General features: G+C 28.2%; 3 protein-coding genes across 5 annotated transcripts; 2 read left to right on the forward strand and 1 right to left on the reverse strand.

Annotated features, from left to right (window-relative positions):
• Nucleotides 1-3,515: 3,515 nt before the first annotated feature.
• On the forward strand, nucleotides 3,516-29,210 carry Nle (notchless protein homolog 1). 3 transcript variants are annotated; one of them, XM_087151701.1, is made up of 13 exons: nucleotides 3,516-3,658; nucleotides 3,890-4,034; nucleotides 5,708-5,925; nucleotides 6,561-6,640; nucleotides 7,840-7,916; nucleotides 8,405-8,502; nucleotides 10,352-10,544; nucleotides 20,996-21,131; nucleotides 21,222-21,268; nucleotides 23,305-23,504; nucleotides 24,175-24,334; nucleotides 27,310-27,380; nucleotides 29,132-29,210. In XM_087151701.1, exons 2-13 carry the CDS (start codon nucleotides 3,891-3,893, stop codon nucleotides 29,142-29,144), a joined length of 1,437 nt encoding a protein of 478 aa, XP_087007827.1. In that variant the 5' UTR covers nucleotides 3,516-3,658; nucleotide 3,890; the 3' UTR covers nucleotides 29,145-29,210. The 3 variants fall into 3 exon arrangements, with proteins under 3 accessions (XP_087007827.1, XP_087007828.1, XP_087007829.1); XM_087151702.1 differs by having other exon boundaries at nucleotides 3,600-3,662; XM_087151703.1 differs by having other exon boundaries at nucleotides 3,652-3,728.
• Nucleotides 29,211-30,816: 1,606 nt separating this feature from the next.
• Nucleotides 30,817-49,863, reverse strand: LOC147804022 (mitochondrial import inner membrane translocase subunit Tim8 A-like). The gene is made up of 3 exons (XM_087151704.1): nucleotides 49,542-49,863; nucleotides 34,874-34,958; nucleotides 30,817-31,041 (listed from the first exon to the last, which is right to left on the reverse strand). The coding sequence occupies exons 2-3, from the start codon at nucleotides 34,955-34,957 to the stop codon at nucleotides 30,874-30,876; spliced, it is 252 nt and encodes an 83-aa protein (XP_087007830.1). The 5' UTR covers nucleotide 34,958; nucleotides 49,542-49,863; the 3' UTR covers nucleotides 30,817-30,873.
• Nucleotides 49,864-49,992: 129 nt separating this feature from the next.
• On the forward strand, nucleotides 49,993-58,218 carry O-fut1 (O-fucosyltransferase 1). The gene is made up of 7 exons (XM_043039274.3): nucleotides 49,993-50,203; nucleotides 51,817-51,932; nucleotides 53,557-53,680; nucleotides 54,523-54,691; nucleotides 55,466-55,661; nucleotides 56,453-56,677; nucleotides 57,519-58,218. Exons 1-7 carry the CDS (start codon nucleotides 50,095-50,097, stop codon nucleotides 57,732-57,734), a joined length of 1,155 nt encoding a protein of 384 aa, XP_042895208.2. The 5' UTR covers nucleotides 49,993-50,094; the 3' UTR covers nucleotides 57,735-58,218.
• The last annotated feature ends 3,318 nt before the right edge of the window (nucleotides 58,219-61,536 follow it).

The raw sequence follows: 61,536 nt of genomic DNA on the forward strand, positions 1-61,536 counted from the left end.
CACACACTTCAACATATCCAAAAAAAAAAAAAAAAATTATTGCCAAATTTGCATTAATGCAAAATTTTTGCCAAATAAATAATTAATTTACAATATACCAAAAATAAGTAAATAAATAATAAAAAAGTTTAATAAAATTAAATTTATTACAAGACTTCAGATGTTTACGTTATTTTACTACTGTTATTTTACTTCTGTTATTTTATTACGTTATTTTACTTTACGTTATTCATACAGATGATTTGTTGCTTTAAATAATAACACTCGTAGTTTTGCAATTTTGATCAGAACTTAGAGTACAGGATAACTATTTCGTAAAACTTAAGGACTAATTCGTTTTCATGAAGGACATCAGAATTCGAACTAGATCACATTTGCTTTACATTAGTAGGGGGAAAAAAACGAAAACATTTCACGGTTAGCCTGACATCAAGATTACTCTCACCAATGACAGGATCCCTCTACCACTGGTGGTAATGTATGTCGGAATCGTTGTCAGTGCAAACCGAGATAGCAAAAGCGGTTTTTATAAAAATACAAAAAAACAAACAGATAAATAAATAAAATTCTGTGTAATAGAATAAAATCGTATTTTGCAAGTTTTTTTAAAATCATTTTATCGACGAGAATATGAACTTTTCCGACGAGACCAGAGATTACAATCGCAATTTGTATGTCCATTTTTTTAATCAAGATTTTTTTGATCATTATTTTAAAAAAAATGACCTGTTTTCCCGATAAGTAGGAAAACGATTTTTGATGGTGTAGAGCACATGCGTTTTTAACTAAGAAATAATTGAGCAACTCCTTATTATAGCCTCCTGTATAATGGATCAAGTTATTAGTTATCTATATCTCATTCATATAAAAGCTATGGTGTATGTCTGATGAACGTCTTTTAAACGTCTACTGAATCTTCCTCTGGTGACCATACGAACCCTCGTGGATGTTTGCGATGACGTTTATGGACATCCACTGGATTATTTTGTGCTGTATGGGAAGTATTCGCGATCGCAACGAACTATAGGGGGCGTTGTTGTATGAGACGCTTACCTGCGATTTCCATATGAACCGTCATTCAGTTACTCTGGAGACGTCGTTAATGTAGCGTGCAGCATTGCAACGTTCCTTCTTTAATGTGGCTTATTAAATTTAAAAAAGAAAAATGCTTGATCTTCTTTCTTGTACAACCGAAAACAAAATGGTATCTCTTTTTATTAGAGAAGGAATATCCAAAACACATCAGAAAAATATTTGTACATTAACAGAAAAAAATATGTATATTCTTATAAGAGTTAAAACCTAATACCCGAGAAATAGTATTACTAAATGTAATGATATAACATGAAAGGCCCATTTAAACTTTACATTCTATAGTTTTAAGAATCATATTAGTTCAAAAATTAAAATGAACAAAAAGTATACATAAGCCTCATAATTTTATGAAATTTAATTTTGTAAACAACGTTTTTTGACAACAATTTTTATCAAAAAATTTCAAGTTTCAATAAAAATCATTATTTAGAAACTAAGAAACGTAAAATAAAGAATACTGACGAAACAAAAACAAAACAATTCTTTTTTGTCGCCATTTTTAGTGCTACGAATATTCGTCTTTGGGATTTGCCAAAAACGAAACAAGATGCAATTTTATTTTTTCAGGAAGGAAATATTTTACCGAAAAAACGAAAATGTACCAATTCCCACAACATAAAACTTTATCTTGGCAAACGTACGTTTTGGAAATGTTATTTCATTTGGAATCTTATTCATCAGAGTTCATATGGCGATATGATTGTTTTGAATCTATGCTAAACTCTATATCGGCTCATTTTCCACCGAAATCCGATTAACTATTTTGATTTTAAATAAAGTGTTTTATTTTATGAACTGTCGCAAAAATTTTAAGTGTAGATTGGCGGCACTTAAAAACCGCCAAATCTGTAGCGGCTGTGGCGTTAATACGTCGTAAGTACCGAATTTTTATTCCATACTTTTCTGAATCATATTATTTCAAACATTGGAATATACAAGAAGTATACATAAACACATAATGTTATACCATTTAATTTTTCAAAAGTATTTTGAGAACAATTTTTATCAAAAATTTATAAACTAAAAAACGGAAAATAAAGAATTCTTAAGATAAAAATAAACGATTTTAAAAATTATTAACATTGAAATAAAAACTTTCATATTGTTTCTTTTTTTATTATTCTTATAGTTCTTAATCAGACGTAAAAAACCATTCTGTAGAGAACCATCATCAAATGAAAAAAAAATATTTACAAGCAAATTTTTTATTGTAAAAATCATTGCACTTACCTGATTTATGATTCCCGGAGAATTCCAAAATGATAAGTTCCTTGTTTGAAAACTTTATTCTCAAATAATAGATACATAGTTTATACCTTCATTACTTTTAGATAACATACTACACAGCAAAATTTTATAATTGATATGAATTTGAATATGTAGCTAAAAACAGAATAGCTGAATTCTAGTTGAACTTATTCTTTCAAAATTAAAAAAAACTTACCAAGAAAACGATTTAAATTAATTAAGAATCAGCACAAATGGCACTATTTCAAGTAACTTGGATAATTTTTTATTGTTGTTTTCCGAATTATATAGATACAGAAATATATACTATTCTATAACGAAGAAGAATATGCTATAACTATTACAATTCTGTATGTTCTGAATTCATATTTATTCACTGGAATGACGAAAGCAATGTTGACTTCACTTTAATTCGTAATGAATTGAAGACAGAAGAAATGCATTTTACCTTAATACACACATCTGTAACAGTATCCGAAATCGGAAGTCATCAGTTGCAAGTTTGTTGATAATAGAAATTAAAAATTATTGAGGAATTTTTCTTCAAATGTCTGGCGTGTTCTGTTCCTGAAAGATTTACTAATATTCTGGAGATTTTTTTCAAGTTCTTCGGCCTTTTCCTTAGGGAAATTTTGTTTCTTATTTGCTGCTAAAAAATGGCGTCTGATTCAGTCAATGACTTTGATGGAACTAAATGAAAACGTGATAAATTAATATCCGATATTTACAGGCTCCCGCTAGACGGCGTACTCGAGCGTTGCGATCGCGAATGGTTTGCATTACTTAGCTTTAGATAAATATATATGTTAGCTAAATAAATAATAAATTAATTGGTACTAATGAAATTTTTATATTATCTAAATTAATTAAAATAAGGTCAATAAAATTTTTGCAGCATTAAATCGATTAGAATTTACAAAAACTTCAAAAAGCTTATCACTAGTTTTTTTTTTTTTAAATTGGTTTAAAAATGAAATAAAAATTGGTTTAATAATTTACATCCTGACATTTCAGTGTTTTCGGTGAGCTTTTGTAGTCCTTATTTAGTGAGAATGGCCCTTAAATTCGGAGATGTGTGACTGGTGAAACATATTTCCCGCGAAACATTCACCAATCAGACTCTCTTTTGCATATCGGAATCCTCAGCAAGAACAGCACTTTAAATAAATGTTACTTCTTTGAATATCTTTGAGCAGCAAGCATGTTTGAAAGTTGTCAAAAAGCTTGCTGCCTCTTTTCTTCATATCAATTAATCAATCTACAAATCAAAACAAAACATTCCTCGTGTGCTCGTGCTTTAAAAAATTTGTCTAAGGTAGGTAAATTTGCAATCTTTTCTTAAATATATGTGTTTGTAACTATTAGAAATAATGAAAAAATGAAAAGTTTTTTATTCTTTTTTATCTAGTACTCATTTTTTAAAACATTTATTGAAAGTTTTTGTTGGGTATTATTTTTTTAATATTTTATTACCTCTTAAGATTAATTAAAGTATATAAAAATCATTGATCATGTTATTCTCTATTTACATGTAATTAAATTTTAGGATGACAGAAATGGACGTTGATGACCGTTACATTTTGGTTCAGTTTAAAAATGAAGCCGGTGAAATTACTGGTACACCACTTGATCTTCCACTTAGTACCGATGTCAAGAAACTCTCTTTAATCTGTAATTCTCTCCTTCAGAAGGTATGTGGCATAATTTGTATATTATCGGTGTAGGTATATTTATTTCTTTATAGTTTTATATTGAATTGTGAAAAGTTCTTCAAAGACGTCAATGTCTTTGAAAATTTTTTGACACATTTGTATTCTAACTTCAGTATTTATTATTTCATTATTATAGTATCTATTGATATCAGTTTTTTTCATTATTAAGGCTGAGTTTGGGGATATTTCCATATCGTGATCTGTCTCACCAACTACAATCGCCAAGATGCCGAACAGATTTTAAACCTGCAAATTTAAAAAAAAAAATATGTAGATGTTTGCCCAGTCATGGCTACGAGTTATACCTTTTGAGTTGATCCTTTCTGTGAAGTTTTTTTAGGCCACTGCCCGGAAGTTTACAAGACTTGACGATTATTCTGACACATATCATGTTACCAAAACCTCCCCATCAACTTAAAGGGTATAACTCATGGCCACATCAAGCGAACCTCTTTGTGTTTAAAATTAGTTTTCTACATGTTTGAAATTAATCTACAGGTTTAAAATTGATTTGTCGATTGTAGTTGGCATGACAGATCACAATACGGTAATATTTCTATTTTTTAGATCCCATATTCTACTTGAGCCAAGTAGTATTTATAATGTTTTGAAATATAATAAAAAATTTTCTACTTTTTAATAAACAAAGTGTGAAGATTATACTGCAGGAACGAGAATAAGGCTAACACAACGAGAAATGGGGTGTTTAAATAATGACATATATAGACACTTGATTATTGTGGTTAATGAAGCAGTAAGGAAGAGGAAAACAGTGATTGTTTGTGTAGGGATGAAAGAGAGCTACACAAATAAAGACATAATACACAAGCTCTATACGATTTAATTACCCCATTAAAATTGCACATATTAAAATTACGCTAATTTAATGACCAGATTCATGAGTTCAGGTTAAATATTAATCAATGTTCACTTAAAAGTAATTTGATATTTTTTCAAAAATTTAATTAATATACAATAGTTAATTTTTTACTGAAATTATATAGAGTCATTAATTTTCTGCTAAAACAAAAATTAGAGCATTTTATATTTTTGAACTATTTAGTTCCAAAAATTTTACTTATCATATGCAGATAATAAGTAAAATGTATACTTACTTTCCCAACAAGTGAATTTTTAGCTATATTGAAATGAAATAATAAATTAATTTTGTTAATTTTGCCTTATTAAATTCATGTTTGATGGAAATTGTAATGTTGAAATAAAGGTATTATAATAGATATAAAAGATAAAAATGATAAAATTTGACATGTTGTTTTCTATGAATTTCAAAATATTAATGTATTTTTAAAAATGTATGTTTGTGTTCAAATTAAATTATGTTATAATTTCAGTGTTAGGAACTCAATTCAAGTTAATTGTTTTATTTATATAGTTTTTAAAGCAAACTTCACCACTTTATGTTTTAGTTTTGTAATGAAAGCTTTTTTCATTTTTCCCTGCTTTCTTTCATTATATGTTTTAATTCCTACTGAAGATGCAAAATGTTGATGTATATGCTTTAAACTGATTTCTGCTCTTATGTTATTTTAGCTTCTTAATGATACTACTTTTTGAAGAATAAAAATTGTAATTAGTTTTTAAATACAATCAACATTTTTTAAAATCATTAATAATCTACTTTTAACTTTTAGGAAGAGTCTTCTCCATTTTTGTTTTTTATAAATGATGTCCAAATTAAAGATTCCCTGCAAAGTTGTCATGATAACAAAGTATTTGAAACTGAGAAAACTTTAGAAATTACTTATGCTGAACAGTCTGTGTTTAAAGTTCGTCCGGTGACACGCTGTACTAGTTCAATACCAGGGCATGCTGAAGCTGTTATCTCTGCATCATTTAGTCCTGATGGCAGGTAGAATGCATCATAAACTTATGAATATATTATCACTTCAAATTTTTAAGTTGTTATAACATTTATAAACTGACATTTATTACAGTGAAAAACTCATATTTAAGTAATGGCTCCTGAAACTGCTTTTCTTATTAAATCTTCTAATCATAAAATTAAAAAAAAAAAATATTTATGATATATGATTTGTTTTGAATCTAATTTTCAACAGCCGAAAATCTTTTTTTTTCATTATATTTAGTTTTTGTTAAAATAACTTTCTCTAAATTTTTGCTAGTTGATGAGATTTTAGCGAGTTGATATATAATTGTTATTAAAGCAGTTAAAAGTTCATTGTATTTAAAATCACTGACCTAATTAAAATAAAAATAAATAAGTTGGACTTTATTAGTTTTGTTTCCTTATCCTCTATAACCTCAAGATTAACTTGTAATATTAAAACTGAATGGCAGTGCTATTGCAAAACTTCATAATAAAACTCAGTGATGATTTCTCAGCATTTTTAATGGTGTTTTTTACTATGTATCCACCTTTTATTATGTTTGTTAATTTTTTTAAAAACTCAGTTGGTTGTTTTTTACGAAATAATTTATTTTCTTTCTTAATATTTGAATGCTCATAATATTTGTTTATTTTAGATATTTAGCTAGTGGATCGGGAGATACAACAGTTAGACTATGGGATGTGAATACAGAAACTCCACAATACACTTGTAAAGGTGAATAAAGTTTTTAGTTATGTATACTTTCAAATGACGGGAAAAAATATATATACATCAACTAGCATTCTAAAATATATTATTACTTCTAAGCGTATATGCATAATATTCACATGGGGTTCGTAAAAAGCTTGAAATTATCATGGAGAATTTTATAATATTACTCATATATTTAAAAAAAAAAGGAATCAAAGTTGTATCCTCAAAAATGTAATGGACAACAAGAAATTTTATAAAAATATTTATTAAAATACTTCCGAGTTACTTATTTTAATTACATGAAAAGAAAACCGAGTATAAAGTCAATAATTAGTTTTATATTGTTGAAAAACTTCTAAATTTTAAGAAATAAGTGCTGCAATGTGTAATAATCAATGCTGAGTTTTAAAAGAATTAGTCATTTTTGAGCAAATTTTGTTAAGTTGATAATGATAGATGAAGTTAATTTCAATATTCATTAAATTTCTTACAGAAAGTTTTGAAAGTGAGAATTTGTTTTAATGATTTTTGAGAAAATTTTTTCAAAATTGCTTGATGATAGAGTTGAAATTATTTTCAATAGTCATTAAATTTCTTTCAGAAATTTTGATATTGAGAATTCGTGTTTGCGGAAAATTTTTCATTTTATCGAAATCTGCTTTCGCATGTTTTTTACTTTGATTTTATTGCTCATCAAGCGTAGAGCTTAAGAAAATTTAGCCCCTGATCCACAGATTTGTAACTATACCTTGTTTTGATATGATTAATTATGAAAATATGATTAATACTGTAAATGAAAAATTACAATACAAAGAAAGTGTTATGTTTGAAAGTGTAATTTGATGATATATGCTATATTTTGACAATAAAATTGATGAAAACAGAACTGAAAATCAGAAAACCAAAATAACATACCATTCTTTTACATCAATTGCTGGTTCAGGTGGCTCCTGATAGTTATTTTATGGTAGTCTGAGTCAAATTTTAGTGATCTCGAACCAACACATTACTGTTGATTTTGAGTTTTGTTCATTTTTATTAAATCCAGTACCGTCACTTTAAATACTAATCTTTAGAGCGTTTTTAAGAAAACAAAATATTAAAATAACTAAAGTGAGTTAAAGATTAAGCCTGTTGTCGGAAAGTAATGAAATATTCCCATTCTAATGTATTTACAATCATTGCACTTATTACAATCAAGTGTTGCAATTTATTTACAGCTCACAAGCATTGGGTTTTGTGTATAGCTTGGTCACCCGATGGCATGAAATTGGCTTCTGGATGTAAAAATTGCCAGGTAAGTAAAATAGTATTTTTTAAAAGGGAAATTCGCTTGTTTAAGGTATTTCATTATAAACTTTTGAGATAAATAAATTTATTTATTATTTTCTGCAACAAAATTTATTTATTAGTATTTAGAGAGTTTTCCTATTTTCAATTAAGCACTTCTATCACTAGTGAGAATACTATCTGTATATTAATGTTTCATATTTATTGGAACTCATATTATATAGATATTCTAATTAAATTTGTATGCTTTTAGATGTCCAATATTACTAAAAAATATCAATATCATTATTCAGAAATAAGATAATCATTGCCATTTCTTTCATTATCAATTCCTTTTTGATTATTTTCACACAATAAATGATTGTTAATTTAAGATGATTAATATTTTAAGCAATTTTGTTACCAAGTTACCAACTTTTATCTAATTTTTTTAAAAAAAATAACATGACATTAATTTAATTTCCATACCTCAGAATTCATAAATCTTATTTTCAGGTCTGTATTTGGGATCCTAAAACTGGTAAACAAATGGGCAGAACATTAATGGGACATAAAGGCTGGATATCTCATATTTCTTGGGAACCTCTTCATAGGCAAGACAATTTTCTTTACTCTCTGTAATGTAATTTTAATTACATGTAATTAGATTGCTTTATTTAAATTATTAATTAAATAATTCTATATTGAAATAGTTCAGAGAACTATTAAATAGTGAAATAGTTCTATTTTATGCTTAGCAGTACAATTTGTGAGTATTTGTAATCTTTTTGTTATTTACAATTGATTCAATCAATGAATTTAAGCCATTGGTGGACCCCCAAAACTCTGATTTGTAAACATGTTAGCTAATTTCTAATTTTTGTCATTCACATTACCTAGGTATTGAAAATTCAATAATATTATCAATATTATATGTACAAATAAAGTAAAAGACTTGAAACTCATTGATGTATACTGTCTTGTTATTCAAAATTGTATTTTAAATGTTCAATTTATGCACCGTGTTGTAGTAAGACCTGATTCTTACTTGATTTATTCCTATTATATCAAAATATTTTAATTCAAGTTTTTATTTTTAATTAAAAGAAATATATATATATTGTATTGAGGGAAAAATAATATTTTTAATGACTCTAGTTTTAAATTATGAGCAATAATCTTCATATTTGCTTATAACTATGTGAATTTTTTATAATTAACTTTTGTTTAAGACCAAGCTAAAGATTATCCTGTTTACATGTATATTTTGTAATACATGTGTTTTTGGATGCGAGTATATCCTTAAAATTGTTATAGTTTCTTTATTTACTTTGTGGAAAGCAGAACATCAAAACATAGTTTTTTTTTTAATGTTTTGAAATCAATTTTCAGTGTGGGCCTCTTTTCTCTGGAAATCTGGGAAAACTACAATGTGAAAATTCTTGGAGTATTATCCATATAATGATGACACGCCACTTTAACATGCATTCCAATAATTTACTAGGCATTAAAATTCAATGAATCATCCCAAAAATAAAATGAAGAGTTTTTCTGTGTGTGCATCTCTCTATAACGCCAGAACTGTTTGCACTAGCTAGCGACCTGAAATTTGGACAGTAGTGAAAGGGCAGGGTGCGTAGCATTTTTAAAAAGTGCTTATGTTCGATTTTCGTTTTTTAAAAGCCCTTAAAGGTGCTTTTTTCATTGCATGTTTTTAAAAAGTGCTTAATTTCCTTTTTTTCAAAATAAGATTTTTTCTTTACTGTGTTGATTTTCGCTTCGAATTATGCAAAAAGAAGCAGTTCGCATTGTTCTATTCAACGTTTTCATAATTAATTCAGCCCTAATCTATTTCGGCTTATTGTCACTCCGTAGCGTATGAAAACGCTATTCGTTTTACGTGATTCAAAATTTCATGGTTTTTGACAATTGTCAAAAATGCCAATTTTATCAAAAACAATTATTTTTGACATGACAGTTAAAACAAGATAAAACCGTCAATTGTCAAAAACTTTTCAACCTTGCCTAATTATGATATATTTTAAATATTTTTTGAGTGCTTGAAAAGGGCTTAAAAGGTGCTTATTTTTTGTTGAATAATTTGGCTATGCACCCTGAAGGGGCAATTCATGAGAGATGTGAAGAAAAATGAGTTTTTCATTTGTTTTAAACTAGCCATTGGTAAAAGATTAAACTGCTGACAATTTTTTCCCCTTTGTATATTGTAAAGATTGCAAACTCTTCATGAAATCAAAAAAATTTAGTAAATAAGGACTTTTGTTTTTTATAGTCCACATTTAGGTGAAATAAGAATAACAATTTTAATTATACTAAGAATTTCAATAGCTATGTTCAAAGTAACTAACTTGAATGTTTAATTTTTATATGATATTAATTTTAAATTATTAGGTTAGGAATGATTGTGAAGATAAAATTTTCTGTTTTTAAATTTTCTGTTTTTAGAAATGCAGCATGTCGACGTCTAGCAAGTGCTTCTAAGGATTGTACTGTAAGAATATGGGACATAATCACGGGTCAAACGTTACACACACTGTGCTCACATACAGCTCAAGTAACATGTGTGATATGGGGAGGATCTGGATTAATTTATACTTCTTCTCAAGATCGTTCTATAAAAGTTTTTAGGGCTGATGATGTAAGAATATTCATTATATTATGTACAGTTGTGTGTCTTAAAATTATTGTGCCTCCTTAGAGTTAATATTTAGATTAATTACTTACATTTAGTCTTTAATTTAACAGTCTAATTTTAGTCAAGTTTATATAGATATTATCAGATCCATAATATGGTTGATAAAAAATTTTATTATTATGAAATTGTTTCTTTATTTTACTGGACAAAAATCTTTTCTCATGAAAAATTTCTTTTTATACTTTAACTATAACTCCTTACCTCTATAATTCATTATGATACTGATTTTCTTGAAATATATTGTAACTGTAATGAAATTTTGAAAAAAAGCATATCTGAAATTTTTTGTGTGTGATGCACTGAATTTTCAATTAACATATAATTTTTCAGAATCTTTATTAGGCCTAAGAAAAAGTTACATTTTATTCAATATTTACTTCCTCCCTGATTTTAAAAGGTTTATTTAAATAAATATATTTTCTAAAAGTATTTTAAGTCAGTTTTTGCTAAAAATATGCACAGGATGCAACGGGGAAGCTGCAAAAAGTTACATTTTCAAATTGTTCTAGGGAGTACTTTTGGTGAACAACATCAGAATTTCCTTGTTGACAGTGAAATGTTATTGTATATTGTATTTTTATCTAGTGGAAATTCAACAAATATATCTGGAAAATGGTAAGGAACAGTTAGGTGTAAAAAATGTTGGGAAAAGTGAGGCTTTAGAATCTGCATATTGCTATATGGTCTGAGCACTTCAACTACATTAAGGTTGTTATGCCTCTGGAAATTGAAAATATATCACAAAAGAATTGAATATATGTTGCATACGCCATGCAGCGCCACCTGTAGTTGAGCAGACTCCCTCTACATTCACTCACTGAACGGCTACGGGGAACGACCTCATTAAGATGTTCCAGCTCTAATTATTTTCTATTGTCATTTAAGTGTTTTTTGTCATAATAAAAGCTTTAAAACGCAACCCTTGACTGCTTTGAAGCTTCATCGGCACTCCCCGTCCGTAACATGGGGGCTCGGCCAAACCTGCTCAATTAAGCTAAAGTCAACAGCAGCATAAAAAGAAACAAGAATCCTCCTACAGCTACACCGGCAAAACGAAACTGCCGCCATTGATCATCAACAGCAAAAAACCGCCGTTCCTGCAAATCAACACTGTTGAAAAAATATTTGGAATCATCACGCAAAGGATAAAATTAACGGATTTAGTTTCAATTTCAAGAAATGCAGGTAGGAGCAACTTTATTATTAAACATGTATAAAAATACGAGAAAAGAAGATCTACTACAGATCGCATTTGAATTAGGAATAACTGTACCGGAAAACGCTACGTTAATTACTCTAAAACGCTTAATTGAATCAAGTGATGTATTCAAAGAGAACGTAGATTTCGTTAAAAATCTAGTTGCATCAACCGTCGAAGAACGAAAAGCCCGCGAAGATAACGAAAGTGCTAAGATAGAATTAGAAAAAATTCAACTCGCACAGCTAGAACGCCAAATCGAATTAACAAACCTTCGAAACACTCTTAGTGCCAACCTGAACTCATCTAGAAATTCAGACGTAAGTGAAGATGGTCCCGATATCGAAAGTATTATTAGAAGCGTCCGAACACTTAGCATGCCTGTGTCGACAAGACCAGAGAACTACAGTTTATTTTTTCAATCTCTTGAACGTTCGTTTACCACAAAAAGAGTACAGGATGAAATAAAATCTGAAATATTGATAAATATTTTAGGCGAAAAGGCAAATCACGTTTTATTACACATTTCAGAAAATGATCTCCGAGATTATGAAAAAGTCAAAAATGCCGTTTTGAAACAATTTCAGCCAACACCACACGAATGTTTAATGAATTTTCGAAAATCTCAACGCCTGCCTGATGAATCGCACACACAGTTTGCTTCACGATTAACAACATCCTTCGAGTATTATTGCGAAATACGCAAAGCAACTGACTTTAAAACATTATCCCAGTTAATTATCGCCGATAAACTCTATTCAATATTAGATTATGAAACTCAATCGCATATTGCCATAATTCAAGGTGAAGAATGGTTAAAACCTCCAGAACTTGCTCAAAAATGTGATATTTTCTTTACGGCAAAACGAAAGTCGCTAAGTGAAACAAAAAATAAAGAACAATACTTTAACCACGGACAAAATTTCAGAAGAAATCAGCAGAGTCCAAAACACTACCGTCAACAACCGTTCGACAACAAGCAAAAAAATAACTCATTTCAAAGCTTTAATCGTAATTCATATGAGAGAAATTCTACAGAATACCAATCACGAAATAATCCGCGCGAAAACTTTCCCAGAAACGAAACTAATTCAAATCGTAGATTTAACTCAAATCGAGACCATAGAGTTGATCGAGACCCTGTTTGCAAAGTCGAAGCTAAAATATTTAATGAATCTAAGCATGAATTACAATATGAAAAAATTTTCGTTAATGATAAACTAGTCATTCAATCGTTAGTTGATTCGGGAGCCAATATTATTTGCGTACGAGAACACTTAATTCCCCCCAAAACAAAAAGTGTCGGAACTGTTCAATTAACTTGTGCTTTCGGAAATGAAGTACAAGCTGAACTTTCAAAAGTAAAATTATCGCTTCCAAGTTTTCGTGAAAATCCTATAACAGTAACGGCAGCCGTTTGTAAAAATCTTTATTGTGATTTAATAATTCCCCCAAATATTTTGGATGATTTAAATGAAGCAAAAAAAGAATATGTTCGAATTTCAAAAGAAAATATGATTTCTCCTTATTCTAAAACTAAATTCCCTTTGCATAAAAACGAACAACAAAATACTTCTAAATTAAGCTCTATGTCTAAAAAAGAAAATCAAATTACTTCTTTCATTTCAGAAAACGATAATTTTTCTCCCCCACTTTCTAAAAATAGATCTGACAAGGGTGTAATACAGTCGCGTAAGTTAGACGAAGGTCAGTCATTCTTTGAGATTGAGAACAATAATGAACCAATCCCTTTTCAAACTGAAACCGAAAATTTGTTATGCGAATGCAAAAGTACTTCTACTCAAAATTTATTTGAAAAACAAATAAATGAGTTTGATTCAATGACGTCTGCGCGTAATAGGAAAGCGGAAACTGCCAAATCACGTGATCAGAGTGCTTGTTCCGATGTAAATAAACAAACCGAAACCGATATATTTTCGTCAGCCGAAACAGAAACAAACTATTTTAATTCTTCAAATCCGGAAAATAAAGAGATTAAAAATGCGTTTATTGAAAATACGGATTCTTGTTTATCTAATATAAATATAGTTAACACCGATGTTGATTTATCTCATTTAAAATCCGATACGCGTGCCGAAATTGAACAACTTATTAAATCTTATAGACCAAATAAAATTAGGAACACAAATTATGAAATGCAAATTTTTCTTCAAGATGAAATGCCAGTTCATCAACGTCTGCGCCGCCTATCTATTTTCGAGAAATTAGAAGTTAATAAGCAAATTAAAGAAATGTTAAACAAAGGTATAATTAGAGAAAGCACTTCAGATTATTCTGCTCCAATCATAGAGTTGAAATACTGGGTAGAGAGAGTAGAATAACCCCCGACCCGTGGACAAGATAAAGTCACGTGACTGTAGCCCAAACTTGCCGTTCACTGAGACCGCTTCGATTCCCGTCCATTCGTTTAGCATTGCGATCGTCTGATGCAATTAACTGTCTGTCTTTTTAATTCAGAAATAAGAATGGTACAAAAGTCCTGAGCATTTTGCTGCACGGAGAAGTTTTCTAGGGACTGTCCGATAACTTTTTACAAGAAAGGGCGACATTTTTTTTCACTTTTTCTATTTTAAAATTGATTTTAAAATTTTTCCGATACTCAGTCATGCTCTGATAATCATATTTTATTTGCTTTAATAATCAATTACGCTCGTTTTTGCTCACTTTTTTTGCATTTAACATAAGTTTTTATTGTTTCTTAAACTTTAAACTTATAATGTTTCAGTATATTTCAATATATATTCTATTTTTAGCTGAAATAGCTGCAAAGCTTTGTTAGCTTCCTTGGCGAGATACTTTAGCGCCAAGGAACAGTTGAGTAAACTTTCGGTTTTGTTTTAGTTCTCTTTAAATGTCGATATCATTTCTGTATATTCTGAAGATTTTGTATATCTTTACCTCTTGATTACTAAAACCCAATATTTATCTTGTTCTAAAATGTTTCCTTTAAATATATATATTTAAATAAAAAATATGGTACATAAGAAGTTGTGTTTTTTGAATTACATAGGAATGCTTAAAAACCAAATTATTTGTATATTCTTATATGTTTGATGAATAATTAAATTCTATGAAATATTTTTAGTATTTAAATATAAAATAGTGTATAGTAGTTTTAGTGTTAATTTTTAATAAAATTATATAATTCTGTTACTATACATAAAATGAATACAAATTATGTACTATTTAGAAAATAAATTCAGGTATATTTAATACAATCATTAAGTACTTGTTTATCTTCTTTTTATTTAAAAATAGTTGCTTTATTGGAAATACTTTATTTTACTAGTATATTAAAGCGTAGAATTAGTTTGATTTAGTGCAACAAATTTAGAAAACATAACATAGAAGTGGATAAGTTGTATAGGAGTAAATTAGTGCAGTAAATTAGCGCATGTTATGCATTGGTATGGAATAAACTGCTCAGACGGCCAAGGCTAACAGCTGGCTGTGGTGCAAAGATTTAGAATCGTGAACCTTTCTTGTAAAATTTCAACTGTTTTTACCTTTATCTAGATTGTATATATTTAATTTGCAGCTGGCTAAAAGATATAGTTTTAAATGCACTTACTATTTTTAAGAAAATTACATTTTTTATGGATGGGCATTGTAATTTTCTTAATGTCCATAAAATGATTATGGTTCTTTTATTTGTAAAGTAAAATATTTTTAACTGCTACTTTTTAAGATACTGGTTTTCTGCATAAAAATTATTAAATATACATTGACCTATAATAGTTGCATAAATTTACCTCATAAAAAGTTGCATAAATTGCAATTTCTATCACAAATAAAAGTAAGATATTTTAATAAGTTCGTCATTAGTTTCAATCTACATTTAGTACAAAGTAAAAATTCTAATTGCTTTCTCTTTTATTTAAGTATTTTTTGTTATAATTTCGAAAGCTTTTCTACTAGTCTCTTTGTGTGTACAATTTAAACTTCCTAGTAATTTATGGAATTAGATTGTACATGAAATACAAAGTAAAATTTCTAATTAAACTCTTTTATTATTTTCTTTGATTAGTTTAATGCTTTTAATCTTATATTTTTCTCTATTCGGAGCTGAAAACTTTTATATTAGAATAAATATTTTATTTCATATTTAGACAAATTGTTGAGTATTAAGTTAAAATGCAACAGCAGTTTATTTTTGAAAATATCTATTTTAAGTGTCAGGAAAAAAAGAAGTCAAAATTCTAAATTAATAATGTAAATAATCTTTATTGTATAAATAATTTAATGTATTCAATATATAAATAAAATTCTAAACGTAATTAAATTTAATCAAAAATATGTTTTCTAACTAATCTGTTCTACTAAAAACGGGTTTTATTTTCCCCGAAGCTATTTTTCCCGAAATTTGATATTACCTCTCGAGCAGTCTCTTGGTGAGCATAAATAAAAATGATAAAAGTGTTGCAACATTAACGTTATTTCTAAGCATCGAACTTTTTTCAGACAATCTGTTTAATTTTACAATTTGTTTTATCTAACAGTGATAAAACTTTTAAAACGTAAAGATTAAATTAATTTTTTAAACGAACTTGTGTTTCATTAAAAAAGAAGGGCAACATTTTCAAATTCACATTTTAAGCCCTGGTAGATTTAAAAAAAATCCTGATTTTTGTATCGAAGTTATTATTTTTTTAAAAAAAAAATAACAATAGTTATTACAATGTATATCAGTAATTTTTTTTTTTTAAAAATAGGTCTTTGCAATAAAAACATTTAAAAAAAAAAATTTCTGAATATAGTAATAAATATAAGTGATGCAGAATATCGTTTTTTATTTTTATATAATGAATAAATTTTAAGGAATAGTGTTAAGGGTACAGACGAGAACTACTGAATTTTTTTAAATAAAGGCAGTACTTTAATTAAAAATTATTTGTTAAGAGAAAAAAAACTCCTCATGTTTTAAAAACCCATTTAATAATATTAAAGAAATATGATTAACGAAAATATTTTTTTTCTCTCTTTCAAATGCTCCGATTATTTGCGCATCGGTAATATCGAAATAAAGCTGTTTAAAAACTTGTCTTTCAAATGCTCCGATTATTTGCGCATCGGTAATATCGAAATTAAGCTGTTTAAAAACTTAGTGCGCCAACATTTGTGATACTGCGCCAAGTATTGCACTCTTTCCATCACGTGATTGTAACTCTTTGCTTGCTATCTGTGGCGTGTCTTTTCGGAAGGAATAAAGCGGACTTGGTTCCTCTACCTACTATATCAACTCTATGGCTCCAATAGTCTTATGTAAAAAACAAGATGGCTCAACTCGCATTGCGATTGATTATCGATGTAAAACATGTTAAGAAGTTAATTAAAGAAAGATTTCCACTCCCAATTATGGATGACATTTTCGATAGACTACAAGGTGCTTCAGTCTTTACAAATCTGGACTTACGAAATGCGTTTCACCACGTAGACATTCATCCTCAAAGCCGCAAATACACTTCGTTTGTGACACCAGATGGACAATTTGAATTCAACAAAGTTCCTTTCGGCCTTTCCAATTCACCAGCAGTATTTCAACGATTTATACAGATTGTTTTTCGAGAACTCTTAGAAGACGGGACATTGATCTTATATTTGGACGATGTGATTGTTCCATCAGATGATGAGTCCGAAGGTCTTCAAAAACTCCAGAAAGTTTTCAAAGTAGCTTCCGACTAGCTATACTTGAATTTAATTTCAAAAAATGCAATTTCCTGCAAAGAAAAATTACCTTTCTTGGACATATTTTAGAAAATGGTACGATTAGTCCCTCAGCAGAAAAGACAAAAGCTGTTTTAAATTTTCCAAAGCTCCAAACTGCTAAAGATGTTCAATCATTCCTAGGCCTAACAGGATATTTTAGAAAATTTATTAAAGATTATGCAATTATTGCACGACCACTAAGTGATCTTCTTAGAGACAAAGTTCCATTTCATTTTGGCCCAGAACAGCAACAAGCTTTCCAAACGCTGAAACAAGCCTTATCAACTGAACCTGTGCTACACCTTTTCAAGCAGGGCTCACCTTTACAGCTTCATTGCGATGCATCGTCAAAAGGAGTTGGCGAAATTTTGTTCATGCAATCTGATTTAGATGACAGCCTACATCCCATTCATTATATGAGCCACAAGACATCCCCACGAGAAGAAAAATATTCATCATACGAATTAGAAGTTTTAGCTATAGTGCAAGCACTTAAAAAATTTCGTCATTACCTCGTAGGCACCAAGTTCAAAATTTTCACAGATTGCCAAGCTTTCCAAAAGACTATGTCAAAAAAAGAACTGCCACCTAAAATTGCTAGATGGGCAATGTTACTAGAAGATTTCGACTATGAAATAATACACAGACCTGGAAAACAGATGAAGCATGTCGACGCTCTTAGCCGATATCCTGTCATGACAATCCAAGTTGACGAAACAACCCAGAAAATCTGCCATGCCCAAGCCAAAGATGAATACACACAAGGCATAAGACAACTAATCGAACACTCTCCAACTACAGACTACAAGTACAAAAACAACATCCTATACAGAGTAGTAAACAATCAAGAACTCTTAGTCATACCTCAAGATATGCAAAAACAAATAGTTCAACTACAACACAACAAAGGCCATTTTGGTATCAACAAGACAGAAGACATGGTTAAACAACAATTTTGGTTCCCAAATATAAGAAAGACTGTTGAAAACGTAATTTCCAATTGCATTCCATGTATACTTTCATCACGTAAAGTAGGAAAACAAGAAGGTTTCTTGCATCCCATTCCAAAAGGAGACATTCCTCTAGATACATACCACATAAACTTTCTTGGTCCTTTACCCAGTACAAAAAAGAATTACAAATACATTTACACCGTCTTAGATGCTTTCACCAAATTCTTAAGGATTTATCCAGTCAAGTCAACATCAGCTAAAGATGCCTTGGATAAACTACAATTGCAACAAATTACTTTTGGAAATCCAAGAAGAATCATCTCAGATAAAGGATCCGCATTCACCTCAATAGAATTCAAGAAGTACTGTGAAGACGAACAAATTGATCATGTCACAATCACCACAGGTCAGCCACGTGGGAATGGACAGGAGGAAAAATTTCATGCTACGATAATCTCAGTCATCACCAAGTTATCCCTTGACAACCCCAGCAAATGGTTCAAGCATGTACCAGCAGTCCAACGTGTAATCAACAGCACTGTTTCTTCAACAACAAAGTTTACACCCTTCGAGCTCTTAACAGGAGTTAAGATGAGAAATAAAGAAGACCTGCACATCAAGAAAATCCTCGAGGAAGAACACATGCATATTTTACTTGAAAATCAACAACAAATGCGAAAAGAAGCAAAATACTTGAAATGCAAGAAAAAACCAAGCACAATTATAATACTAGACGAAAGACAGCAACGAAGTATAAGCTCCACGACAGAGTTGCCATCAAACGAACCCAATTTGGGACAGGTTTGAAACTTCGACCAAAATTTTTCGGTCCATACACAGTAACAAAAATTAGACCCAACGATAGATATGATGTTCACAAGATCGGTATAGGAGAAGGACCAACTGTCACATCCACATCAGCAGACTTAATGAAACTGTGGGAAGATCCATAAACTTTTTCCTTTTTTTTTCATATGAACTATGAACTTTTCAATTGTGCAAGAACTCTTACACTGACTTTCGATTTTTTTAAAAATTTTTAGTGCAAGAACTTTTACACAGACTCTCAAATTTTTTTAAAAAATTTATTATTTTCATTTTGAATTTTATTACATAAATCAAATATTAATTGAACATATTTAACTGAATATTAATAACAAATTTCTATTTTAATCATCGAAATATTCATATTGATCATATTTTTCAGAAGTGAGATAAAAAAATTTTGTAGATTTATATATTTGAAAATATCTTTTTATTACTTATTTTCTGCTAGTTTTATAGGTTAAAGAGAAATTCATTTGCTTAATAATTTTGAAAAGTGCATTTTTACTTTATCAATTATATATTATATTAAAATTGAATATATAAAATTGAATAATTAGTTTAGATTTAAATTTTCATTAATTTACTGTTTTATATTTCAATTCAATTGTCAAAATATTTCTGTCGTCAATATTTTCTTTTTATTGTGATGTTTAATATTAACCTTTAAAGCAATTAATCGGAGACCGACTAAGTCAGGATGACAGAGTGTTGCATACGCCATGCAGCGCCACCTGTAGTTGAGCAGACTCCCTCTACATTCACTCACTGAACGGCTACGGGGAGCGACCTCATTAAGATGTTCCAGCTCTAATTATTTTCTATTGTCATTTAAGTGTTTTTTGTCATAATAAAAGCTTTAAAACGCAACCCTTGACTGCTTTGAAGCTTCATCGACACTCCCCGTCCGTAACATATATTATCTGCAAAACCAGGAAAAAATATTAAGAATTATAAAAGCAAAAATGTATTACAATTTTTTTCTTTCTTTAAAAAAAATGAACCCATTGTAATAAAAAATTCTCCATTGAAATGTTTATTTTTTATAATTTTTTTACTTGAATAAAAAATTCGAATAAGCATTACAGCTAAATTAATTTTTGTAACCAGTTTTAAGCTTTTTTTTTCTTTCCATTTTCTCAATTTTATCTATTCAGAGTATTTTTTTTTTTTTTAATTTAAAGAGTATATAAAAGCTATTTAAAATGAAATAAATATTTATATAAATGTTTATTCAAAATTATGATTTAAGAATATAACAAACAAATTAATAACATTTTTCCATCTAATGGCAATCATAAGCGGAAAAGATTGCGGTCAATTTAAATTAATAGCTATTAGTACTATGAAGTTTTTAATTTTATTTTATTGTTATTTAAAATCCCTTGAATACCCTGTGTCTTAAATATTTTAAGGTTATTTGAAGTAGCATGAAATTAATATTATTTTGTAAAATTTTCAGGGCTCTTTTCATTTTTATGTTGGTAGCTGTATAAGCATGTTCTCTCTGTACTATAATTTTCTTGCATCACTAATTGATTCAAAGCGGACTTGATTGTTTTCACCCGTTAAAATCATTTGGTGTAGGAGCTCAAAGAATGTTATGTTTAATATGGTGCTATATAAATAAAGGTTCTATATTTCTCTAGTTGGTTATTACATATAAATAATTGCGTCTGTTTATATTTTAGGGTGTTTTGTGCCGTACCCTTGAAGGCCATGGCCATTGGGTTAACATAATAGCTTTAAACACTGACTATGTTATGAGAACTGGACCTTATGATCCAAGTAAAGCAGATATTGTTTATAGAGAAATTACTGAAACATGTAAGTTTATCATTTTTATAAAAATATCTTTTAATTTTATTGCAATATTAAATTTTTATACCCTATTTTTTTATTCCTTTCTTTTTATAGCAGAAACTTTATCAAAGCTTGCTAATGAGAGGTACAAGAATGTTACTGTAAGTATTTATTTAACAGTCTCTCAATTTTCATACGAATTATTACTTAGATGTGTTTTTTAGGATTTTCCCTTTGTATCATTATGCAACTTTTTAAATTTAACTATTTTCTTTTAAATTCATAATTGTAAAGTTTTAAGAATGTTTTTTCTTCTTTTTTTTAAAACAAACAAAAATATTTAGTGTTATTTTAACTTTTATCTATTATTAAGGTGTAGAGCAATGGGGCCATCTATGAAAAGTTAGGTAATTCAATCATCAGTTGGGGGAAATTATAAAAGCACTCCCCCAGTTCTTCTATTACAGCACAAAAGTGGAAAAAAAATCCTGAAGCTCATTATCTTCGTCAAGTTTTCCCTGTCTGGTATCTCAATTTCACTACATTAACAGTAATGTGCACAGACTTCGGGTTAACAGTACTCCTTGCATGCCCCTTAAGAGGGCAGGTCAAAGTTAAGCTCAGCTTTTCACAAGATTGAAAAGATTGGTTGATGTTCATGAGATTTAAAATTACACTTCACCACTTGATTAAAGAACCAAAAGTGATTCAAATGTATTTAAGAATCAGAGTTCAGAGATCGTGATTTAACAAAATCCAATATTTTTATTGTTATCCTTGCTATTTTAAAAGTAAACATCACGATTAGTATTTCTGCAATTTATAAGTGAAAAAAAATTCATTGTGATTTACGTTATTTAAAAATTACATATCACAATTTGTATTTATGTTATTTAAAAACAAAACTAAACGTTTCACATTCACATAATTTAAAATTGCACATCTCGTTTCATATTTATGCAACTTAAAATGCACACATTTCGATTTATAATCATGCTCTTTATAAATTACACATTATAATTAGCTTTAATGCGATTTTAAAAAATCGCACTTGGCTATTCAGATTATTTTGATTTGAAAATTATTCATTGTGATTTGTATTCATGCAATTGCACATCATTTAATTTAAAGACTAAACGTCATGATGCAAATTATTGATTCAAAAATCACTCATCGCGATGTGATTAAAATCTAATATCTCGATTCTCATTCTTGCTATTTTGAAATTGGACATCATGTTATGTATTTCGGTGAATTAAAAATTACATATCATGATTAGTATTCATTCGATTTTAAAGCCAAACATCGCAATTCACTTGATTTATTTCAAAGAGTTGGTAATAATTTTTTCTATAAATAAAAACCTAATAAGAGTTTTGTAACTGTCTGTATCTAAAAGGAATGTATTAATTTCATTTCATTAATGAGCATTTTAATTGCAATTTTCTAAACTCAGAAACTGACTACATTCACAGAATATGTAAGACTTTTGATGCCTACATAGACTTTTTTTTCCTACTAAAATTTCAGATGTGCTTTCAAAAAGCCACAATTACTTCTAAAATAAATGGATTGTTCATAGTTTTTTAATAAAATATCTTCACCTTCTTAAGATTTCTCTTTCTAGTTTTTTATACTGCTTGTAAAAGCAATTTTTACATCATGTGTATATTCATATATTGTGCAGGTTTAGTCAGGAAAAGATAGTCCACTGGCCAGGAATTTTGAGATAAAGAATCACTAGGCACCCTTGTTATTCTTTTTATAGAGACATGAGAAATGACTTATGAAATTGATTTTTTTTTTTCAGTTATAATTTTTAAAAATATTCTAACTGCTTCTATATTTAATCTATTTCCAAAGCTCAACTTTCAAACACACTTTGAAATAAAATATATTTAAAGTAATATGTTCAAAGAATTTGAATGAAGCATAAAATATGTAATGAATATGAATCTACATCTTTAATACAAAGTTTCTTTTTAATTTTTTAAAGGTTGGGAAAGAGAAAAAGAAAACGTTTTTCTTTATTTAAAATTAAAATATATTTAGTTTGTAAAAATATTCACCATTTTTTTAATCTGTTCTAAAATGATAACAGTCGAAAGATTGATCTTTGATATTTTCTTGAAAATCTTTTGTCATATTCTGTTCTATATTTTCTTTAATTACATGTGCTTTTTATTTATTATTTTAGAAAGACCAACCAGAACTTTTAGTTTCTGGTTCAGATGACTTTACGTTATATTTATGGAAGCCTGAAACAGACAAGAAACCTCTTGCGAGAATGACAGGGCATAAAAACTTAATAAATGATGTCAAATTTTCTCCAGATATGAGGTTGATAGCAAGTGCCTCATTTGACAAATCTATCAAAATATGGAATAAAACAGGAAAGTAAGATTTTCATATGTTTAATTTATTATTTTTTTTTTTGTTATGGCTTCAGTGGTTTCATTTATGAACCGTAACATGTCAATGCCGAAAATTATAGAGGAGTTTCGAAGGTAAGTCTGCAGCATGGGGTGCGAGTAGCGAAATAATGGACCATGATATTTATGGAGGTAAAATTATAATCAAAGTTTGGATATACTTAAAAACATTTTTATTTCCTCTTTTATTTAAATTTAAAGGAGAAAATTACAATGTTGCTTTTCCTTGATCCAGATGTTTTTTCAGTCCAAATTAAAATCCTTATTGATTGCTCAAGTATAATTCTTTGTTTTGTCTATAAATAAATAGAATAATTATGAATGTGAATATTTATAATTATTATTTTCAGAAGAGGAGAATTCATATTTTAAATAGGGACCCGCTTTTTATTAAAAAGGTGCCCGGAAATATGAAAAGGTGCCTGAAATATCCTTGGTTGTCAGTTCACTGCCTTAACTACTGCTTAGCGGAATCATTGCTCTTGATTTCAAATGTCTATCTAAGCTGTAAAAGATTTTTCAATTTACTCCCATTTTTTTTAAAAATTTCTATTTTTTAAGGTAACCATACATGTAATACTGATACAATCATCACATTTTTGACGAATTTGTAATTTTATTTTCTACCTTTTCAGGTTCCTTGCTACTCTGCATGGTCATGTTCAATATGTATATCAAATTGCTTGGTCTGCAGACAGTAGACTGCTTGTAAGTTCTAGTGCTGATTCTACTTTGAAATTGTGGGATATGAAGACGTACAAAATTATGATTGATTTACCTGGGCATGCTGATGAGGTGAGTAGTTAAAGAATATATGTTTGGAAACCATTATATTTATTTAATCATAAAGAAAAAGTAATTATTTTCTAAATGTGGAGAAAACTTTATATAATTACTTTATATACTCATAGATGTACTTGATTTATTTGGTAGTATACTAATTTATATAGTGTTTAAACATTTTAAACAAGATGCATTGCAGTGAGAAAAATAATGATTTTTACCATTTAATATGATAACAGGGGGCGTGGCGTTTTTAAAAAGTGCTTAGTTTCAATTTTCGTTTTTTAAAAGCCCTTGTAGGTGCTTCTTTCATTGGGTGTTTTTAAAAAGTGCTTAATTTTTCCTTTTTTAAAATAAGATATTTCCTTTGCCATGTTGATTTCCACTATGAATTATGCAGAAAGACACTGTTCACATTGTTAAATTAACCATTTTCATACTTAATTCAACCCCAATCTATTTCGACGCATCGTCAGTCCGTAGTGTATGAAAATGCCATTTGATTTACATGATTCGGAAGTTTTGACATGACGGTTAAAACCAGATAAAGTCTTTTTTTTAATAATTTAGCTATGCACTCTGGATAAAGTTAATTAATACATAATAACTTCGCAGAAATTTCAACGACTCTAAAACCTGAAGCTGTCAAAAAATTAAATTTTTGAAGAAAAAAAAACCTATCACATTTTAAACTGGGAAATACTGCTAACTACACAAATAAATAACTTTTCATCTTGTAACTTACTGTAACAATAAGTAAGCAGCGAGATTCAAGGTAAATAAATCTCATAGTTTTGCAATTATATTTCTTGTAAAAATTCTACCTCAACATAGTTGAATTTTCCTAGATTTATTCAAATCAGATTATATATTTGTTCAAAATACTTTTGAATGTAACCATATATGCAGTTCAACAATATAATTTAATAAGATGGTAATACAATACAGAGCCTTTATCAGGAATCCAGAAAAAAATTGGCTCGCATTTTTGAACTAGAACAATTATGGAAATTTCAGTTATATATGAAGTTAAGTAGAGGGAAAGGTATGGGGCTTTGATTTCCGAGGGGGAAATGCATTACATATGCTAAAAAAATACATGGCTATGTTTTAATATTTAAACTAAACTAAACTCAGTGGCGCGACAGCCCATAGAGGGCCAAGGCCTACTGTGCCCATCTCAGTTTTCTTGGGCTCTGGGGTGCAGGAGCAGACGTTCCAGGTAGGTGGTCAGCCAAACGCGGAACCCCTAGTGTTTAGCTCCCAAGCATGCTTGGTACTCATTTATCGACCCACTGAAGGGATGAAAGGCTGTTAATATTTAAACACAAAGTAAAAAAAGTGAAGTGGAAATACAATTTTTTAATTGAAATATGAGAACAGCTAAAATATGGCAATTTTTAATCAATAATTAAGTAGAAATATACTTAATTTTGCAGTACATAAATTTTTATCTGGTTCCTAGAAAATCGAGTAAAACTTTGCTCACTTCTCCCGCCATTTTGGACTAGAACGTCTGAGTCATCATTGAAGCTTAGTAGGTGGAAAGATGGGGGGATTCTTTTTCTTCCCCTTAAATCAAATGTGAAGGAGCCACAGATTTAGATAAAATGAAATAACTCAAAATCTCGATTGAAAAACTTTTAGTTTTAACTCTTTCAACGCTATCTAATTTTGACAAAATTTGTCCAAAAATCACCAAATATATTAGTTTTATTTTATAAAATATTTTAGGTAATTTTTTTTTATTTTTAAAGTAGAACTTTAGTTCTTTGTTTCCATAGCTTCTCGATAGTCTAACTGATCCATACTGATTTCCAGTTCTAACTAAACCACAATTTAACAAGACACGCTGAAGACTTCTGCTTAAAATCCCGTTATGCCACCTATAATTGCTATTATACGTAGCGACGAGTTAGCAGATTAAATGCTAAGAAACAAAGCTTTCTGCCCGATAGAAAAATCAATCGCTGTCAGTCCTAATCTCGATGTCTGAAAGTGAAATGCAATCAATACTAAGATCGCATGGAAATATTTACTTCTCCTGAAATCAGTCTCTGTCAGATTGATTGCAAGGTAGAATCGAGAAATTATTTTTATTTTTTGTTATGTATTTTTTTATTTTACTTTCGAAAATGAAATCAGTATCTTGTAAGCAAAATCAAATGAAACGAATCATTTAATTCTTTGCCTTGATTTACGAAGGGGAAATATAAGCAAACAAAAGGTGGTTGGGAAATTATAAGAAAAATACATTGGTATACTGTGTAAATATAATAAAGTTAAAATATAAATTTTTAAATAGAATACTAAAACAGCTTAAATATGGCTATATTTTAAGCCAATATTAAAGTAGGTATATAGTTAAGCTGCATTGAATCATTTCTTAGTGATCCTAAAAACTGTGAAGTTCTGACATCCTGTATAGTGATGGTCCCAAGCATTTACAATATTTGGTTCTCAACTGTAATTTGTTTTAAAAACTAAGTTTTTTTATGTAAGTTAGTTTATGTTCTTGATCACTAGTAAGATCATGGCTGCATGACTGATTCTGTTAATAATTTATATTATATATTGTGTTTTCAAACATTTTATAGTTCTTATGCAAAATGTTCTGTTCTTAAATTTTATGCATATGTTTTATAAAACATGTTTGTTAAACCTTGGACTAGTAAAATTCTGCTTCTTACAAAATGTATTATCCAGTTTTATTTTTTTGTGTCTCAAAATTTCATGGATTACTGAACAATAAAGGCTATATTTATCATAGCAGAAGTGCAGTTTGGAATTTCAGGGAAATTACTTCTGAAATTGAGTACTCAATTTCAATATAAAAATGTCATTAAAAAATCTATAAGTCACTAGCTTTCTAAAAAATGAACAATAATTTATTTATTAATGAGCGTCTGGCCTTTTTCTATCTAAGAATTAAATGTTTGTTAAGACACATGTCTTGTAATTTATAATATGTAATGTATTTTATTTAGATCTATGCAGTTGATTGGAGCCCTGATGGTCAGAGGGTTGTTAGTGGAGGAAAAGACAAAGTAATAAAAATGTAAGCAACTACAACTTTATATTTTAAAATATTTGGAATTTTTCCCAATTGATATGAGTTAAATAATAGCCACTAAAATATTTTCTCAAAATTTTGTGAAAAGTCACTATTTTTTTCTCTTGTTTACAAGGAATTGTTAGTGTTATTTATTGGATGTATCAGAGAGTAATATAATAATAATATTATATAGTAATATAACATACAACCTAGTGCATTGGAATTTGTTTAAAAATATACATATGTATATACTTTAGATCTATTTTAAAACACTGAATTTTTTTTGCTAAAAAAAAAGATTTCTTTGAAAGAAAATGTGTTAGGTATATTAGCTTATGCACACGATATATATACAGTGAAACCAGATAAGAACACCTATATGTAGTGACCTCTTCTATTAACAACCAATTTTGGGAGACACAGAATTTTTTCTGTAGACTTTGTGTTCAAGAAAGCCTTTAAGAGAGACCATCAAAACCTCTCCCAGCGACTGGGTAAAGATCTGTACCAAATGCGGAACTGGTCTAATAAGGAATTCACGAAAAAATATTAAAAAAGCAAACAAGTAGGTTAAAATGTATTAAAAATATTTGTGTGAGGTTTTTATCTAGTCTCTTTTTGACAAACCCTGTAAGAGATCCACAACCTCATGTTGCAGTAAGAGTGAATTAAAGTCAGTGCCATTAATGATTTATTTTTAGAGTTGAAAGTTAAATAAGAAAAAAAGTTATTTTATAAAAAACTAAGCTAACCTTTTCTCATTTTAGCATCGAACAATTAAACAAACCTCTTCTCATTTTTTAAAGATAACTAATTTTCACGATTAAAGATTGAATGCATTAAGAAACATTATTGTTCATTTATTTCAAATAGTTCTATCATTCATAATTGATAAATTTGTTTTTACTTTTTATTATATCAGAAGGGATAATTTTTATTGAAGCTAAATTTTATCTGCCAATCTGGTTTTTACGACGCCAACAAAAGTGGAATTTCTGAACCAAAGAAATAACAATGACTAAAATTAAAATAGTTTGCGAAGAATCAGGATTACCACAGGCGACTAAAATGCAACTATTTTTGCCTGAAAAAGCAACTATTTTCAGAGAAAGGAGACTATTGGGAGACTTTTCTGTACTCCTAGCAATGTTTTTTTTTTTAAAGCATAAATTGGGTGGAAAATCTGCATCCCCAAGATAGTTTCTGGACATACTGAACTTTTTTTTTCTTAAAAAATAAAAAAATGGTAAAAATTTTGAATTGCAAATATGAGTCTTCACTTTTTAACTTGTTCAATCTGCACAGATTCTAATGTAAGTCTATTTCATTTCTCGACCGCCTTTTCAAAAGCAACTAATTTGTTCATTTTTTTCTGTGGGGCAACCCTGCAGGATAGACTTTTGAAGTCAATGAAGGTAACCCCTAAGAATGACCAACCTCCATTAATGACCATTATACTGTGGAACAGAGCTCCACCTTTTTAATTTTTTGCAACCTTATAGTATGTATAATATGTTTTGAAATGCAAATTATGTAAGTAGTTTGAAGATTCACATGTGTTGTGTATTACACAATTCTAATTCAAAAAATTCTATTAACTTGCAATATTTTTGTTTTAATTATATTGATTTATTTTTCATTTTCTAAAATTTTTCTCTTTAAATTGGTCTCAAAAATCAGAAATAAAATGTAGCCTTTTATTAGGAAATTGCATCTAATTTTAAAAATAAATTAAATAATTTCTTTCTTTTTAGATGGAGAAAATGATAGGTGTCACAGAAATGTAGCAAGCAATGTATTGTTTTGTAAATAAATTATTTTTTGCATTTTAAATTAAATTTGTATCTCTGTATTTAAAGTATATGACTTGACTCTGAACACTATCAATAAACCATTTAACTAATTTATAGAAACACATATACATAGATTAATCAATTATTTTAATCCTTTCATGTTATCTAACTCGAAAAATAGTAATAGAAAGGTTTTTTTAATAGGAGCTTTTATTTTTTGCCTAGTGAAATAAATATTGTGGAAAAATTCACCAAAACTCTTATCTGAACTGTTAATGGTTGTCTATCGCTGCTAAATTAAAGAATTTATCTTTAATTTGAGCAACTCATTAACCCCAAAAATACTAGAATAGATATAATTACATTACAAAACATTTTAACTCTTATTATTTTTAATGTCGAGAATATAATTTTTTAGAATAAGAAAGTAGTTTCTAATAATATGAGGCAGACCTTGTGTAATATTTGTAAATATAAATTATAATTATTTCTCTGCTTTGATGTAAAGTAATTACTATATTAATTTCCGTTATTTGCCCAATTTTTATTTGTTTTTTTTCTAAGAAAAATGTAAAATTAACCTAGTTAACTGTATGCTTCATTCAATATGACTAACACTTGTATGAGTTGCAATTTCAACATCATTTTTCACCCATTTCCTACATTTTGATTTTAAAAAATATATTTCTAATGAATTATGCAAAGTACCATGAAATATAAAAATGTAGATGTTTAAATATAATTTGTGAGTCAAGAAATTTATTACAGAAGAAAATAGTAATCTGGGATTTGGGGAACACTTATAAGAAAAAGTTATTTTTGTAAAAATAAAATAATAACCTTGTGAGTAAAAGAAACAAATTAATATTTTTTAAAATTATACTATTTTCATTAATAAGTGAGCATTGGATATTAAAACCTGTGATGTCCAAAAAAAAAAAAGACTAAACAGAAAAATATGGTCTAAGAAACCTCTTTTGCTGATTTTGAACATTTTAATTATAATTAGAACCAGGATGTTCTTAAAAAAGGCCCTTAAAAATGAAAAAAAAAAAAGCTTTGTAAAATGTTTTTATAGTCTTATAAAACTTGTTATATATCAACTTAACTTTTTTTTAGCATAACTTTTTTTTTAAAAAAAAAAAAGAATTGTTTTTTTTAAATTGTAACTTGTGTATAAATATGCAATTTGAGAATACATTAAAATATCAATAAATACCTGATAAAATTAAATAAGAATTTATTATTGCATTGTATTTGAAATTTTTAAAATTGAAAGAATACCATAGTCCAAAAACGAAAATCCTTTAATCTCGAAAAACTTAATTCTACATCTTGTTATAGTAGGACACTTAACATAACAAAGTTAAATGCAAAATTTACACTAATTTATATATATAAAAAATATTCACTGGCAAAACGCTTTTAAAATGAAAAATGTTTTTTACAATTTTAATTATCGTTCTCATTTAAAACAACCTTAACTTTTTGATCTCTTGGTTAAAGTAAAAGGAACTGCATCTTAACTCTTCGTTATAGATTTATACAACTCTGAATACCCAATGTATCAAGTAACAATTAGTTTAGACTTATAAAAAATTAATATACTAACTTCATCACCTAAATTAATGGATTGAATTCACACATAACTTTCATAACATGTTTAATAACTAGAAACTTATATAAAAAATTAAATGAGAAAATTAAGTCCGTGCATTTTGTAGCAAGTGAGCAAAACGATTAGTAAGCATTAAAGAGGCATCTAAGAACCGTTCAACACAATTTACTAGACATGCCTGTGACCGACTATCTAACTTGGAACTTGGCTTGTCAATGCATTTATCCCAGCATATGTCTGTAATGTGATGTACCTAGAATCAATAAAAGTTGTTGTTAGTTAATATAAAAAGTTACAAGGTAGAATTTAATTTAAAAATAGTCAAAGAAATAAATTTATTTGTGATGAAGTGCTTAATAACTGAACGATTGTTTAAAAGTAGTAAAAAACTTAATGAAAATTTTATCCTGAGTTTAAGTTTGAAACCTCCTTTTGGTATGTAAGTTTGGTTGGGTCAGGATTGAATCTGTCTTATCTTTATCTAAAATCACATTCTAGAATATTGGTTGGACAATAGGCAAATTAAATTCAATTCTAATTTATGGTTGGAATATATATTCTTACATGGTATACAGTCAAACCCCGTTAACGCGAAATCGCTTATCACGAAATTTCGCTTAACGCGAAATAATTGTTAGGTCCCGTCGATCGAGTCTGAAGAATAGTGTTAATTAATTCTTTTAACGCGAAACCCAAATCGCAAAATACCGCTTAAGACGAAAAGAATTTTTTTCACTCCAAGTCAAAATTTCTTCTTTTACAAGAGTTTGGAATTAGTGTTTTGAAATTTCTACTCCTACCCTCGAATCGAGGTCCCATCCTTCCATAATTATCTCTTTTGATTGGTTGCTGCTATTCTGTTTCGGAATGTTCTTTGCACGTGCGTGGAAGGGGGTGGAAAGTAGTGCATAAGCACACATGATCGTGGTAGAGTCCGACTGTCAGTTGCCCTTGAAATTTCGTAAAAATGAGTCGAAAACAGCAATCCTTGTCCTTAGAGACTAAACAAAAAATTTTGAATGAAGTTTGTGATGGAATATTAAAGAAAACAGAGATCGCGACGAAATATGGAATTCCCAACAGCACGCTATCTACGATTATAAAAAATCGCGAAAAAATTGAAGTCGCATATGCTATCAATCAATTTGAGCCAGCTAGAAAGCGAATGATAACAGGGGGAAATGAGGAGATCGAAGTAGCGCTTTTGCGATGGGTGCGTGAAGCAAGGAGTCAGAATCTGCCTTTAACGGGTCATGTATTGCAAGAAAAAGCAAAAGTTTTTGCGGATGCTCTCGGCGTGACAAATTTCGCATCTTCAAACGGTTGGTTAACACGATTCAAAAAGCGTCATGGAATTGTGTGTCATAAAATCTGTGGCGAAGAAGCAACTGTAGATAAGGAGACTGTGGAATCATTTTTGTCTGAAAAGTGGCCTGCTCTTAGGAAAAATTACGCGCCACGTGACATTTTCAATGCTGATGAAACGGGACTCTTTTTCAAAGCATTGCCCTCCCGTACATTGAGCATTAAAGGAGAAAAATGCTCCGGCGGAAAATGCTCTAAAGAGAGAATTACTGTTTTGGTCGCTTGTAATATGGATGGGACCGAAAAATTGCCCTTGTTTGTCGTAGGTAAATCAGCGAACCCACGTTGTTTTAAGAACTTAAAAACTTTACCCGTTGTATATGCTTCAAATAAGAAAGCCTGGATGAATAAAATGCTTTTTAAGAAATGGTTAACAGACTTGGACAGGAAACTATTTCGGGAAAAAAGAAATATTTGTTTGATGCTTGACAATTGTAGTGCTCATAATGATATTCACGGACTAAAAGCGATAAATGTGTTTTTTTACCTCCTAACACCACAGCAGAACTTCAGCCGTGCGATCAAGGTATCATTCATAGCTTGAAGGTGCAATACAGAAAAGAAATGGTACGCAAGATGATCCATTGCTTTGATAATAAAATTACATTTTCTGTAAATCTATTAGACGCAATGAGATACTTAAAATGTGCTTGGAACAATGTTTCTTCTGAAACAATTATAAACAGTTTCAAGTGCGGTGGGTTCACAGATGGAAAAGAAATGAATCTTCAAGAAATAAGTGAAGCAGAACCAGAAACGTTGACTAATTTGATCGAAGAAGCGGAAAAACGCGGGATTCTATCAACCCCTTTGTTCAAAGACTACACCACTATAGACGAAGATTTGCTAACATCGGATATAACCACCGATCAAGACATAATCGCTGAACTATCGGCGAAAAATGATGATGTCGACATGGATACAACTGATGAAGAGTCCGATATTGAACAAGAAAATCCAGTTACTTTAAATGAGGCGACATGTGCAATGAAAGTAATTAATCGTTTCCTCATGCAACAAGAAAATGCTATGGATGCATTAGATAACTTAGAGCATATAAATGACTTTATTAATAAGTGTTATCTTAAGAAATTAAAACAGAAGTCAATAACTGACTTTTTTCAACCTTGATTCCGTAACGGATAAATAAATTCGTAATTTGGCGTTCAATTCACTTCATTATTTCTTCTCCAAATTTCAAGTTATTTTTAAATGTTCATTGTTTTTAGTATTTTTAATTTTATGTTAAATTCACTTAAATTTGCAATATGTCTTCATTAGTAACTTTTAAGAACTGTAATATATAAGTAATTGTTTAGTAGTTCAATAATTGTTGACTAGATGCCGCCACTACCTAAACGGTTAACACGAAATTCGGTTAACACGAAAAATTTCGGTGGTCCCGACGATTTCGTGTTAACGGGGTTTGACTGTATAATTGAAAATCAAAATATATTACTATGATAATTTAAAACTAAAAAGAGGGATAGTAAAAATTTTAAATTTTGAAGACCAGCAGTTCCCAAATCATGGGCCTCAGCCTACAAGTAGTGTCAAAAAAGAAAACTTTATTCTTTTTCTACTTCAATAGAACAGATATCAATAAAAGGTTTCTTACCTGGTTTTTCTACCCGGGTCGGTGCGTACCTAAATAAATCTTAAAAGAAATGACCACATACTCAAGAAAAAATACTCTTTCCAATTAGTTAACAGGTGTATATTAACGAAACAACACTACAATAAACAACACGATCTCTCGTTCGCCAGTAACACCAAAGCTCTCAAAAAATTGTTGTTCTGAGAGAGAGTTCTATATCCAGTGGCGCCATCTAGTATGTCATCTGGCAAGGAAAATGGTATTCTGTTTTTAACAAGTGGGCTATGGAGGTTGGTCGAGAGTCTCTAAGTCAAAACGAATCTTTGAGCTAATATAAATTTTTCGGAACATTCCTAGTACTTAGTCCTAATGAGTTGTGCATTACTTAATATTTTAAAATTAAATCTGCTTGTGGACATATGTACAGTACACTATATAATTTGTCATACCTTATAAGGTATGACAATTTCTGTTGTTAAAAAGTTTAGTTATCTGATTTAGACCTTCAAACTAGATAAAATACATTTTTTGGTTTGGTACAGTTTCAAATAGTTTGGTATAGTCCATTAGGTAAATATTTATCAAGAGAGTTAATTTAGCAAAAAGAATGAAACAAAATACAATTTATTATAATAAATTATTACTTTTAAAGAGTTATTTTTGCCTCTTTTAGTATTAGTCATCTTTCAGTAGGCTCAGTAAACAAAAAACATATACATCTGACAATGTAGTAAATCAATACAATCAATAGAACTTAAAGTGTTAATAAATATGATCATTAGTTTAATAAAAACAAACAAACAAGAATTGTGAAGCATCTAATAGCAAAAAATAATTGTATCTCTAAAACTTTCATATTCAATTAAATTTCGAAATCAAACTGCAATAAATGAAAATAAGGATTTAATAAATTTAAAAAAAATTAATTTAGTATGACTGTAATAAAAAATTGGACATTACATTAGTAATCTTTTTCAACATATTTAACATTTTAGGACTACCTAAATCTTATCTATTCCATGACAGATACTTTAAACTGACTTTCTTATAACAGAGTTGCATGCAGAGTTTACAGTGAATAATTTCAAAATTGAAAAAAGTAACACATAACAAATGAACCTACTTGTTCATGGAATTGGGTTTTCACTTTTTCAACAGTTAAGAACTTCTCTAAGTCTGCATCAACGTTGTTAGCATCAAGAGACATCCTAAATTTTAAAATTAATTTAATGATTATATGCAACAAATAATGATTCAAACTAAATTATAAAATATTACTATCAGGAGAACTATTCTAGACAAAATGTCTGCAGCTATGGAAATCCAAACACAGTTTGAAAGGAGGATGGGCTAAGATGAAATGATATACATACACTCTAGAGCATATTTAAATAATGGTAAATATAAAAATAAATTTTGAGTCTTAAGCCCTGCGGCAAATTTTTTTAGAGCTATCTGCGACAAATCTCCCTAGCACAAATATCTTTCTGCAAGAGACTTTTAATAATAAAAAAAATTTGCGTAAATAAGTGTTTACAAAAAACAACTATATATTTTTATTCAACTGAACACGTAATAATTTTTGATACTTATATTATAGGTGATATTCTCGCATTTTTTTGGGGGGAGGCAACGCATAATTTATCTCCTTCAAATTTTGTAAATATTCATAATAAAAAAAAAAAAACAATTTAACTTCATGAAATTCGCAGCTGCATTTGCCAAAAAAAAAAAAAAAGATTGATGACAAAATTGCCCGAATCGGATATCTCAAATGCGTGTTTCGTTTCGAGATTAGGTTGTTGTAATAAATAATATCGTATAGAAAATGTCGGATTAAAAGTCTATGGAGAAATCAATAACAATAACTGCCAAAAATTCAATATAATTATTGCCTTAAAAAGTAAATAAACAAATGCATGTTTCGAATTTTTCTATTGTTTGAAATATATCGGGATATTTGAAATCCACGTGAAAATTAATATCAATAACTGTCGAAAATACAATAGAAACATTACATAGATTTACGATACTATCAGCATAAATTGGAAAAGTCAAAAAGTGATTATCTAAATGCGTGATTCAAATACAGAGATGCCAACTGCTCCTGACACGCCATGATAATTAAAAAAAAAAAAAAAAAAACGGTAAATATCTACAGACTAAATTTTGCAAACATTTGACATGGTTGCTTTAAAAAAGATATAGCATGCCATGACTACTATAAAGTGGTGAATTATATAAATAAGCCTTTAAATTATTTAGAAATAGTGGTGGATAAAAATCTACTAAACCAAGAATCAAAATTGATAAACTACCACTTTAAGATATTTATTTGTAGTCCGAAGCAAGTTGGCATCTCTGCAAATATTACGTGTAAATTTCTGAAGATAAGAAAAGTATATATATATTTTTTACTTTTCAAAAGAAAAATCTTTCTGCAAGACCTTTGTACCATTCTGCGACAATGTCACCGCGATTCTTACGCGAGGTCTTAAAGCTGTGTATCTTTCTTTGCTTATACCTTCATACCACATCTTTTGAAGATAAAAAATAGTTTATTACAGCAACTACAAGCATCTGAAGTAATTTTTTATGGTTTTTATTTACCGTACATATTTATTTTTACGTACATCTCAAAGTTCATTAAGGTTAATAATATATTTTTCATATAAAAATTTTCGAATCAGTAGCTGCACTAATATGGTCACTAAGTTTTTCAACAGAAGAAAAACATTCCAGAATGGTAACAAATATATATGAATACAATTAAATAATAAAACTGCTAGCATCTCTTAGGTACAAGAACACATGTGCCACCTCTAGGCAAACTATACACGTGTTTTTTTAAAAAGTTGCAAGTTCAAATTTTAGTTGGCGCCCTAGCTATTGCAGATGATACAAAAATCATTATTCCGAAATATCCTCGATTTTATTCATTTTGCTTCCTGAATCATGCTTATCAACCATTCTGGTACAGATTCAAAATATTTTCTCAAACCAAACAAACTACCAATATATGGTGGCATCAAACAAAACAAATTTCTTAGAAAACTTTTCAAGTCTTCCCTGATCCCAGTGACTAAAAAATTTTTTTTTTCCAGCAATGAATCATCTTGCTATCATGCAACACATATTTTTCGAAAGTCTGTACTACCTGAGACTCATTTTGTATGGCTCTTGTCAGTCTAAGGAATTTGTTAAAAGATTATATTAACATGTTAAAAGATTATTCAACTGTATCATGAAAATATAATTGTTAAACATGAGATTTTAGACATAGTGAAATTATATGAGTAAGTTACTTTATGACAATGAATTAAAATATTTGGTAAATTATAGATTTTGGTAATTAAACGTTGAGTTTGTAGTTTCAATACATCATTGCAGCCACATTTAAAAAAAAGGGGATATTATCATAACTACGGCAAGTTGGCGAAGAGTCGCCGAGGAAGGAAGATAACGTTTCTGGCGGAGGGAACCAGTTTTCCTCTGATCATGACGTTTACGCCTCTTCCTTCTCATTGGCTCAAATTCCCTGACTACTCCTTAGAACTTATCAGTTAAGATATATCAGTTATTAAGTAACCGGTTCCGATTTCTTGTTCTTAAATAACGTGTACAAAATATTAGTTCTTGAATAACGTACTCACGGTGTCAGTTCCTGAAAATAAAACACACGTTTTGCAAACGTCTAATCTGAAGTTATTAATCCTTTTATTCTTTTTTAAAAAAAAATCTGTTTGACTCAAAATTAATGAGATTACATTTGAATAATAATTTTAAAAAGTCTTATAATGCACCACAGTTTCTTTTCCTTGTTTCTGAAATATAATTCATATTTGATTTAAACATTTTATTCATTTTTCAATAGGATGAAGATTTAAATGAACTATGCATTTTTCAATACAAAATGCATTTAAGATGGATCTGAGGAAAACGTTTCTAAGAAAGCTTAGACATTTAAATGTTTTACTTTAACCTTATTTTTATTATTTTTTAATTAGGATGAAGATCTTATGGCAATTACCTTAAAAGTTTGCAATTTCAAATGTAACGAAATTTTATAAGGTATTTTTATTGCAATACATTACTTATTGCTTTTATCGCTAAATTCACCATTTCAGATGCGTAATTAGGACGAAAAGAATAGATTAAATTTTCTTATTCCAAATGCATACTAAAAATTCTTCACAATGAAATACGCTATGATTCAATGAATACGCTAAATTCAATGAATATTACGCTAATAATGAACTATGATAGATTTGAGAAATGAGTTAGGGAAGCACTTTATACATTCAAAAAAAAATTTGCCTCGCTTGTTTGCTTTTTCAGATATATGATATTTTATTAAATCGTTTTTCGTCAAATTAAACATTTAATCAGAAAAAGGTGATAATTTTCAATTGGAAATATATATAAGAAATTATTCACAAAGGAATCGATACTTTTACGCAAATAATAAATTACAATAGATCTCAAGGAATAGACCTGAGAAAGCAATTAATACATTTAAAGTGCTTTACTTTAACCTTATTATTTTATTCATTTGTTTGCAGTTTCAAAAGTTATAAAAGTTTTTAGAAAATATTTATATATATTTCATTATCATACGCAGTAACTTTACTTTAACATTGTCTTATTCAAATGCAATTTCAAAAATGATAAAGTACAAGAACCAAGTCTTATTTCATAATTATACGACTAAAAAAGAGAGCAATTTCTTATAACATTACTAAATAAGATATTATATAATAGTATAAGAAAAAAAGGAATGGTAGATTCAAAATAAATAATAAGAAAATCTTCACAGAAAAATCAATATTTTTACATAAAAAATAATTAATTGGGGAATATCCTAATAAATGGATCTACAAAAGCAAATTATACATTTAAAATAATTTATCCTTAGAAGGCAACAGTGAACTATTTTGTTAATAAGAAATATATTTCAGATATTTTTGTATATAGTTTTAAAAACTTAAATAAATATGTATTATAAAATTAGTTACAGTGTCTTTACTTAAGTCAATACAGTGTTTCTTTGTTTCTTCAGTTTGATTATACCAACCTGCACTTTAGTTTTAGTATATATACATAAAAGTAAAATATAATTTACATTTTAGGGCTCTAAGAGAACTTTTGCTGCTTTTATTTGTTCTTTAGCATTTATGCTATTTTTAACCTAATTGATTTGTTTTATCCATCATGATTGCTTGCATCTTAAAAAATATCTGTAGTTGATTTATAGAGAAAAGTACAATGTCAACTTTCATCATAATAAACAACACTTAAACTTGAAAGAAAGTTGTTCGCAAGTATAATACTAGTTTCCATTGCACGTATTTCAATTATAAATTTGGAGTTTAATTAAAAAAAAAACTATAACTTTAAACGCGATTAGAAGATTTTGTTAAAATTTAAATCAAATCAGTAAAAAAAAATATTTCATTTATCTATTTAATTATTTTTTTTTTTTTACTGAGAAATTGAAAATAAAAAACATTTCTGAGAGAACTCCAAACAAGTCAGTACAATCAATGCATCAGAATACGACATCAGGTCAATGCTCTTCACAGTCTTAAAATTTTAAAATTAAATTCCAGCTTAGAGTTTAAGATTAGAACTAAAATTTAAAGATTTAATTAAAATTATTACTAAATATTGCAAAGAGAATTTTGTGTTTTTATATTTGTGTTACATAATCTTATAAAAGCACAAAACACATGATCTTATGAAAATTCTAACACATGATCTTATGAAAATTCTAACACATGATCTTATGAAAATTTGCAAAAAATTCCCCGAATCTTTTAATGAATATTTTCAATTCTGAAACTGTCGCAATATTTAAAATAAATAAATAAATAAAAATAAAAAAACGCATTGAGTTCTATGTTTCGTTTTGAATGTAACCAAGTCGCTAAAATGGTAATTATCATTGTTCCTGACATATATAACAGAAATTATTACTATCTCAATTTTTTTTTTTCATTTTCATAAGATCATGTGTTAGAGGCGACGAGTATCAAGCGTTACACCACGTCCCGTAAAAACGAATGAGCTTTCTTTCCAATAATGTTAAAAATCATATTTTAAACATCTCGTAACATTAAAGATTTTTTAACAAAATAAAATAAATTAGTATCCCACTTTTGTGAGACATATTCCAATAATCAAAAACTTCAAACAATAATATTTAATGACATATTAATCTTTTCTTTAAGAGACGAGTTTCATAAGAAACATTTCATTCACTTGTGTAACTTCTTTTAAATTCCTCTTGACCTTACATTTCTTTAAAGGAAATTTTAAGATGTTTTTTTCGTTAAAATAAATAAATAAATAAAATCTTCATAGTCAGCCACTATTTTATAATAGAGAGGGGGGAGAAGCAGTTTTTCCCCCATTTTTAGACAATGACAAAGGAGAGAGGAAGGTAAGTTTATTTATTTTTATAAAGCATTTTTTATTTACCCATTTCTTAGACAGATATTTGTTTATTATGATATTAAATATGTATTTAAGATTTCTATTCCCTGATGTATTTTTAACGTAACTTTTCCTTTTCTGCATTTTTAGAAATCTTATATTGGGTAAAATAATGTGTTAAAATGATTTTTCCATATTCGAAGCTATGAAGTTCAATGAGTTCGAATTTATTATTATTTTATTACATAGAAGCAAACTGAAAATTGCTTGAACAGTATCTGATGCATCAAAGGCTCTAGGATGGAAATTTTGTCTGACGATTCGCATGCATGAAGGGCTGTTGCGCTCCTGAAGAAGAAGATTCGCATGCATTGCGTATCCACTGTAGCTTGTATTTTTAAAACAGCCCTTTTCAAAAATTAATATAATTTATTATTTTACACGTAATAAGCTTTCCAAAAAGAGTGGACAAAAAAATCTGAGAAAATTGTGCAGTACTTTCCCAAAAATAAGGCAAATTTTAATTCAAAAAGAGAAGTCCGAATATATTCATTAACAAAGATATCAATACAAGAATGAGTCTTTTTATTTAGTATTTATGGCTCAACATCTTTATCAATAACACTGTTAGAAATGTTTTGTTATTCGTCTCAAGCTATAAAGTCAAAAATCTGAGGGAATGTTTAGTAAGAAAAAAGAGTATGATTTTGCGTTTTAAATCGTGTATTAAATTATTTGCACCTGCAGTGATTAAATTGCATATCTTACATGTGCCTCTCAAAACACGGAAACTGCATCTTAGTACGAGTAATATTTTGTCCTACTAGTTTTTATTAATGAAATATATCTTTGCTGTTATAAACTTTCAATTAAAATGAACAATGATGTATTAATAAACATTAAAAATGTATGGATAAGCTATCTTATTAAATATACAATATAGTAAGTAAAAATCCAATTTAATATGTATAAAAAAATTATTTAATTAATTGTGTATCAGGAAATTAAGCTTGTTTTTCTCTTGTTTTAATCTAGCCATACAGTGTTATTGTAAGTTCCAAAAATCACAATCATATGTGATGCCTTCAACTAGCAAGCAACATTATTTATAACAGAAGATTTTCGATTGCAATTGCTAAGAATACAAAAGAGGATCAATTTCTTGATTTAAGAGTTGTAAGAAAATGTAGCTGCACCACAACTAATTGCTAATTTTCTACAGAATTTTTTAACTTCTTAATTGAAATATTCTCGAGCAGCATGACAAATAAAAAATTTTGTTTTATTCCACTTACGAGTAGTGTCTTATTTTCCACCCCTATTCTTATTATCAGGGGTGATTGTGAGCCCAATTAAAAAGCCCTGAAAATTTCCTGAGAAAATCATTAATGACGCATTTCAAAAAATGAATATCTTTATAAATTTAAATCATTGATATTTTCACAACGTGAAAGTCTACATAAATTATATGCAGCATAATTTAAATTAATAATTATGTATTTAGTTTACTTTTATCTCTAATCACATTTATTATTTTACCAGAAAAAATATTTACGAATGAAAGAGATGCCAAGAATAAATTCTAGTTCTAATATTTTTAAATGAAATATACAATAGTTTTTATACATAAATGTGATCGATTATTTCTGTAAACTTCTGGACTGTGGATTTCCTGATCGCGGATAGCGAAACATCTGGAAACCCGGATTTTTTCCGGAGCACATTCATCTCTGTATTATTTTCAATTTAAAAATGGAAAGAGAGGGAGGGGGTTTCAATTTAAATAGTTTGTAAAGAGAGGCTTGAACTAAGCAAAGTATAATAAACAATAAGAGAAATTATGCTATGTTTACAAATAATTCGAATAGTCGAAAATAGTATTTTTTATTATTAAATAAAATGCAACTTGCAATTTATTTAAATCAGTAATTTTGACATGAAACTCAGGTTATATATCTTAATGATTATAATTTAGCTCATCTCATTTGTAATCTTATATAATAATTATAAATTTAATTTTTAACAATCTACATTGAACTTTTAGTAATCTATTATCAACCAACAACCATAAATTCCAAGGTCAGGGCTTTATTGCTCACATCCGCTGTAGCATTTTCGTCATGGTGCGGGGATTAGGTTCCCAAGTACCATATGATTAATGGATGGGAGGCCTTCTTGTGTCTTCATTGATAAGATTTGGTTTCGAAATAGTCAAATACTATATAAATATAATACACCATTTCTTACAATATATTTAATAATTCCTTTAAAATGTCCATTATAAATGGCAAAATTTCCTATAATTTACATAGATTTAGCAAATTTTTTTCTCTCCATAAATGCTTATAAAAAGTAATGCTTGCATTAAGCTTTCATTTTTATTTAAAAATTCTATCATAAATTTTTTATTTCAAACTTTCTTCATAACCACTTATCATCCCACTAAAAATTAAGCAAGCCTAATAATATTGCGATCCAGTTGCAGATAATAGATTCAGACTAAAGGCATTTGATTTATATGTAAGCATAAGTAACTTGAAATGTTAATATTAGACAGTTATGGGTGATTCTTTGGAAACATGACAATTGGAAAGAAAAAAAAAAATTTCAAATTTAAAATCTTCAAAATAATAATTTTTTTTTTTTTTGTATATTTATTTAGTTACATTTATTAATATCTTACAGACCGCAGTGTAGTTTATTGAAATTTGTTTAAGGAAAAATATTTAATTGGTGTAATCAATTAAATCTTCAAATCGAGCAAAATTAGTTGCAAAAATTAAAAAAATAAAAAGCTTTTCTTAAAATTTATAAATACAAAAATCAAATAAGAGCTGGGTCGTAGAGAGAATTTGTAATCTGACTCAACTAAAAATAAATAACCTTTTCCTAACTTTTCAATAAATTCTGCATTCAAAATAATCATGTCTATAAATCGGAATTGTAAAAAAATTAGCCCAACTCCGATTATGAAAATGATTTAGACAAATGTTTATAATCATGAGGATAGAAATATTACTTTTATTAATCTTACTACAATCGTTTAAATTATTACTTATTACAAAATTAATTTATAATCTTTAAACGTTTTTGAGCCTATTTTTTTTTTTTTACTAAAATATTAAAAAAGTACACATAAAGCTATTGAGACTGAGGGACAATCTAGCTATTGATTTTCTGGAAACGGCAAAACGTTATGATTAAATGAAAATAAATAATATTAATTGCGAAAATATAAATCACCATTGAGATAATAAAAAAAAAGGGGGGGGGAGGGAACTTAAATAGAAAGAAAATTGTAAAGAGGAACGAAATGTTTCTGTTACTTTAATTATTCTTTGTAATTAATTCTATTTTCACCTTCAAGGCGATCTTTCAAAACTATTTCGTATTTTTAGAAACTTTAATTCCTGATTTGGATTATTTTAAAATTAATATTGTCTATGGAGCTGTAATTATTTCTAAAAGCATAAATACATTACAAATAATAAAGTTAACGAATATCTTTTAGATTGATAGGTTCATATCATTGACGCATAATTAAACATATTTTTTTTTGTAAAATTACTTACTTTTTAAATAATTACATCCTAATACACTTTTATAATTAAAAATGTATTTATAATTATGATTTTATGTCAATCCATGTTAACATTGCAACAATTTTTATAGCAAATAATACATATTTATAAATTACTTTATTGAATATTTAACAAATAAGGTATCCTTCAGCTCATAAAATTCCTAAGTCAAATTTATTAAGCTAAGTTCTAAAGGTAAAAATTAAATTTAATGTATCATGGTTAGTTTCCTTCAATATTTATTAAAGAATCAGCTTGGGTTAAGACATTTATTTGTTATGCGTGATTGTGCATTAATATTTTTTACAAATGCATGTCTTGAATCTAAGATTAAATGAAAGTTTCAATGATCGGTCGGTGATTGGCTTTCTGAAAAATTTGGAGTCGAAAATTTCAACTATCAACTCTACAACTATGGTTCGAAAAATATGAAAAACTGTTTTAAAGATAAACTAAATATATAAAACGATTAATTGTAAAAAAATGTATTAAAAATTCCTACATGGGTTTTTTAATTTTATTTTTGGAAAAAGCATAAATTATTAATAGAATAATCTTTATATTGTGAAGAAAGAAGAGTTAAAATATCTAAAAAATATAATTGATAAAAAAATCGACTTTTTTATACTAAGAAATTTATTTGTAGTATACTCTATTAAGACGGTCAACTGTAATAGCATTTTTTCCCAATTTTTTTTATTATTAAAATCTTTCACACATTTATCTCTCATTTCCTTTATGTTAGTCAATAACTATTTTAAAGTTGCTTAAAGTTAAAAAATTAAAAAGTTGGAAAAAACGCATAAAATTTTATTTTACTTGCTGCAGGGTTCCCACTATCTGGGAAATTTTTCAAAGTGGTCGCAAATGTGAGATAAAACTAGATATTTTAAGCAATTAAAAAATATTTAATTTAAAGGAAATATATATTGGTGGAGAAAATAACTCAAGAATCGAATTTACGAATGAAAGATAAATTTAAGCATTTTTCAGTAGTCTTGAAAAATTTTAGCTATCACTCATTTATTTTTTCCAGTTTTTTTGTTTGTTTTTAAAGGCGTTTTATTTTGTATGTTTCTGGCACAATTTTTTTTTCTTATGTCGAGGATGAGTTCAAGGTGCATAAATCCCCATGGCAGAAGTACCTTGAAATCTTGAATAATCTGATATCTGACATTGTAGGAGTTTCATTTAATATAAAATTTAATAATAATCATTTAATAGAAAATTCTTAGTTGTATGGTGGAAATAATAATAATAAAAATAAGGTTGAAAAAATATAAATAATAGAAGAAATAATGATAAAAGAAATAAGAATAAAATATAATAAAACAAAGAGTTAGAAATAATAATAAAAGAAATAAGGCTTTTCATACCTTCAAAATTTGACGTAAATCAGGCACTTATGCACCAGTAATAAAGTCGGACATTCGTTGATCACGAAATATCCATGCATTTCACTCAATGAGACAGATATGAATAACTCTGTATCAATTTGCCCTTTACAACACTATTCTTAATATGCTTGCAATAAATTTTACTTACAAAGTTTTTTTTTTCTTCAAAAACCGTACTTTAAATTACTTTCAGATAGAAAAATTTAAATAAGAGAAGTTATTTCAAAAAATATAACACAATGAAAAACTTTTAAAAAAATACCATAAAGCTTCAAATTTAAACTACTGAGTTCCACACAGAATTTTCTCCACCCTCATCAAAAGAATTCGAAATTTCACATTTTTTATTAGATTTTACAATAATTACAAAGCATTTTATGTAACATAAATGCGAGTGAGTACAATGTGGAATATTTTTAACTAAAGAAAATTTTGCAGATACTAGACTTAATAGTTTTTTTTTCTAGACTTAATAGTCTTTATAGACTTAATAATTTTTTTTCATGTTTTTTCGTTTTAAAAATTTTCATATTTGGTTCTTTCAGCAGTCAACTTATACACCTGACATACCAAAAATTACAAGCGCGCAATCAAAAATATAGCGGGTCGACTTATATACCGGTATATACAATATACAGAATTTTATATTTTTACAATTGGGTAAATTATGTTATAAATCTTCATTGTAGTCATTAAATTTATGGTTATAAAAATAACACTTGCTAAGATTAATTTAAATCATAAATGTATAGTTTAATATCGTAAAAACAGAAGTTTCGAAATAGGCTATCTTTCAGTGCGTGTAGATACGTTGATCGAAAAATGACGTTAATAAAGTGTGACAAAATAAAAATAATAAAGATTACAAGTGAAGCAGGATGTAATGAAAACTATTTAAATATTTTTATCTAAGAAAATCAACTTCTGGAGTCGACTTGCTAAGAAAAGAATTATTTACTGATTTGAAAACAATAAAAAACACGGTATTTTTATCTGTTCCGCAAATAACCAAACAATTTGTCGATTCGGGAAAATATATTCAGCTTCAGTATTTTTCATTTTGGAAAAACAAAGAGTTTTGGAATTATAGGCTACATCTGAAGTTTAAGCACATCATAAATAAATGCTAATAATTAGGCTAATAATATGATAATAATTAAATGCTAATAATACGTAGCGGGTCCTAAAATTTGGCTTGGTCCAGTTATTCAAAACTAAACAGAAAAAAAGAAATCTAGTTGTATATATGTATAAACTACAGACGCAACTTATGGACGATGGGAGCTACCTAAGGCATTTGCAGTTGTTAATGTTAAACCTTGTAATTTTCAGCTACACCTAGAAGATAAGAGGATTCCTAAGTCAAGCCCAGCAACCTTATCAAGTCGACCAAATTCGATTTCGTGAAGAATTTTGAAGTTAAAACTAACGCGTATTCGTGGGAGAAGAGAAAAACCGTCCATTGTTAGCCTGATGGTAAAGGAACTCAACCGGAGAGAAATTGAACATATTGCATCGTTACCAATAGATAATTTTATTCCGTTATGCTTCAGTTTTATGTAAGCACGAATAATAAAATTTCCCGAGATAAGTTCATTATGTCAAAGATTAATTTTTTTTTTTAATATTATTTTATGGATGTGTCCTTCTTCTCAATCTTAATGTAACTTTCTGTATTATTGATTTTATTATTTGAATTCTTCAAAATAGAAAATTCGAAAGACTTCAATCTTCAAAGAAAGACAACCAGAAAATAAATAATTCAAATGCGAAAAACAAGAAGATTTTCACCGACATCAGAGTTTTTCAATTTAAATTGTGGGATTGATGAGAAAAATTTAGAGGAATCGTATTTCACCACTCTTACTGACTTTTTATCATTTATTTCTTTTATATTACATGTATAAAAGTAACAATTTAAAATTTCTTAAACTAAGAAACCTTATTCGAAAGTGAATAATAAAAAAGAAATTTTTTTAATTTTATTTTTCAGTTTCAGTTAATATGTAATAAAAATGGGTTAACGTCCACTGCAGATTGGTAAGCAACTATATCAATCGTCAACGACGATTAAGTGCACTATTTCCATCCTTTTTGATAAAAACCTTTAAGGTCGTAATCAGCTATATGGAATTAATAAATGAGAAGTCATAGAAGGGGAGAGGCGAATTCGTGAAAGCAGGACTTTAAAACTAGTTTATTATATGAACCTTATTGACCCTGCCCAATATTTATTTCTGAGATCAATTTTTGAACTCAGAAATGAATATTAGGTTGGGTCAATTTTATTGAAGGCAAATGCATATAATTGATTTATTACATGGCAGTTCCTTCCTGGCACTCCCCCCCCCCGACGCTGAAGTATTAATAAAATATCAGAATCTAGATTTCTGAAAAACCATGAAAAAAAGATTAAATGATTGAACCCATTAACCCTTTTCTATTGACACTAAATAAAACTTCTTTTTAATAATTAATTGAAGACTATAAGTGTTATTTATAGAATTCGAAACAGAAGTTAATACCGAGAAATTATTTGAGCGAAAAATATGTTGAAATGTTAATTATTAGGAGTTCAATAATTTTTAAGTTATTTAGTGCATCTGAAAATTAGTTCGAGGATATAAATGCATTAAATGTTTACATAAGGCGTTTTAAATTTTTACATGCGTAAAATTATTACATTTACAAAATCGGAGTTCCGTCGAAAAAAGTTGGATCATTTAGGGTTTCATAATCGAAAAAAATTTGGGAATCGCTGTCGTGATACATACATTTTTACTTGATGGAATGTTCTTATTATTAAAAAATGTAATTTACTTTGAATTTTATTCACCCTAATTATTGATGGAAGTTACTATTACGAAATAATTTAAGTTATAAAAAATTTAGTTTATAAGGAATATTTTTTTAGTCATGAAAGCATAACTTCAGTATTGCAATGGTAATAAATTTCCTCTAAGTCCCATTGAAGGGGGTGTAATAATTTCAGATTGCTCAGTTGAATAGGAAGAGAGCGGTCTTTTCTAGAAGATGAACTTTGACATTGATGAATTTTTCCCCCAGTGCAGCTGTGGGCTTAGGCTCCTCTAAGGCTGTGGGAGGAATGCCTTCTAAGAAAAAGATCACCCGATACTTTGTCAAGTTTCCCGCCGAACACTCCAAACTAACGTTTTGATTGGCTCGATAGAAAAGCGCGCACTTCTTTCTTTCAATATGGCTGTGTGGAAAGTTACACAAACTGTTTTTTTGTAAGAGTTTTTATTTGAATTAATAATTGTCTAATTCGCAATAAATATAATTTTATTTTTTAATTTCAAACTTCTTTTTTGTTAATTTAAGATTTGCTATTAAAAAATTACTGTTTATTTCCCCCCCTTCTCTTTCGACTCGATGTTTATTCGTAAATGAAGTAAGCTTCTTTCCCTGTATTTTAAAAATTTTATAGTGTATAATTTAGACGTAATGCATCTTTATTTTTTACTAATTATTGTTTCTTTAAAAAAGTAAATATAAATTTTAAAAGTAAATATAAAATTAGTATGATTTTGCTTAAAATTTATGTTTAAAAAAAAACACCATTTACTTTGCTTAATTTGTTTAAATAAGATCAAAATTGTATAGAGTATTATAATGTGTAAATATTGGAAGAAAAAGTATTATGTATTCAGTTTTAATAATTATAATTTAATATAATTCTTTAAAAAATTAAATATAAATTTAAAGTTAGTATGATTTTGCTTAAAATTTATGTTTTAGAAATCGATAACCATAAATTGAAATTTAATTAGAAATTTCTGAGGGAAAGTTTAATTCAATTAACTATTTTAAAAAAATTAGTTTTGTTTTATTAAGAATGTTACCTGAAAAGCATAGTATTTAATATGCAATAAATATAAAAATTATTACGTTTGCCAAACTTTCCATTTAGAATTAACAGTTAAAGCTTAACAATTTTAAAATTGATTAGCCTACTTGAATAGAGTTTCCATAAGTAAGTGTTTATTTATGTTTATCTTTGATTTTCTATTCGTTAGCCTTGTTTCTTTAAAATCCAGATTTTTCACTCTTGAACTATGTTTACATTTTGCATGCGATTTTTTTTTCTATCTTCTGTACCTGTTATTTCAATTTCTCCCCGTTCCTGATATCACGACGGTAACACCGTTCTTTTTTGGTTCTCTCCTCTTAGAGAGCGCCTTTTCTTTCCCCCATCTTCCCTTTTTCCGTCGTGATGTCATGATCGGGTTTCTCTTTTTCCTCCTACCCCTTGGCGGCCTATCTAAATAGGTCGCCAAAAAATTGGCGGCACTTGGCCTTGCCGTAGTTATGATAATCATCCCAAAAAAAAAAACAAATTAGGTTGTTTCATACTTACACTAAGTTTCTTGATTAAAAAACGAAATATTTATATGGGTCGGACACCGAATAATCACTATTTATTTATTCGGTAAACAATGCGGCACAGAGGACAAAATTTTCATCATACAGTTTCATATAAACACTTCCGGCCACCTATTTCAATTACGTTATGTATAAATCGTAAAATAAGCCTAAATTTGTGATTCAAATAACTGACATAATCAGCACCAAATCTGAAATAAAAATGAAGAAAAAATGATAAAATTCAAGTATTAATTAGCAGTTGTAAATTGAAACGTTTATTGAAACATGATTGTAAACATGATGCATCAACATTCAAGTTATTATTCGCAGCTGTGACTTTTAACACCTGGCGAAAATGGTGCCACACACCAAAAACACATAACAACTAAATGAGGTTAACCAGGCTTATTATGTTTGAAGACTAGCAGAAATAGGCAGCCAAAGTCTGTTTATTGTATTATCAATCTATCAATGCCGGGGCGAAAGTAATTTGTTTACATCAGATTCATTATCCTGTTTGGTTTATATATTTTTTTTCTCTAGCAATGAATTCTTTCATTCTAGTTTTATGTTTAATATTTTTCAGTGTTAATATAAGAAAGAGTGTCGGTGAAATAGATCAAAATGGCTATGTTCTCTATTGTCCTTGTATGGGTTAGTAATTTTACTATGATTTTTTTAATGTTAAAGATCAGCATTAATTAATTGTTTATGTTATGCGAAATGTTAAAAGATTAACATTTGGTATTAAAATTGTATTTTAAGAACAATTTCCGTTTGTAGGAATAAGTTTTGTGCGTTTAAAAAAAAGCCAACCAGTTTGAAGCAATAGTTTAAAAGTTAAGTTAATACATTTTAAGCTAAATCTTATGTGTAATAAGTATCTAACTTGGGTGTATCTTGTATAATTACTGATTTAATATGAGTATTTAGTATGTTTTAAGCTATTTATCACTGAACCTTCATGATGTTTAAAAGAAACAATTGTTATGCTGTTTTTAAATTTTCATATTGTTTGCATCACTAAATATTAATATTTGTATACTGTTGAAACAATAATAAGATTCGTATGAGTCATGCATCTGAGTTCTGGAATTGTCAGAAAATTTGTTTTTAATTCAAAAATTCACATTTTTTACCAGAACGAGAAAATTCCTATGACAAGCCTAAAAATTACATGCAATGAAAATTAAATATATTGTTTTGTATAAAGGGAAATTTAAATTAATCTAACCATTTTAGTTGTTATATTAGTAACACTCTAATTAAAGACGCTGCATGACAGAAAAATTCATTATTGTGCTAATTTCATACAATTATAACTTTTAGGGATGTCTTTTTATATTTATTTTAAATAACTGTTAAAGTTGTTTAATTAGGTAACTAAAAGATCATAAATGTGTGAAGTGCTTAATGAATATAAAACATATTCATTGAACAGTTTCAAACCGTAAAGTAAAGAAATTCGAGTTAATGTGTTTCATTTTATCAGTAGGTACTACACGAATGCAGTGTTTTCATTACAGAAAAAAAATGGATGAGAATTTCTCACCCTTTCTCAAATACAGGGTGAGATTTCAAAAAGTTAAGTGAGATTTCTAAAAATTTAAAAAAAAATAAAATACAAAGAGACTTGAAAAAAAGTCACTTATTTAATTATAATAAATTTTTAACATCTTCTGATTTTTAAAGCATTGAATATTTTTGCTGCATCGTCATAAGGACAATGTTCTACATCTACTTTTTCATTAGCTATTCTCATTAGACTGCTCAAATGCGTATTTGTTTCGTTTTGATCGTTTCTGCCCACATTTGTTTCATTTTCATTTGTCCGTTTCGGAGTAGAAGATATTACCTTTACAAGATATTTGTCCATCTTACATTAATGCGCAAAAAATTTGAGCGTCTTACATGAAGAAAAATGCGTTCTGAAAGAGGTTCCGTGGCTGTTGTTCTTAAATGTTCTGAACAATTCTGGTAAATAGGGAAGCTAGATAATGGGGCAGATGTAGAAAAAAATGAAAGGTACTGGAAGAAAAGTTGAACGGATTTCATTCTGAATGGCGCAATGAGAATTTTTTTTCGAAATGCGAGAAATTCGCGAATTTTGAAATTGGTTTATAGAATGCGCGAATTTCTTGCAATAATAATTTTTTAATGCGAGGAAAGAAAAAAATATGTGAGATTCTCGCGTTCTCGCATTGTAGTGAAAACACTGGAATAATATATAAAACTTTTTTTAAAAATTGTATCACTTTAATTTCTAGGCCGCTTTGGAAACCAGGCTGATCATTTTCTAGGATCTTTGGCTTTTGCTCATGCATTGAATAGAACACTTGTTCTTCCTCCGTGGGTTGAATATAGGACTGGTCATTCTAGATCGGTAACATAATATTTTATATGTGATTTAATAACTAGTATTTGATTCCATTTGACTTAATTTTTCTTATATAACTTATATTTGACGTAAAATTATTACATAATTATTTTTCATAATCATTTGCAGATGTTTAATTTTGTTTTATATATAATTGTAATTTGGTAGGATGAACATCCATATTTTTAATATTTCTATTTTATTTTTTCTTATGTTAAGGTTACATACAATTGTTCTTATGAATAACTATTGTTTTTACTTTGTAAATAGTTTTATATACATTAAACTATTTTATGAGTGTGTGTAATTAATTATATGAAAAGTAAATGAATCATGCTAATTCATCATCATCGATATTCTTTTCACGCCAGTCTAGTGTATAAGGCTTTAAGTCTCATTCTCCATGACTTGCGGTTTAAAACAGCCTCTATAGCCAAGCTAGACCATTCAAGGTCATCTCTGTCACTCACTATCATTCTTTACCATGTTAGTGTCAGCATTTCTCGCAGATGCTTTTCCATTATTCAGTTTTTTGATGGTGGCTTTAATCTCTGCTACAGATACGTCGCTCATGGCAACATTCAACATTGGTATTACATTATTGAAAGAAGATGTGTTTGTTACTGTGTTACTCTTCTTATTTAATATCTCCTCAAAATGTTCTTTCCATCCATCTGAGATATCTTGCTCTTGAGTTAATAAGACACCTTATTTATTTTTAATAGCACTTTCACAATTTTGAAATTTGTCGCTAGTTTTTTTTTGTGATTTTATAAACATATTATACCAATGTCTGAAGGGGGTTTCTGTTAACGTGGTGAACTGACTTTTTTATTTCTTTCTGTGCAAGATGATGTTCCATCTGTTATTTCTTAAGAAGTCTTTCAGAGTTAGTGTTGTTAATTTTGTTTTGAGTTTTCTTTCGTTCCTCTATGAAGTTGAGTGTGCCTGCTGGAATCCATTGAATTAGAAATCATGCTAATTAGATAGAGTAATATGTCTGAACATTTTCACGAAACGCTCAGACATATTTCATAAAAATTGTTCATTTCATTAACTCATTTAAATAATTATTTGTTCAGGACTGAAACAGTGGTTAGTTGGTTTAGGACCACCAAAATTTCACTCAGACCATGATAAAATATTCTATCAGTGGTCTTCCAGACCAGCAATTGGTGTAAAAGAATGTTTTATTGTTTTAGTTTTTTGATTTTTGTCACAGAATAGCATATTTTGTCATAATTGTGAGCATTACACATTCTCTGTTTTCTAATTTTGCCTTTTAATTCACTTGGTAACTTTAAAAAAAAAAAAGAAAATCAAATAGAGACATATAAACAACTCAATGAAAATGTGTACTGGCTAGTAATATCTTTTAGTTAATGGTCATTTGGTTTAGTGACTAAATTTTCTTAATTTCTATCCTAGTTCATTGATTCATTTTTAAATAAAAAAAATTATTATTTTAGGTTAGATGACTGATTAATAGTTTCTAATTTTATACAATCATCTTTGCCTGCTGTTTTTAACTATGTATCTTGTTTAAGCACTTTATTTGTAAGATAAACAATACAATAAGTTAGTTTGTCAAATACTTTTTAAATAATTAATTTTCTCTTTCATATTTAAGGTGCAAGTTCCATTTGACACATACTTTAAAGTGGAACCTCTTAAAAGCTATAATAATGTTATGACCATGGAAGAGTTTTTCAAGAAGTTAGCTCCAACAATTTGGCCAAAAGGAAAAAGAAAAGGTGTCTATCATAATATGTTTAGAATTTTGCTGTGATTTTAAAAATGCTTTATTATAATTTTTGTACTTTTTATTCAATGCTTTGTTCTGTTTAATTTCATCCTTTTTTTTTTAGAACAAATTTTATTTCTCTTTTAATTTGCCTCATTAAAATCTTTTTTATTATAAATCTCATTATAGTTTTCTGCCAATTATTCTGTTAACTGTTTGCTATGATTTTGTGTAAATTATAATTAAGGACAATACAAGTGGGGTTTTTAATGTTTAAAATTTGCCGATGAAAAAAGTTTTTTTTTGGGGTGGTGCTGACAATTTTTCACAAATGCAATATAAGTTTTAGGAGAAACTGCTGCTGCCAATTATGCAAATTTTTTCCCTTTCTCCCTAAAAAAATAATGACAGGATCTCTATGTGTTATGAGGAAAAGAAAAAACATAAAATTGTAAACCACATAACAATCTGTTATGGATTGACAGGGTCATTAAAGTTAAAACTTCACAATTTCAATGCCGACGGCATGATTGTGGTAATAAAGTCAACATAATTATTCCTTGTGAAAATTCAACATTGGAATATTACAAGGAATAATTGTACATTATTAAAAAAACCATCACAAACGTGTTGTATGTAGCTAAAATCTGTCTGATTTTTTTATTTATCTTTGCTACTTAGAGAAGTAATGTTTGGTTTGTAACTTTGAATGCTACATGGCTCACAATTCTGTTACAATATCCTTTAAAATAGAAATTTTTGTTTTGCATGTAATATTACATAAGGCATCATTTTTTTTTAAATTTCACTAATTATTTTTCTTTAAATTATAGCTTAATTGTAATTTTTCAGTTTTCTGTTATTCTGCTCGTGGGGATTCTGATGGATGCAATGCAAAAGATGGCAATCCTTTTGGACCATTTTGGGACACATTTGATGTTGACTTTGATGAATCTGTATTTTATCAGCCTTTACATTATGATGTACATTTTCATAATGTTGCCCAAAAGTGGAATGAGAAGTATGTATGTCTTATTATGTATATTAATGGTATTATTTAAAAGCTTTGATGTCTTGAACATCTTTCTTGTTTAATCCTTGATATATTGAAATATATTAATTATCTTCTTGGAAATGTGTGTGGACGCTACTGGGAGGCTAGAATCTTTTTATGTTATTTCTTGTCTGTAAATCCTCTTCTTACTTTATTATTCTAATCGAAACACTTTCTCACACTTTTAAATTCACACCCTGTCCTTAAATCTATTTTTGGCTCAACTATGCATTAGTTAAAAGTAAGACATTTTCCTCTTTGCTCTCTGTGGGAATCATGCGATCTATTTGATAAAACAATTACAATTACTAAGATTTACCTTATTCCCTAAAACGTAGCATTTTACGGATTTACTTTGCAAGAATATCCCTAACTTATAATCGAGTGGTAAAACTTTTCGTGTCCACTTTTATGGATGTTCTCTGTCTAATAATTAATAAATAAATTTTGCACTCTCCTTCCCTGCCTATGACCTGTTTTAATCCTTCCACTCGGCAACGACGTTATATATGTAAAGTGTGGGTATTATGTAACACTCTGTGTTCATACAAATATGTATACTGAAAGTTTTCTTTGTTACAAAATGTTTTTATTGTTAATAGCTATGTATATTGTAACAATATGATGAATACAATTCAATCGTTTGTGCGATATAGCTTTTTTTTTTACATGAACATTTCTGATTTATATAATAAAAATACTATTCTACCCATTTTGTACACATTCAATTTTTTAATACAGATTTCCTCCTGATCAATATCCAGTTTTGGCTTTCACGGGAGCTCCTGCCATTTTCCCTGTCCAAGAAGAGAACAGAGAACTTCAAAAGTATTTGATCTGGAGTGATTTAATTCTTAGAGAGGCAAAAAGTTTCATCCAGTCTATGGAACCTAAAGGACCTTTTATTGGCATTCATCTGAGAAATGGACCTGATTGGGTATGTTGTTAATGCGGACTGAAAATTAAATTTAAATACAACAGAGCACTTATGATCTAGGTGGAACTGGAGGACTTAAAATCTGGACGACTTAAAATCTGGATCTAAATCTAAATAGTTTTATATTTTTAAATAGCAGTTACAAGCTAGGGTATTGTTTTTTATGTAACATTTTTTTCACACTTTTTCTAGGCTTTGATTATCAATTGTAGTGTTAATTTCAACATAATATGAATGGCTTTTGCATTTATTTTTTTATTTTACATTGCTTTTCGCTCTGTTCAAAACTGATGCTAAGGTTTAACTAAAATTGTTAATTTTATTATTTCTTTTAAATATCCAAAACCATCAAGTGCTTGTTTCCATTTTCACCTTTTTTAAAAAAAAAACATTTCAAGCCTTTCAATTTTTTGAGGTGTCATTAAAGCACAACTTTTTAGTACTTTCCAGACATTTTCTTTCAAAGTTCTTATTACACCTACGAAATCAATTAGAAAAATACTGTGTGTAGTCTAGCACACATTTCATAAGTAAATGAAATGAAAATAGCATTACTTTCTTCTTTAATTTTACGCAAGCACAAGCAGAAAGGTGACATAGGAACAAAAGAAGTGATTTTTCATCCCTATAATCTATAAATCTTCGTTTAACCGTTTCTATAAATCTCTCAAATATGTGGGAAATTTTTTAATTAAGTAAGAATCTTAAAACAGGTTTTGTTCTCTATCCTCTTGATTTATTTTGCAATAGTGCTATCTATTCTTTTACTAATTTTGTTTTTAATTTCATAGGTAAGAGCTTGTGAGCATATTGAACACAGCCCACTTTTGTTTGCTGCTCCTCAGTGCCTGGGATACAGAAATGAGCTTGGGAAAGCTACTCCCGAGTTATGTTTTCCAACTAAAGACATAATTTTGCAACAATTAAAAAAAGTTGTTAAGGCTCAGAAAGCTCGATCTGTATTTGTTGCTTCTGATAGTGATCACATGATAAAGGATATTGAGAAAGCTCTGAAAGTAAGTAAATATTAAATTTGTTTCCAAAATGTATGGAAATGGTCAAATATCTCAAGATATTATAAAGATATAATGTATACTTTTCAAAAATATACATTACATCAAAAGACTAAAATTACATGTGTCAAGTATTTTAAAACATCCGAATTAAGGCAAATTGCTCATTTAATCAGAGTACATGTTAAATCAGAGTACTTGTTAAATTATCAGAAATAAAAGCAGTGATGTACAAAAAGAACTAGAAAATGTTAAAAAATGGCATATATTTTAAAAACTTTTATTTGCACTGATTGGAATAATGTTTTTGTGATTGAACCTTAGTACAATTTGTGAAGCATAAAATACATTATCAGTAACACCTATTGATTTCAGAAAAGTTTTCATTTTTTCAGCGAATTCCATGTCATTTGACGTAGATGAGGGTGTTTTAATAGTTCCTTCTACAATCACTGTAAGCAACATACTTGCACATGAGTAACAATTAGTATAGAACCTATTCAGTGGTTTGCATAACATCTATTAATTATTATAATTATGTAATTCAGGACAAAAAATGTGAGGAACTTTGTGTTGCTTCATTTTATTGTTTATCTAAAATCAATTTTGAGCAAACTTTTTAAAATTTGTCTAGCAGTATTATAAAAGCAATCTTTTCATAACCTATTTAAAGTCTAGTTCACCTTTTAAATATATTGAAGTTTATGTTATTGTTTGAATAAACTTAAACTCATGAAGTATCAATAGTATGTTTATTTTGAATTTTAGCTATATTATGCAAAATTATTTTTGTTGCCTTGAAAAAAAAATATTCCAGTTCTTTGAATTTTTTATTTTATTTTAGGTGACAGCTTATAAACTTCCAGAATCCAAGCCACATGTTGATTTAGCTATACTTGGACTCTCAAATCATTTCATTGGAAACTGCATATCTTCATTTTCTGCTTTTGTAAAAAGAGAAAGAGATGTTGAGAAACTGCCATCTTCTTTTTGGGCTTTCCCTCTTCGACAAAAAAAGGATAAAAATTCAGATGAGGCTTCTGCGCATGATGAATTTTAAGTTTGGGTCATTTAAAACTTAATTTTGTTGATGATTTTTCAAATTGCAAATTTTTATCACTTTATAAGAGATTTAAATTAATTAAATGTTGCATATTTTGGATAAATTTGTATTTTTATTGCATATTTAAGCTGGCATGAATTGGTGATTTTATACTTCCATACAACTGAATAATATGGTTTTTCACCACATTATTCAAGAGAAATAACTGTACTGTTTTAAGATGAAAATTCCTGATAAGCATGTCTCTCAGGTGTCATTATTTCAGGTTGAGACAGGTCCCACAACCCTGAAATACCCTTATGATTTTCTTTCATATTTTAGTTAGACTTAGTTTATAAAAAAGTTTCAATTGTCCTAAAGTTAAGTTAACTAAAGTATATGTCCTAAAATTTAAGTTTACTTATTCATGAAATTATAAATTTTATCAATCTATCCAAAAATTTAAGTTTACTTATCCATGAAATTCTAAATTTTATCAATCAATTGTAGGGTAAAATTAAGAAATTTTGCTATCGGTCAGTGACCAGTTGTCCCATTTTTAACAATGACTGCTTTTTACTTGAATAAAAAATAAAAATAAAACTTTTGATATTAATTATGTAAGGCATTTCTTACCAAAATATGGTAAACATATGAAGGTTAATTTCTAAAGTGAAGAAAAAATTTTAAAAGCAAGCATGAAGTTAAGTAATTTTCAGAGTATTATAAAATATTCATAATAAATCCATATTTATTAAATAAAACTATTAATAATAAAATGCATAAGGCATGTAGTTTTGGCGGGAAAAAAGGGGTGGAAACTAGCAGACAATTTTTTAATTTCTATTTGTTCTATTTAGTTGTCCTTTGGCCATTGGCAATTCTTAATTTTGCCCTATACCATCCATCCATTAGTACAAACTTGCTCACTGGCTAAAATCTCAGTAAGATATTGAATATCTTGCTGAAATATACTTTGAACAAATGTTTTACTGGAATATGAATCGGCTAAGTGTAGTTATAATGATAAATATAATCTAATTATAAATTCGACATTTTATTATTTTCAGTTATTTGATGTGCAAAAACGACTGTAGCGTTTTCAGTACCTTTATTCTACATCAAATGATATGAGATGGTATTAGTTTTATTTTGGTATTAGCTTATATAAAAACTAAATTAGTTAGTTTGAATTTAAATGTTTTTGTGATTTTAGCACTTATGTTATATTCCATTTTTGTAATGACATTTGATTATTTATAATTTTAACTGACATTTTTAATAATTGTTTGTAAAGATTTTGTAAGGATTTTTTTATGTTACATAATAATTTTGGAAAAAAAGTATAAATAGGGTAGAAATATCTGAACAGTTTTTTTACATGAAAAAAAAATTACTTTTAGTTTTTATAGCTGTTTCTCTTTGATTTTTTTTTGAAAAGAAAGCTCTCTGATAATACATAAGTGATATTTACATAATCTGCCTACAAAAGTGTAATACATTAATATGTGAAGAATTGCTTTGCATACATAAAATGTGAGTAAAGTTATTTTATTAACTATTTTCAAGTCTTCCAATTGCCTTGAGAATATGGAATCTAATCTATAGAACATACCTTAATATGAAATCTAAAACAATTAATATCTTTTTTCTCTTGAATAAAATAGACTAATTTCTAATTGGTTTAGGAATTGATGCACTTATATTTGTCCTTGTATAAGATATTTGAATTATTCTTGTTTTAAATTCGTAAAGGTTATTTATAAACGTAAAACTATAATTTCATAATCTTATTTTTAAACAATAATTTTAACAATGAAATGTTTGAAAATTTAATGAGGTCTTAGAATTTATGACTAAGGGCTTTTTTTGTAGCTAATGACATTATAAGTTCTAATTTTTATATTTTTTTGTTAGAATTTAGGTGACAAATTTATTTACCTTTTATTTTTGTATGTCCTTTTTTGTGCACTTCTTCTTTATTAATATAATAAATTTTATTTTACTCTTTTGCAGTTAGTTACCTCAAATGCAAGCACGTGCCTTAAATGTATGTGATAAGCCACAAATTTAACAGCTTTAACATTGATCAAAGTTTATATTTAAAATTTAGTTTTTGTCAATATAAAGAACATGTTAATTTTTAGTAAAATAAATGCATTTGAATTATTCATTAAGAAGCATTTTTTTTAGCTATTTACTGATTATAATTTGCGCCTATATGCGCTGGTTTGTATACTCATTTATAAATATTCCAGCAAATCATAAGAATAAATTGACTTGATCTAAGATTCCTGTTAAACTGCTGAAAGTAGATGCTATAGCATGAGATTGCTATATTGTGAGTGCAGGTAAATATCACAAATATTTACTCATAACTAATAAATACTGAACTAACTTTGACATAACCATATGTAATAACCACTTTTGATTTTCAATTATGTAAAGGGATTTATGCTTCACAGCCTTTTTGACCGAAGGTCAAGTCTACAATCTTGTATGGTAGGAACTTAGGGTCATGTACCTTTAAAGGAAATTCAAGTTGTATCAGGTTTAATGTGTAAGAGCATTAAACCTGTGGTTTAAAAAATTTCTCGAAGCTTTCGTCTCCATGAAAGTGAAACTATTATTTTAAAGTTGTATTCAAAATTATTTTCTTGGATATGAAAAAAAAATTAAAGTTGTAATCGCTATACTGGAATTAATAGTTCTGATTAAATGCTATGATGAGTGTTAAAACAACATTGAATCCATGGAATAGCTAACCAGACTTTACGTATTAGCTATTATAGAATAGAAGAGTTGATGCCTTACTAAAGAATGTAGACTTCATCACAAGATCAATATAAAAATCATAGATCTTAGAAAATCAATCTATCATTTCTCAATATGAAAATTATAGATTCAATTAAATTAAAAGTAGAAATTGCTTTTATTTTTTTTGAATCTATCTAAATCCTAAAACTGGCCTTGCATCAGAAAGGTTTTGGGTTCAAATCCAGGGCAAGGCACGGATGTTCTTTCATTCTCTGTGCTATCTGTCCTTACTGTAGGAGCAGCGTTGACCCACTTTTTTTTAATTTTCCTCTCAATGTTAGGCAAATGTGACATAGTTTCACCAAAAAGTCCTCCACAAAGCCTAGTTTGTCCCAATGCTTGATTTGGGAGTTGTCTTCTGGGTTGTGTTCAGTATTATAGGGCTACAGAGTTGTCCGGTTTTAAAATAAAACTTGGATGCTATTTTTAACTACTGTATTATATTATATGTATAACGGGATTTATGTATAATTATGATTATATGTAGATGCTAATAGATAGTTTTAATTTTATCAAGTAACATGACAGTGACATAACTTGAGACAAGATTTTGTTCTTGCAATATACTGAGATTTAAAAACGTTCCAAAATATTTTGCAACAAATGTAGAGTTATGTTGCATCACAATTTACTATGTATATCAATCTGTTTAAATAATTTGTATAATTTTAAATATTGCATGATTAAAAATTTGAAATTAATTAAATTTCCATCATTAAATAGATGTAATTAAAAAATTTGTTTAAGGAATAGCAGATACATTTTACGTTTATGACATTTTAATCAAGTGTATTTTTTATTTTATGATTCAAGTTTTGTTTTTATTAAGTATTATCAATGACCAACACCATAATCTATTCATTTTTTAAATATATATCTGTGTACATATGTTAAAATCTGTGATTAATTTTATCTGTAATGTATCGTATTTTTTACCAGAATTTTTAAAATAAAATGTATTATAAAAAGATCTTTTAGTTTGATTCTGTTTGTGTGTGTGTGT

Source organism: Parasteatoda tepidariorum, chromosome 9, assembly GCF_982258835.1.
Source record: "Parasteatoda tepidariorum strain Cologne lab strain chromosome 9, Ptep-v5.0, whole genome shotgun sequence".
In the NCBI taxonomy this organism is placed as follows: Eukaryota; Metazoa; Arthropoda; class Arachnida; order Araneae; family Theridiidae; genus Parasteatoda; species Parasteatoda tepidariorum.

What these genes read in the sequence shown, in the direction of transcription:
- Nle (XM_087151701.1), top strand. Translation starts at nt 3,891, where the DNA reads ATGACAGAAATGGACGTTGATGACCGTTACATTTTGGTTCAGTTTAAA. An exon ending in GTAATTCTCTCCTTCAGAAG is followed by an intron (nt 4,035 to 5,707) that starts GTATGTGGCATA and finishes TTTAACTTTTAG; the next exon opens with GAAGAGTCTTCTCCATTTTT. An exon ending in AGAGGTACAAGAATGTTACT is followed by an intron (nt 21,269 to 23,304) that starts GTAAGTATTTAT and finishes TTATTATTTTAG; the next exon opens with AAAGACCAACCAGAACTTTT.
- LOC147804022 (XM_087151704.1), bottom strand. Translation starts at nt 34,957, where the DNA reads ATGTCTCTTGATGCTAACAACGTTGATGCAGACTTAGAGAAGTTCTTA. An exon ending in AAACCCAATTCCATGAACAA is followed by an intron (nt 31,042 to 34,873) that starts GTAGGTTCATTT and finishes TATTGATTCTAG; the next exon opens with GTACATCACATTACAGACAT.
- O-fut1 (XM_043039274.3), top strand. Translation starts at nt 50,095, where the DNA reads ATGAATTCTTTCATTCTAGTTTTATGTTTAATATTTTTCAGTGTTAAT. An exon ending in GCCCAAAAGTGGAATGAGAA is followed by an intron (nt 54,692 to 55,465) that starts GTATGTATGTCT and finishes TTTTTAATACAG; the next exon opens with ATTTCCTCCTGATCAATATC. An exon ending in ATATTGAGAAAGCTCTGAAA is followed by an intron (nt 56,678 to 57,518) that starts GTAAGTAAATAT and finishes ATTTTATTTTAG; the next exon opens with GTGACAGCTTATAAACTTCC.